Source organism: Pholis gunnellus (genome assembly GCF_910591455.1).
Source record: "Pholis gunnellus genome assembly, chromosome: 5".
Lineage (NCBI taxonomy): Eukaryota > Metazoa > Chordata > Actinopteri > Perciformes > Pholidae > Pholis > Pholis gunnellus.
This window is the reverse complement of record NC_136531.1, coordinates 25,554,174-25,626,262: the sequence shown is the minus strand read 5'-3', so window position 1 is coordinate 25,626,262 and position 72,089 is coordinate 25,554,174. Positions and strand designations below refer to the sequence as shown.

The following is a 72,089-nucleotide window of genomic DNA, read 5'->3' as shown; positions in this document are numbered from 1 at the left end:
GCATCTTTAGGCAGTAAGGTGCTGAAAACAGCAGATATTGATGAAAATGTCATGAAACTGTGAAATACACAGTCCTGAGGCACTTTTTTGAAGAAAATCTTTGAAACTATGTATACTTTCACAAAATCCACTTTTGGCCTTCTCTTGGCCTGAAACGTCTTTTGAGGGCATAAAAAAATGAAAACTGCATCTTTAGGCAGTAAGGTGCTGAAAACAGCAGATATTGATGAAAATGTCATGAAACTGAAATACACAGTCCTGAGGCACTTTTTTGAAGAAAATCTTTGAAACTATGTATACTTTCACAAAATCCACTTTTGGCCTTCTCTTGGCCTGAAACGTCTTTTGAGGGCATAAAAAAATGAAAACTGCATCTTTAGGCAGTAAGGTGCTGAAAACAGCAGATATTGATGAAAATGTCATGAAACTGTGAAATACACAGTCCTGAGGCACTTTTTTGAAGAAAATCTTTGAAACTATGTATACTTTCACAAAATCCACTTTTGGCCTTCTCTTGGCCTGAAACGTCTTTTGAGGGCATAAAAAAATGAAAACTGCATCTTTAGGCAGTAAGGTGCTGAAAACAGCAGATATTGATGAAAATGTCATGAAACTGTGAAATACACAGTCCTGAGGCACTTTTTTGAAGAAAATCTTTGAAACTATGTATACTTTCACAAAATCCACTTTTGGCCTTCTCTTGGCCTGAAACGTCTTTTGAGGGCATAAAAAAATGAAAACTGCATCTTTAGGCAGTAAGGTGCTGAAAACAGCAGATATTGATGAAAATGTCATGAAACTGTGAAATACACAGTCCTGAGGCACTTTTTTGAAGAAAATCTTTGAAACTATGTATACTTTCACAAAATCCACTTTTGGCCTTCTCTTGGCCTGAAACGTCTTTTGAGGGCATAAAAAAATGAAAACTGCATCTTTAGGCAGTAAGGTGCTGAAAACAGCAGATATTGATGAAAATGTCATGAAACTGTGAAATACACAGTCCTGAGGCACTTTTTTGAAGAAAATCTTTGAAACTATGTATACTTTCACAAAATCCACTTTTGGCCTTCTCTTGGCCTGAAACGTCTTTTGAGGGCATAAAAAAATGAAAACTGCATCTTTAGGCAGTAAGGTGCTGAAAACAGCAGATATTGATGAAAATGTCATGAAACTGTGAAATACACAGTCCTGAGGCACTTTCTTGAAGAAAATCTTTGAAACTATGTATACTTTCACAAAATCCACTTTTGGCCTTCTCTTGGCCTGAAACGTCTTTTGAGGGCATAAAAAAATGAAAACTGCATCTTTAGGCAGTAAGGTGCTGAAAACAGCAGATATTGATGAAAATGTCATGAAACTGTGAAATACACAGTCCTGAGGCACTTTTTTGAAGAAAATCTTTGAAACTATGTATACTTTCACAAAATCCACTTTTGGCCTTCTCTTGGCCTGAAACGTCTTTTGAGGGCATAAAAAAATGAAAACTGCATCTTTAGGCAGTAAGGTGCTGAAAACAGCAGATATTGATGAAAATGTCATGAAACTGTGAAATACACAGTCCTGAGGCACTTTTTTGAAGAAAATCTTTGAAACTATGTATACTTTCACAAAATCCACTTTTGGCCTTCTCTTGGCCTGAAACGTCTTTTGAGGGCATAAAAAAATGAAAACTGCATCTTTAGGCAGTAAGGTGCTGAAAACAGCAGATATTGATGAAAATGTCATGAAACTGTGAAATACACAGTCCTGAGGCACTTTTTTGAAGAAAATCTTTGAAACTATGTATACTTTCACAAAATCCACTTTTGGCCTTCTCTTGGCCTGAAACGTCTTTTGAGGGCATAAAAAAATGAAAACTGCATCTTTAGGCAGTAAGGTGCTGAAAACAGCAGATATTGATGAAAATGTCATGAAACTGTGAAATACACAGTCCTGAGGCACTTTTTTGAAGAAAATCTTTGAAACTATGTATACTTTCACAAAGCCATTTATTCTTGCAAGAAGGAGACAGAGTTGATTCACATACAGTATACATGGATCAAGGCTGCTCAGAGGTCTGACTCTGAGCCTCGGATATTTATACCAAGTAAACAATACAGTGTCACAGGCAATACGTCACGAAAGCATAACACACACAAAATGGTGTCCACGCCATGTAGTCCAAGTAGATGTCTGCAACTTTACCTGAGCATTTGTTCTGGCACAAAGGTCACATTCTCATAGTCAGGAGGCTAAGTTCTCATAACATAGCTCTGTACCCATCTTAACGCTCCCACAGTCCTTATTATCATTTCAAACCAGGACATGCTGCTGAGTGTTCTTTCGCATAGACTAAACAACTGTGGTGAGGCAATTCACACAACAAGGACACATAAGGACACCAAGCTTTTTAAGCACACCTTATAATTAGTAATTTAGATTTTCCCCAACAATGTGAAATGTATTTTAGAATATACACTAAAACATGAATTTAATTAGTGCTGAATTCAAGAGGATGTTAGCTGTTTGCACTTGTAAACATGTCAGTTGATGTAGCCCACATTCAGTATAAAAACAACTATCAGGTGAAATGTGGTTAGAACTGAGTCTGAGGAGGAGCTACACAAACTGTGAAGGGCAGAACGTTTGATCACCTTAGATAACTACAGCTTCTGAACTAATAAGGAACTGTTACATTTGTAGAGTCCTGCCATGGTTGAGATTATTCCAGAAGTGTGTCACGCCTCTTACCAATGCTGATAAGATTTCAGCCAAGATACACTGGTGTTTCCTCGCTTAGAGCTCCTCCTGCAAACCTCCTCCATCCTCAAGATGCACTTTCGGGCTGAGGTGGATTCGTCTTTTTTACTCATGAAGCATATGAACGACCTGGAAGTTTCGAAGTGGCAGCCTAAAGGCTAAGCAAAGGTGCTTCAATGCTTCCTGTGACTCTCTGGTAGAAGTGGAATCCAAGTTATTTGTGTCTGTCATGAAATGAAACGTTTCAAATGGAGAGTCTGCTGGTTAGCATTGCAACCTAAGTGGTGATTTTACTGATGAGCACAACTTCAGAGTGTAAAACATGAAGCTCTTTGGTCAGAACAATAACTTTCATAATGGAGGACAACTAGATCAGAGTGATGAAAGCAGGTCCCTTAGCTAATATGTGTATGTTTGAGATGGGAGATTGAAAAATAAGAAATAATGGATGACAAAGAGAACGATGATGTATGAGGTGTGTGGAATCTAAATGAAGTTGAATGGAATCGTGGGGGACTGTTGGTTTGTTTTGTTCCAGTGGCCCATTGTTCTTTGTTGGCGAGCTTTCTGTGTGTCTCTGTGAGGATGAAGCTTCTCTCTACATGGTTTTGATTCAACATGGTGAAGGATAATAGCATCGTTCATTAACTACTTAGTGAAAATGGAAATGAGCAGGGAATATGTGATGTGTGTGCATTTCTTTGAGCATGAAATCATTGAACACTATCTTCTGCCTGTTCTGCATTTGGGTCCAGTCCTGAATTTCTTGAATCATAACAGTACAAACATGGACACAGCTGCCGGATTTGAGAAGGTAATAATATTAACAGCCTTCTGCTCAGCAGCAACAACAACTCTAAGGTTGTGGAAAAGAAGACATCTCCAACTATAAAAAAAGTCACAGTATAGTATGTTGAAAAAAGAAAAATAAATCATAGTGTTTTATGTAAAAGAAAAGTTATAGTATACCAAAAAAAATGTGTACAGCATGTCAAGAATGTTTGAAAAAGTCATAGTATAGTATGTTAAAAAGTCATAAAAAGCAATAGCATAGTGCACTGAACAGGTAATAAAGAAGTCAAAGTATAGCATGTCAAAAAGTCTTAAAATGTCTCAGTACTTTGAAAAAGTCATAAAAATGTCATATAGGGTGTCGAAAAAAAAAAGTCTTGGTATAGTAGTATTTTTTATTTTCATTAGGGAACAGAAAAATAGGGACTACAGTTATCAACGATCAGAGGTACAAGTACATTGGATCAGTTTGACAATAACAAGATGAACCGTTACAAAGCACCAGCAGTGTCAGCCCTTCCTGGGGTAGCTGAACTTATTTGGGGTAAGTTCTAAGATGTTAGCAATCTACAACTGCTTCATAGAAAGTATTACTATTCCATGATACATAGCAATCACTAACCATCCAGAAAAAAACGAGTTAACACAATGTTGTCAGTATATGTTCTACGGAGAAGCAACGCCTTCAAGTGGCTCACCTCTGACCAAGGTGCTGCCCGAGGTACAGAACAACCCCTTGTTTATTAACGCTGGGCCTCTTTCTAGACTAACCCTCCAATGGCTTGATACATGTTAGTAGTTTTAATAATTTATAATTTTTTTTTACAGAATCATTTGGGATATAATGTATTCTATTGTGTCAGCTCTCAGTTTATACCAGTAGCTGGTTTGTTTATTTTCTACAGTAGTATCATTGTTGATGGGGCACATTTTAGTTTGTAAAATGTCCAAACTCAGGAAAAAGAGAACAAATAAAAGTGTTTATATTTGGGACAAACACCTAACCTCCATGGCAGCTCAAAGACACAAAGTCAACAAAGAAAAGGACAGAAAAGGACAAACAGATTTTGAAAATAAATGTGTTCAGGATGCTATGTGGGTCAATAGTTTTGTTTTAGCAGGAGCCCAGAATCCAGACTGCATATTTTCTGTTGCTTCACTTGGCTCTGAAGATGTGAAATGACATTTGCAGATTAAATTGTGACACGTTGCTTCCACATCACATAGTGTAGCATCATTTGAAGTGATGCTACAATATTTACCAACAGCCTGGAAAAAGCGATGTCATGGTTAAGCCCTGTCTGCTAAAAATGATGTTACCATTCAACAAAACTGCATCGTGAATTACTTTAGGAGAGAAACATATTTTGTCGTGGATTCTATTTGCTTTTGATGTATCACAAATAAGTGATTCTCAGGAGGTCAGGGTGGTGGATCGGTCAGAAAGCACAGGGCTTAAACCGGCGGATTGCTGGTTGTGTCTTGTATGTAGTTGTAGTTGTTTTGTTGCATTTTTGTTGCATTTTTGTCCTGTTTCAATATCGTAGTCATTTTAAGCCAAACCGTTTTTACCAAACCTAACACAGTAGTGTTGTTGCCTATAAAGCTAACAAAGTATTTTTGTAGCATTTTCAAACTGTTCGGTTCGGAAGAAAATACAATTCCTTCGAAACGTAATTGAGTGTGCAGGTTAGTTGTATGGGAAGTCATTTTGGAGGAGACAGTTTCCATTTGTCTCTTAGTGTAATATGACAGGAAGATAGAATGCTGTTACAATAATTCACTTCATGTTACTTTTGAGTACAGATTTGAGCTTAAATTCAGCTCGGCCTGTGCATATATCAGCAAATGATCTCTACCTCTTTAACATCCTCTTTATTGTTCATCTCATGCTGCTGCTTTATCTCGTCTTCACCTTCTCTCTTCTTTCTTTCCTCTTCCTCGTCTTCCTTTGTTCCTCCCTCTAGTTGTCCTTCCCTCTCCTCCATCATCATTGTCCTCCTTCTGTCTCGCAGGGCACAGGGCAGACAGTTTGCCAGGAAGAGGACAGCAGAGAGACAGAGCAGAGCGAGGACAACACCCACACCCACCTCCAGCTCTCTAGCTCCCTGTCCTTCATCTTGTTCCTCCCACTTTCCGTTTTTCTCCTGGCTAGGGGAGAAGTACACAGCGCCCTCCTCATGGCTGGGCATCAGCACAGCTCTTTCCAGATTGTTCCGACTGACCATCTCTCCGTACCCCACCTGGTTCCAGTGTCTCTCAGGTCTCTTCCCACTGATTTTATCATAGTAGTCATTGTTTACATTCTCACTTTCGTCTTCGTCAAAGTTCGATGCATAGATATCGCTGTCTGATTCACCCAGCGTACCTGAAATGCCAAGCTCAAACTTCTCCCCCTCATCATCCTTGTCCCCTGCTGGCTGCAGGAAGCCCAGGTCTAGGTTGACTCTTATCCAACCAGATCCTCTTGCCAGCCTCCTTGTTCCTCCTCCTCCATTGTTAGTCCAATCCCTGTGTCCTTCACTGATAGAGTTGGAGGTGATTGGCTGGTCAGCGCATGTTGAAACCAGAAGTTCTGCAGGCAGTAAAGGCCCGCCTCCATCCCCCTGGGCTAAGATGCGTGGGCTGGAACCTGGCACCACAACAACCACAGTCTCAGCCAATGACGAGAGACTTAGGAAAAAGGGAAGGTCGCTAAAGGAGGAGAGGAGGGAGGCGGTGTCGTCACTGAACTGGACCCAAACACTGATGGAAGCCTCCTGGAGAGACACAACAAGATACGAATGGAAATAAAATTAGGTCTGACAAGTCTTCTTAACTGTTTCACATTGTTACTTTAAATAAGTTAGCTAGGTGTTTTCAACTAATAAACTGCAAATTCTTTAATAGTGGCTTTGATTTTCCTCAACTTCACAGAGGACCAGGCCTTTATTAATAATGTCCCCTGTTTTTATAAGCATTTTCGGTCAGATTTTTGTAGAAGCCTCCATGGTTTCTGATCAGTTTTTTCTGTTTTAATTTGGCTGTTAATACAAACTTAACACTTCCTCCACAATTACCTGTTGTCTTGATAAATAAAAAACAAACTGATAACCACACAACATGTCGTTCTACCTTACCATTTTTTGTTCAGTGCTAGATACTGTCAATGAAACGCAACACTTCCTGCACAGATGTTTCATATTAATAGTCTTCCACTGACTATAAAGCCATCACATTGACATTAGCTCAAAGGCATCATTAAGCTCGAAACTTAGTCTTTGTCTGATCACATCTAAAGAGGGGTAAAATGTCTGTCGCACACTGTTGTTTGTATCAGGAATTATAATCAATTCCTGATTTCATTTGGAAAATTGTTTCAGAGTTGACAGTTCATGGAGAAAGCTAATTGCCCAAATTTAGTTCTAGAATGTAGTATTTTACAGTTACCATTCACCATGCTCCCACTTACTCTGTTACTGTCTCGTCTTTGGATATACCTATGCTGTGGGGCTAGACTGTTTCAGTTGAAAAATAATTTGAGAAAACAAAGATGAGCAAAGCTCTCAAAGCTAACAGATTGTGTCTTTTATTATGTGACAGTGATGTCCCAACAGGCATATTGTCCATTCTTTTCCATGTCTGATTGTATGAGGACCTAAGATGTTTGACTGAAGATGATGATGCTTGAGCTCATACTGTCACGCAATACGAAAAATTAAAAAAAAAGTCATAGTGTTTAAATAACTAAGCTGCCTGAGTGGGTATGTAGTGCCTGATTATTCTTTACTGTTTTTGAAATTTTCTTTACATGTATATTAAATTGGAAAAACTTGAATTCCTCTATTTCTTCATTCCATATCTTGATTTACATTTTTTCAAGTAAGCCATGTTTTCTAATGAAGTACACATAGAAACTGTCTTTTTAAAACTCAATACTAGATGATTATGTTGCAGTCACTGACGGACATCATCAAACCATGCAGTTAGGATCTCTGCTCGGTGACTTAGCTGGTAGATATATGACTGCATCATCTGCATAAAGCTGCAGCCGGCCTCCGTACAACTTCATTTATAAACAGACTGAAAAGCAGCAGACCGAGGAGTTAACCCTGGGGAATATCTATTCCATTGTGTCAAGAGGGTTGACTTTTCTTGGTCAACTTATACATACTCCTCTTTAGGAACATCACTGAAAATGTGTCCAGAGGCATCAGTAGATGTATGTTCACAGCTCACACCCTGAGTTATCCGTGACAGCCAGAAAAGACTGGACGACAACCATGAAAAATGTGGTGACTACTGGAGAGTCAGTGACAGCTCGGAGAGACGGCGAACGGGGCAGAACGGGCTGGCAACCTAATCTGTGTCCTCTGTGAGGAGGACTCCCAGAAAATGCAATGATGAAACTAATGGAAAGATACCCCCAGGGGTGCCCAAGGGGGGGAGCATGAGCACCCCAGTCGGACGGACACAACGACATCAGAGGCAGGCAGGGTACAATTAAGGGTTAGCAGTGTGCATGTGGCAGAATCTGCAAGAACGATCACGGCCTAAAGATCCACCAAGCGAAGAAGCTGCAGCTAAACAAAGTCAGAAAGGTTGTCTGTAAGGCAACGGTAAGCTCCACTCCAGGACCAAGTGGTTCTTCATACAAATTGTACAAGAACTGTCCCTATCTCCTCTGTGGAAGATCCCAGGTAAGTACAGAGTGGCTGAAGGGGTGTAGATCCCTAAGGAGGAAAACTCCACCCAGATAGACCAGTTTCGCATCATCTCTCTGCTGTGTGTCAATGCTAAGATCTTCTTCAGTGCTGTTTCAAATCAACTGGGCACCTACCTGGCAAAGAACACATCAGTCCAGAAGAGTAGCGTCTCAGGGATGCCAGGCTGTCTGGAGCACTCCGGTGTGGTGACACAGCTCATCAGGGAGGTCAGAAAGAACAAGCACAACCTGTCAGTGTTGTGGCTTGATCTGGTAAATGCATATGGTTCCATCCCACACAAGCTGCTGCAACTCAATCTGACCAAACATCATGTCCCCAGCAGGATCAAAGACCTCATCACTGATTACTACGGCAACTTCAGGATGAGGGTCTCTTCGGGAGCAATTACATCAGGATGGCACAAGGTTGAGATCGGCATCATCACAGGGTGCACTATCTCTGTGTCACTGTTCTCCCTAGCCATGAACATGCTCACAAAGTGTGTTGAACCAGAGTGCAGAGGTCCCAGAATGAATACCGCTCAACAGCAACCAGGGCATTCATGGAGGACCTCACAGTCACCACAGAATCAGTCCATCGCTGCCGGTGGATTCTGAAGGGGCTCGAGAAGCTGGTGGAGTGGGCCTGGATGTGTTTCAAACCCGCCAAATCAAGATCCATGGTGCTGTGGAAAGGGAAGGTGGAGGACAAGTTATGATTCAACATGGCAGGCACAGCCATTCCAACTATGACAGAGAAGCCAGAAGAGCATGGGCAATGTTTTTGACAGCTCTCTGAGGGACACAACTGCCATCCAGTCGACCTGCAATGAGTTGGATGACTGGCTGAAAGATGTGGACAACTCCCCAAAGAAACACCATCATAGGGAAGGAAGTCGCTTAGTTCAGGAGGAGGTGAGAACAGCAGCGAAGGAGACAAGAGCCTGCAAGGCAGTGGGTATGAAGCAACAGGGAGCTTGGACAAGATGGGAGAATGTGGTTGAGAGGAAACGGACATGGGCTGAGCTTTGGAAAGCCGAGCCACATCGCATGAAATTTCTCATCCAGGCAGTGTATGATATGCTTCCAAGTCCATCGAATCTGCACAGTATAGCAGAGTCACCTTCATGCTCACTGTTAGTATCCCTGGAACACAAACTCAGCTGCTGTATGAAAGCTCTCGGACAGGGTCGGTACCAATGGAGGCATAATCAAGTCCTTAAGACCATTGCTGAAGCTATCAGCGCAGGACTTCAGTGGGCAAAGTGGTCCAGACCCTCCAAGAAGGCAATCACTTTTGTCAGAGCTCGGGAACAGCCATGGAGAGCAAAGTGTCTCCCAGTGGAAGTTGGATGTCGGGGATTTGCAGCCCTTTCTTTGGCCAGAGTCTACAGCCAAACTGGGCATCGCGAAAGAAAGAAAGAGGAGAGCCACCCACAGTACCAGCAAAGCAGCAGAGAGGGCTTCAAGATGGCTGTGGATCAAAAGAGGAGGGCCGAGTCAGAGTAGCTAGCCACCTGGAAACAAGATTGGGTCAGATCAGCCCTGGCTTGGTCACCTGGAGGAGGGCGTATGATGTTGAAAGACCCAAAACACGCGATGATTCCAGGAACATCACAGAAGATGTTTTCAGAGGCATCAGTAGATGTATGTTCACAGTTAGAAGATATGACTCAAACTAATAAACTGCTTGTTTAGGAAAACATTATTTAGACAACTTAGACAGGAGAATGGCATAGTGTCAAATGCCTTCTTTAGAAAGAAACCCAGCACTGACGACATTACTCCCATCCAACGAATGCTTTACATTTTCAATGAAATAACAATTATCAGTATCTGTGGAATATTTTGGTCTTAATAACCAAATTGGGTGCATATTTCATTCAGCATTCTCCTCACCTTCCACTATCTGCATGTTACCTTTTTGCATGAGCACAATCGCTGAATCCTGTGCTTATGTGAACTTGTACCAACCAAGTTTAACCAATCATATAATGAAATCCATCTATCAATCAATATGCAACTTTTAGCGACAAGGGAGGTGTGTCTGGAGCCACAGTGCTCTGTAGCTCCGTAGCGAGGTAAATTCTAAGCTGCCCACATTAGCAAAGGATTTGATTTAATTCCCTCTTGTAATTGAATACTGCTAAAATATATACTAATTTAACTGGGGAATACATCATCGTACAGAAGCTAAAGGTGCTCTAACTTCCCTTTGACTGGGTTTTAATTTGACCATGTGAGCCATTATATGGAAGGTCATTTGAACACCACTTTCTTAGCACTGTGGCTTGTGTACACCACAATGCTATTATCTGAACATCTGCTTTGTTTGAGAATTCAAAGTGCCTTCCCAATGAAGAATTTGTGTTTAGACAAGGTAAATGGATGGTATAGCGCAGGGGTGTCAAACTCATTGTCGCTCTGGGGCCACATCAGCATCATGGTTGCCCCCAAAGGGCCGGTTGTCGGCGGGGGGGGGGGGTGGGGGGGGGTGGGGGGGGTGGGGGGGGGGGGGGGGGGGGGGGGTGCTCCTTCGTCTTCGGTGGGGGGGTGGGGGGGGGCGCCTGCTGCCACATACGCTGGTGGAGGTGTGCGCGGCGCGTGCGGATCGGGGAGGAGCTCCGCCGTGCGCGATACAACGGATATTTGTAAATTGTCCGACTTTTACATTTTTTTTTTTTGCTGGCGGATTCGCGGGCCACATAAAATGACGTGGCGGGCCGGATCCGGCCCGCGGGCCGTATGTTTGACACCCCTGGTATAGCGCCTTTTTTAGTCTTTCAACCACTCAATACACTACATGTCATTCATCCATTCACACCCATTCACACACTGATGACAGGGGCTACTATGTTCAGATTGACAGATGACTCATACCTCTGAGCCACAGACGACCCAATCAATTATCATAAATCGCCTTTCAGTCACCTGGTGATGGTTATACAAGATGTTGTAGGCAGTTACTGTTGCTGTTACAATGGAAGGGTGGGTTGGGTTAGCTGTGACTGACATGCCAAGACCACTGACAACTTGCACAGACAGGTCCCCAGGGGTAACGGGGTCAGAGGTCACAGTGATGTCACATCTGCCCAGCACGCCATCCCACTGCTCAGAGACGACCTGAGAGAAAGACACAGTAGATAAAGATGATAATGATGATGCTCAGTAAATGAAGATGTTCAAAGGGAATTGATGTACAACTATCACCTACATGGAGTGATGTCTTTCCTGGTTGTAAACCAATCAGGTTGTTCTGGGCGTCAAGGGAAGCCACTTGAGGGTCCTTGACTCTCAGCCAGTTACGGACCAGCTCTGTAACATCCACGAACCAATCAGATGAGCCCAGGAGGTGTGTAGTTCTGCTATAAGAATCCTGAGCTGTAAACTGAGTCAGAACCTGAATGGAGGAGCGTTGATAAACTGGTACACACCTGAAGAGACAGGACACACATGAAGAGCTACATGCCTTAACTCACCTGAGTGTGTCTGTGAGATAATACACCGATGCATAGGAGCTTGTGTCACAATCCATTAGAAAATACAAGCTTAGGCTTCTCTTCTCCTAAATATTTTGACCCAAAATGGTCATTACATTTAAACTTTGTTAATAATCAGTTATGATTATCAAAAAAAGTGGGCTAGTTTGGATAACTGTTATTCAATGAAAAAATGTGGTTAGGCCACACTGAAATCTGCTATAAATACAAGTGTAACAAATACAGGAAACATGTTTCACTAGTTTCACTTCAACATTGTAATGACATTAGTTGTACCAAAACATCCAACATATGTTTGTGTGTGAATTATCTTGCCTATTTACATAACCACCAACTAAACTGTATTGTCAGTCTTGGTCTCTGAGAAATCACAACGGTGATAATAGGAGAATTGATTCAGAACACTCACCACAGGACCACAAAGAGATTATGGTGAGACATCACAAATGCATAGACAGTTAACACTGTAGTGTAGAAGGCTGAGTGTCATGGCTGTTCCTTTATATCTATTTGTGATGGCCTTTCTTTCAAACCCTCTTTGGAGAAGAGTTGCAAAAACGAGTGATTGCTCTGTTGCATAAGAGGCTAAATAAACCACAGTAAAGACACAATGGGGCTGTCTCCTACCCTGTCTTTGTGAAGTGGTTCCAGCCATCGATGGCGTTGAGAACAGGGTCTGCCAAGGATACTCGCAGGGGCACTGATGGAGCCCACACCTCCACACACACAGAGCCACGAAGCGCACCCAGTAGAAACTCCACCACTGCACAGGTGTTACCCAACCCTGATTCGCTGCCATCCACAAAGAGGGTTGAGCAATCACTGGACACCTGTGGTTATGAAGGACACATACAGACAAGTGGAGAAGACTCCCATTAAACCAGCAATAGGACAACAGTACAGTATGTACATTCAGTATACCTTTTGTTGTGCTCTAATTCAATGTTAAAATGTAACAATATCACTTATTTAAAGTCCAGTAATCAATATAATTATATCATCAATTAGTTAAATGTGTAATGTGAAAGATGTTGCTTGTAGTAAGGAACCCCTCGCCTCTACAGCGTGTTTTTAAAGCCTCTCTCGGGTTCCTGTTTTGGTTCCACAGACAGCAGCAGGCAGCTTTTTTCAGTCTTCATTTAGCAGCTAAAAAGCCAAATATTTCCCTCAGGAGTTGGATTAGACCAAAAACAGAACTAACAGAGAGTGGATTTTGGACTTACATCCATTAGATGGACCCAAACATGACTCCAAATTGAATAATAATATTGCTCTGTGTCTGCTGGATGTGAAAATAAGCTGTTTGCTGAAACGTTAGATATAACAACTTCATGAGGCAATAATATCTCAGCTTACTGAATATTTAACTTTTAGGTAACGGTTTGATAAAAAAATTAAAAAGACTACTTAAAAAAAAACTTTAAAATACCCAGATGTCAGGAGAACAAATATCAGTTTAACACAAATAACCATATCATTGAACATGGTAAGAGTTCTACCAACCTTGGTATAACCTTAACAGCATCAGGCAGATTCAACATGGCAGTGAATACATTAAAACACACTTTATAATTTCCAAATTTCAAATAAAATCAGCCCAGTGCGCTGTAGTTACTTAGTAATCTAGCTATACCTGCTGGGACAAACTTCCAACAGAATCTTTCTATGCAGAATTCTGCAAACAAATAGGATGGCCTCTGCCATCAGTGTATACATCTGAGTGTGAATGGGGTAAGGGTTGGCATGAAGTGTACAGTGCTCTGTGGTCAGAGGACTTGGTGCTATATAAAAGCAAGTCCATTTACCATAATTGTCTGTTATGACCCGTTGTATACAGCTACAGATAAAACATAGTTATTTTTCAGGTATGTTCTATATTTCGAGTCAACCTAGTCTTTACAGTTTTTCGGGAAACATTTTGGAGACTGCTCAGTTCAGCCTTCGCGGTCTTCAAAGGACACGGTCGACGTAAGGACTGCGTCCTCCGAAGGATGCAACCGCTGGATTGGGACACAGTTTATGTTTTGGCTTAATCTGTCCTGGACAAAGATGATGTGATTCTTCTGAATCTGGGTAACACAATTAACGAGCAAACCTGTACTTTGTAAAATATCAGACTGATCTTTTGACAGATTTGTTTGTGTTTGAGTGTGTTGCACCTTGACAGTGTTCTCGTTGGTAGAGTGGCACGTGACTGCAGAGGTGACATCTGACACCTTCCCATTATGGTTTATGGCCAGCACAATGACAGGAAGTGACACTGGATGGTTGGTCAGTATGGCTGTGTTGATAATTGTGTTACCCTGAGTATAGAGGATTAGAACAAATATGTATAAACAGATCAGATTGTATGAATCTTTAAAACATTTGAAAGATTATAAAAAAAAATGACGATCCCTGGATTGGGATTAAATGAATGACTGAATAGATGAAGTACCTCTGTGATGGGAGCGATGCTAAAGATGTGTCGATCAGCAAATGAGAAGATGCTCACTGCTGCTCCATGTGGCGATAGGGGTTTTATATGCCCAGAGTACTCCACCCACCAGTCAGCAGACACCGTCATGGCAACACCGAAGCTCTGCCTCAGGCCATGGACTGACAGACACACCACCTGCTTTAGTAAAGTGGGACTGCAGGACAACAGAGATCAGAGACTGAGCTTCTAGTATGTATAGATCTGTCATGGTCCAAACTTTCCTGAGGAAGGGGTGTACTAAGAAGCAGGTTCAACAGAGCCAAGCTTTCTTTGCATTAGCTGGCTCAACAAAACCTAAATGCCCAATCAGTGATGAAGGGTATCCTGATGGTGGTTATCAACTTTCTTTGTTAAACAAGTTAGTGTCATCAGGCTGTGTGCACGTTACAATGTAAGGGGGCATTTAGTGTGTTTGCTGGCTACTGTGATTGAACTCTTGACCTACTTGTGTGTGTGCTTGTGTGTGCTGTGTTTGTGGCACAGGATAGACACCACGTCGTGTTTGGAGCCTTGGCTTCTCTCCAGGGTCACTGCCCACAGATCAGAGGTCAGAGTTTTCTGAGCCACCATGGACACCAAGCCCTTCTTCACCTTCAGCCTGAAGACACACAGATTCTGAATGTAAAACTATCAGAGTGGTTGGTAGCTAGTGATACAGACTGTAATACAAAACAGTATTTTAAGAATGTGAAAGTAGTGTTGTAGTGATATCATTTTGTGTTTACCTTATGACAACAAGCTCACTGCTGAAGTTAGCTCTCACATTCAAAGACACTCTGATTGGCTGTCCTATCAGGACCGGGCCCCTGTGATAGCGAATCATGACATGGGGGTCCAAGCTAAGCTCCTCCTCTTCCTGCACGTTCAAACATGTTTCTTCTTCTTTGGTCCTGCTCTGCTCTCTCGCTTCCTCCTTCAGTGTGACTGCTTTGATATGGAAGAGCTGCCTCTGGGACTGAGCTGCTCTGTCCTCCACACATCTGGATTGACGGTCAATTGGTAGAAAAGATCGATAGATTTTGGTCAATGGCAGAAAGACATTAATTCTCGGGCAGCAAAAAAAATAATCTCTCTACATGTTCCCATTCATTCACATACCCTGGTGGTGTCAGATTTAAGTCAGCCACAGTGTCAGAGGAGGAGTAGTAAAGCTGTATTTGGTTTCTGATGGGTATCCGTTGGTATCTGAGGGCCCATGGAACAGGCCCCTGGGTGTCCTCATCAACACCTTGGGGGTATCTGAATGAAAGCATACATTTATTTGTCACACAGGCAACTGATCATCATCATCTACAAACCATAAAGGGAAAACAAGGATCCATGGAAACTGCTTCAAAGACCTCTGTCCATGCACAATTTTACTCTTTAACCAGGTTCATTCACTTCCACCCTCCAAGACAATATGTCCTGCCCGTGCTTTCTTTACGACTTTTGTAATCAAACCCAGTTCCGTAAGCAAGTTAACTAACTCTCCGTTAACTGTTCATTGTTCTGCGGTTCTGATTACTCACCCTATAAGTGATTCGAACTGCCTTTCAATCGGGAGAGTCAAAGCAAAGCGAAGTAAAAATATTGTTTATTTTATGAGATATGTGATAATAAAGTCTTGACAGTGTCTTTGGAATTTCGACTCAACAGGAACAATTGTAGTCGAGGGGCTTCTCCCCTTAGCAGCAGCAAGATAAATCCCCCATGGAGTCTAGACTTAGGCGGTGGCTGTTGATGATTCTGCTGAGACTGGCAGGCTAACGAAATGATGACTGATAAATATGCGAAGATTGAGCAGTGATGGGGAGGTGAAGGGGCATGTTCAACAACAGCATGAATGTACACACATCTAGCTGACTGTCGGAGGTCTTATTCCGTCACCCCTTCGACCTTTCTGAACCGCCCCAAGATCCATTTGGAAAGAGCGTGTTCAGATAGGGAGAGATGTTGTTGTTGTTTTTGACCTCAGGCCACCCTAGGCCGGAAATAAGTAAAGGAGAAGATGGAATGGCGATACCAGATAGAGTTGGATGAGATGGGGAAAGGGGGAGGATGTCATATCAGAGAGAGATATTGGGGTGTTGTTCATGCACTGCTAGTTGGAATGCCATGGGTCTGAATTCACCTGCAAAACGTAAGTCATTAATTAAATAAAACATTAAACACTAAAATTGCCTTTATGCAGGAAACCCACCTTAAGCCTGAAACTTTTCAGAGGGTCGGTAGGCCAGGTCTACCACTCCTTCTTTCAAGCAAGGCACGAGGGGGTTGCATACTTGTTCATAAATCAGACCCATTCTCTTCTCACTACCGTTTTTGTTTTGTCATGTTTTTCCAACACATTCTCACACCAATACATCAAATAATGCAGCTTCGTCAGTGGCATTAAGCTCCAAAGTATGATGCTCTTTGTATTCCTCTAGCGTCACTTTTGCATGTCTCAGTGACCGGGTGTCCATATACGCTTGTTACAACATAAACTCCAGTCCTCACAGGAAGTTAGGTTTGTGTAACAAAACCACTTCGTTAGTTTAGGAATACAGCATGGTCGGGTTAGGCTTGACTATGTACGTGAATACCACACATGAGTCACGTGACTGATGACACTAATGACTCGTGTGACTAACGACTGACGTGACAGAAAGTACGACGGTGTGTTTTGTTTGACCCATCCACTTCCCCTCCTCTCTGCCCTGTGTGGGCTATCGCTTATTTAACCTATGTTAGTTACTCTGATGGGTGCGTCGCGTACACATGCTAAATGTGCATTGATGTCTGAGGAGCACTGGCTTGAATTATCCTTTAATCCTTCTTTATGACAACAAATTACTCTCCTCTGTCAGCTTGAGCTCCTACAGCTCTATAGTAATATCTACTAATGAGAAGAGTATCTGTCTCTCCTGGTCTTTATCCGAACTGAAGGCAAGGTATGTAGACTCACTTGACGTAGATCTTTTCAAAGAATTACTTACAAAAGGGCTGAATTTAATAACTTGGTGTCCAACAAGGCAACATAATCACTATTCAATCATTCCAGAAGTATTATGAGCTTGGATAATCCACTGCATATCCCTTAAGTTAATAATGCTGATCGTTTGTCCGTCCATCCATCCATCCATCCATCCATTTGCTTCCGCTTATTCAGGGCCGGGTCGAAGGGACAGCAGGCTTACAAGGGTGTTCCAGACATTCCTCTCCCCAGAAACGTTTTCCAGCTACTCCTGGGGAACCCTGAGGCGTTCCCAGGTCAGACGAGATATGTAACCTGTCCAGCATGTTTTGGGTCTACCCAGGCCATTTGGACAAGCCTGGAGAACCTCAAAAGGGAGACTAATTTCGGCCCCTTGCATCCACGATCTCATTGTTTTGGTCACTACCCAAAGCTCATGACCATAGGTGAAGGTCATAACATAGATGGACTGGTAAATAGAGAGCTTTGCTTTCCGGCTTAGCTCCCTCTTTGGGTTGGAAGAGGGAAGAGAGTCATGGTTTTCTAGCAGAGAACCATGGCTTCAGACTAAGAGGTACTGACTCACATTGCAACTGCTTCACACTTGGCTGCAAACTGCCCCAGTGCGTGCTGAAGGTCACGTTCTGAAGGAGCCAATAGAACCACATCATCTGCAAAAAGCAGGGTTGAAATTCTGAGGTCCCCAACCCGACACTCTCTTCCACCCGGCTGTGCCTTTAAGTCCATGACAATCACAAACAGGATTGATGACAAGGGACAAATCTGGCGGTGGCCAACACACACTAAAAATGTGCTTGACTTTGTGTTGAGTATCCGGACACGACTCTTATCAAGATCGTATGGCTCGTAGCAACGACCCAAAGTACCCTGTATTTCCACCCCCCACAGGACTGCCCAAGGGACACAGTTCTAGACCTTCTCCAAGTCCACAAAACACATGTAGACTGAATGGCCTAATGCCGAGACCCATGTGCCAAGGCCTGGCCACCAGACGCTTGCTGGTGAGCTCCCATTCCAGGTCTGGCTCCAGAAGGGGGCCCTGGTTTTCCTTTTTCTGGGCATGGTGCGATGGTATAACTATAAATCCTTTAAACAATCAATGACCAATAGAGGGAAAAAAGGAAAGCAATTATGTATTTTTAGCTGGTTCCAGCTTTAAAGTCTCTCCACCTGAACATTGACGGTCTCTTCCTTGGCTGACACAGCTGCTGTTTTGTTTTGGTTGTTTCATACATTACACATCTACACATGCTGACACTACTGATTATTGACTCTCCATGTTTGTTTGGTTTAGTCTGTAAATAAATATGCTTATTTATTACTTTACCACTTGTCTTTTCTCCCTTTATGTTGCAGCCATTGAGCCGGGGATTCGTCCTAACTTGATTGACCAGGTTTAGATTTGTGTAGTATCTTGCTGCTGCTCAGGGCAGACGCCCCTCAATTACAAATCTTTTTTGTTTAAATGTAATTAACCCCTTCGCTGTTGCGACTGACTCAAGATTTCCACTGTTGGTCTTTCTTTCATCTATCTCTTGCCAGAATTATAAAAGGCATTCTCCAAAAAACAAAGAAATAGCATTAGCATTATCTTAGTTTTTATTTTAATACTGGGCTGTAAACAGAACTATATTTAAATATGCTGCATGTCTCTCTTGTGTCTCCTTGGCATTACCATTACCCATGTTCCAATGTTATTGTATTTAAAGATGAAATAACAGTTACAACTCTTCTACTCTCTATGCACTCCAATCCTCTGTTCCCTCCCTCTAATACTGTTAGAGGGAGTTTTTGTAACACCATGGGATTGTCTCTGTAAAGTATCTTTGAATGAACATTTGCATCTTTTAATCAGTTAGTATTAACAACGCTTTAGTTGGCTGTTTAGTTTCCTATACCACTGACCGTTCCCTGCTTTCCTATTATGTTGAACTTTTAACTCTTCTCACATTGCTAGTGAGGCATGCAATTATGATGCTCTGGAAGAGTCCTTGTCCCTCTCTCATACCCACTGGATAAAAGATACCTTCTCCTTTGTGAAATTAGAAAAAATCAAATACTACATTTGTGGCTCTAACATAAAATCTTTTGAATAAAACCTTTAGAACATCAGAGAATCAAACAGATTTGTCCCTGCTGTTCTTTGGAAGAGGCTATAATGAAATCATTGCACCAAACGTTTCAGAAACTATTAAGATAGGCTAGCCAATATAAACATCTCCAAGTAGAAACCCAAAAGTATGAACTTTAGAATTTGCATAATATGTCTCTGTTAAAACATCACCTCAGTGAAGGAGAAGTATGCTGGTGGTTGGCATGGTTGCCGTGATGATGTCCTCTCTGTTGCCGTTCTCGCTTCTCTATCCGGCGACGGTGGTGGTGGTTACTGTGCCACTTTTCCAAATCCTGATGTGATTGGTTGGTGTGTTGATCCTCAAACCAATCATTAGGCAGTGTCAGAGTTACCACGCAAAGCCCTAGAGGAGGCTGGAAAACAGGAAGTGGTGTAATGAATAAATTAGAAGAAAAGAGCGAAACCACTAGTTAGAGATATAATCTGGTCCTCACCTGTGTGATACAGGAGGCTTTGTGCTCCTCAGTCTCCTTGAAGGCATGCAGGGTGATGCAGGTCCCTTGTGTGCTGTTGTCACCCCGCTTGTGGAACAGCGTCCTCACCCTGAACCTCTTCTGCCTGCCCTTATCCCTCTCTCTCTCCACATGCTCTGAGAGGAGAGAGGCGGTCAGAAGGGTAGAGAGAGGGAGGAGAGGCTCTGATATGAGCTGTGGAAAAAGAAAGAGGTATGTTACTAGTTAGCTTGAGCAGTTTCAGTAGAATTAGTAAACACTCACATCATCAGTCAACTTCCCCACAAATCTCTGTCTGGTCATTTTTTAAATACCTGTGTAACTGAGTAAGGGCCAAATGAAGCCTGGAGACCTGGTCTTGGGGCCTTGCCAGGCGGGCGCAACATGAACAGGCTCTGAGAGAAGGAGAACGGGGTGGAGTTGGAGAAAAGAGGGCCCAGCTCCACCTGAGACAGAGGGAGGAACTGCCAGGCTGGAGGGACAACCGACATGTGGACCGGCAGGGAGAGAGGGAGAGGAGGCTGCATGAAGGATGGAGGGACTGAGGGAATAAAAAGGAAAAGATAGTAGTCATTAGTAATCATCAGTAATCATTATATAAAGCAGATGTCTTAAAACAACAACAAAACAACACTGGCTCGGTGTGGGAGTGAGGTGCTTGAGACAGGAGAATAGGTTCAAGGGCAATTGGTGGACAAGTAGAGAATGGAAATAGTTTTGGGTTAGTTAGAATGTTGCTGGAGGGAGTGACAGAGAGAAAGAAAATAAAATCTGGACTACATCCTTTAAGAAAAAGGTGAAAATAGAAAAGTTATGTAACAGAATTCATGGTTGAAAAGAGCGGGACAAAAACATCAAGGAGCGAACGGCACTGAAGCTGGAATGAACAATAAATATTTCCATAAACCGATACACTCTCTCTAGTGAGTGAGTACCACAGACAAACAACAAATCTAATTACCACAGAAAAGACTCACCTAAAATCCAAAAGAGCAGCAGAATGCTAACTCCTCTTCTGCCCCAGCACACACCGGCCCAGCTGAAATCTGCCATCTCTACAGACCTGATGCAAAAATATTAAACTATTCTGTATTAAATATTATCATCCAATAGAAACATTTAATACACATGCAGTAAATGTTTGACATTTTAATTATTCAAGTGTATTTCCCTAGCCCTAGTTGCACTTTAGAACGTATCCATTTACTAGCTTCTTCTGTAGCTTTCAACCGAAACACAGGTCTTCATCTGCAGGTCAGCTGTGAAGCTCAACTTTTAAGCCAATATGTAAGGGAAGTCCTTAAAGTCCTCAGAATAATGAACATTAGAACATCTACTGTTGAGACAAACAGTTGAGCAAATTTCAGTTGCTGATAAATTGATCGTTTGTCCGTCCATCCATCCATCCATCCATCCATTTGCTTCCGCTTATTCAGGGCCGGGTCGAAGGGACAGCAGGCTTACAAGGGTGTTCCAGACATTCCTCTCCCCAGAAATGCTTTCCAGCTACTCCTGGGGAACCTGATAATACTGATAAAACATTTGATATGGTCAAAAGCTCCAGAACCAGCACGTAAATGCTACATTAATGTTAAATTGTAGCTTCTAATTAATCAGGCTAACTTGCTCAAGATGAGTCAACATGTTAAACATACAATGATGGATGATGTACACTATGGTTAGCTAGCTAGCTAACAGTTATGGTTGGATATAGTCTGGGTGTTCTGGAATAGCCCAGTAATGTATTGGTTTCTTGTATAGTCCACTTATAGTCCATTGTTTTATGTCGCTCACCATGAAAACAATGGCAATGGAAAGTCAAGTATCCTTTTTTGTGGTGGAAACATTAATTAAATGCATCCATGTGACTATGCAATGGTCAGATCCGACCTAACATTAAAACCCAAATAATACCTTCCACACATTAGGGGGCGCTATGGAGCCCACTAAACAAACACAAACTCAATCACTGTATATTCCCAAAGGTTCCTGAGTTTTGGAGTAAACAGAGGACGTTAAAAATGCGTTTGCATGCTAAAAGTGATGAGGGTGCACAATGGAGCCATGCCAAGCTCAAGCCAAATTACCACACCAAATTCGAACTGATTTCTCATTTGTACAAGGGTGCGACGTTTCATGAGTTTTTGTGCTTCCTAAAGTCCTCAAAGATGTGTTTGTAAAATGAACCCCAACCTCGGAAGTGAGCATCACACTGGTTCCTTGTTTAAAAGCCAATGGGATTTTTCTTACCCTAACCTGGTGGAGGGTTTTCTGTGCCTCACTGGAGCTGTATTGTTGGGGATAATAGCTCAGGGTTAGGGTTTCCCCCCATGGCAAAGAGCTGTGTGCTTATACCTGACACAAAGTCAACTCCACCAGGGTTGTCCTTTTTCACAGAATCGGTTTGTTATTGTCACGGACAGAATTTCAAGGCGGAGCCGGGGGGAGAAGAGAGTGAGGTTTGGAGGCCCCCAGAATTGTAACTCTGCGTCAGCAGTGATGCGGGTGTTGTATTGGATCGTTGTGGTGAAGCAGGAACTAAGCCAGAAGACAAAGCTCTTGATTTACCAGTCTATCTACGTTCCGACCCTCACCTATAATGCACTTTGGGTAAGCTTCCTTATGGTAGACAAAAGGAGCCAGCTGAGGGGGTTTGGGCATCTGATCAGGATACTTCCTGGATGCCTCCTTTTAGAGGTTTTCTGGGCATGTTCGACTGATAAGAGTCCCATGGTTAGACCCAGAACACGCTGGAGGGATTATATATCTTATATGGCCTGGGAAAGCCTTGGGGTTCCCAGGCAGATTTGGAAAGCGTTGCTAGGAAGAGGGACATCAGGAATAACTTCCTAAGCCTGGTGCCTCCGCAACCCGGCCCTGGATAAGTGGAGAGTAAATGGATGGATGGTATAAGCATTAAAAGTAAGTTTATTTACACATTTTGTTCAGCAAGATAATCTTCAAAAATTAACACCACTTTTTAAATAGCTAATGTTAGGCTATAATGGCTCCTGTCCATGTTGATGTGTCCTTGGGTAAGACACTTACCACCAACCAAGTTAACTACACCATGTTCGCATGAGTTTGAGTATACACAACAAGGCTTTAAGGGCAAGCCAGTTGTTAGCAACCGTCTTTTTAAGACACTTCAAATCTTAAAAAAAACCAACGTATTTTATATCGTTTAACTCAGGGGTCGGCAACCTTTACTATCCAAAGAGCCATTTTGCCCTATTTTCCACCAAATAAAATTTGTCTGGAGCCACAAAAGCTATTTGATGTCAAATTTCTCGCCACGTATCAAGCATTAAGGTAAGCCAGCATCGTTGGCAGTGAAAGCAAATGAATACGTCCACGCAGAATTAAACTCTATTTTCCTTCGTGACTTTTCTTCTTTTGGATTTATCCATCGATAGTTTACTGAGGGTGGAGGTCTACAAATCAAGATCAAGCAGGTACAAGAAAAGACAATTCATGATTTAAGATGCAAGTGGCGGAGCGTGTAGCGCGGCCGTTTTTGAATATATATTACTATTTTGCTTGACAGGGTTCGAATCCAGGTTGATGCGATCTTTCCATAAATATATTTTCTTCAATGTATTTCTTCATACGTGGCTGTGATGTAGTTCTCACTTATATAATCGTAATCCCCGCAATATATATGAGATGTGGCTTTTAGATCTCCAGCAATACGTTTGTGAATGTGTGACGAATCTGGCAACAGAGGCAGAAAACAGCTGCTGCTGTTACGCGAACACACGCACGCATGGAAGGGAAACCAGTAGGTTTGAAAACCAGTAGGACCGGCACCCACTGCATGCCCAGTGAACGTGAATAGTCACGTGATATTTGTTTTCAGGCGTTTAAGTCTGGACGGAGATCATTGAGAAAACGATGCTTAAACGCCGTGTGGACGGCGGACTCAGGGAGCCGCAACAGAAGAGCCAAAGAGCCGCATGCGGCTCCGGAGCCACAGGTTGCCGCCCCTGGTTTAACTAAACGTTGAAACATTTTAAGCTGCGGTTAACAGCAGACCTCATTTCATGCATCTAACCAAAAGAACATTGAAAAAACCCCTTGACTTTGAGACGAGGGAACTTGAAGTGCAAAATACTAACTCATCTCCGAGTTTTAGGACATTTTCCTGTGGCACAAACTATGTCCCAACTTAGGCCTTCCACACATTAGGGGGCACTATGGAGCCTGCGAAACAAACATGACGGCAATCACTGTATATTCTCATCATATTTTAAGGTTTCGCCAAATTTTGGAGTATACCAAAATGCGTTTGAAGGCTTTAGTAGTTTTAACATGGCTGAAAATGTTCACGAATTTAAGTGCATCCTAAAGCTCTTAAACATTAGTTCATGAAATGAAAATGAATGCACAAAATCCAACATGACTGACTTCCAAGGACTGTTTGGCTTTTGTGCTAGTGCACTAACTAACTAAGAAAAGTCGATTTTTAAACATGTGGGTTCAAACAACAACCATTTATTTATGAAAAACAAGAGCTCTATTGGGTTCATTGACTGATTGTCCCTATAGAGCAGATCCCAGGTGGGTATTTTGTTCTCTATGTCAGAGCTAATAACCAAAACAATTTATTTTGTTAAATTGTGAAAATTAGCTTTGGACTCGTGGAAAGGCTCATTTTAGCTCTGTGACATAACACCTGCAGCGCCTCCACATGTAACATCATAGACACATGGCCACTTATTGACAAACAATATTTTACAAGTCTGCGTCTCCTGTGAACATCCATACACACACATGCAGACTCTAATACACATCAGCTGGATGGAACTTAAATTCAGACACTGTTTGTTCTGCACAAGATCAAAGACCAAACAGCAGAACATAGAGCTAAATATATCACATGTTCCCAGAAGACAACAATCACTGTTGACAGGTCAGATGATACAACACTGTTCTATACTGTTCTACATAACACACACAATTGAAGTCTCTCTGCCTTACACACACACACAAACACACACTCTTTTTACCCACTTGTATCTGTCTATCTTAGCTCCAGATTACATCTTTTCCTCGAGGCATTTGTGCAGCAGGTGGCTCCCTTTGTCCTTGCTCAGAGTCGCATCATTGCTCCTAACAGGAACAAAAAAAAATACTCCCCACAAATAGTACTTATCTATTCAAAAAAAGAAAATTACTTAGACAGTTATATGTCATTTTTGTCTCTCCCGCTGTTCTTTGCTGATGCTATAAACCCCTCTCTCTCTCCCTCTCTGCTCTCTCTCTCTCTGCCCTCCCTCTCTCTCTCCCCCTCCCTCCCTGTGCCAGATTCACACAATACAGATTATTTGTTTAAAACGGTAAGTAATCCTCTCCCTCTCAGTTATGTCCTTTCCCCCTCTGCTTCTTCACGTATCTCGTTTTTTTTCTTCTAGGTTTTGCTTGCTCTCTTGCTTCCTCACCCGTCCTGTCTGATCCCTCTCTGCTGTCCCTCCACCCCCTCATCTTCAAAGTATTTTTGCCAAAGACAAGGTCACTCTATTGAAATGAAATGCTTTTCCTAACACTTCACTGTGTGTGTGTGTGGGTGTACGCGTGTACGCGTGCACGTGTGCGTGTGTGTGTGTGTCTATTACACTGCCTGAAGAATGTGGCTTTCACCATCACACGACGACTATAATCCCACAGAATCATTCAATGTGTATGTTGTGTGCTGTAATTACAGACAAACTGTCTCTTTAACGCTCAGACATTGTATAGTGGCTGTGCATTTACTTTATAATGTAACATTCCAAGCTTAGTGGTTAAAGCCAGGTGCCTGCCAAAGCAGTCCAATGTAAACACTCACCAAACAATACAAATCCAATCACTGTCAGCAGGACTCTGACGAGCGTGACGGCTCCACATTAGTGCTTTATGTCACTGTTTGTCACATGGTATGTATGTGATGGCAGCGTTGTAGGCATGGTGACCATATTTCTATAGTTTTGTTTAAGAGATAATGTTCCGACGTAATTATGGCCGAAATGTAAGTAATGACACACTGTCTCCAAAACATTAACTTGCCAAACAACTGTTACTCACTCATGCATCTTGTCACGATTAGGCTTTGCCTCTGTGTGTCTGTGTTACTCCACTCTACCTGTCAGTCACTCCCTCAGCCTAATTCCCTTCACCTGCCTCTGATCTTAATCAAGCTCTTCCCCCTCATTAGCACAACTCTTCTCACCTGTTCTTCCCTCTTCATAAACTCCTGCCCCTCAGTCACTCCTTGCCAGATCCTTGTAATGTCTACCCGCCTGTTCGGCTTGTCCTATTCCCGTCTCACTGCCTACCCTGCCTCGTCCTGCTGGATTTCCCCCCCCTCCCCTCGTCTCTTGTCTCGTCCATGGATTCCCCATCGTGTCCTGTAAGTCTGCTGTCAGTTGTTATTGTTCATTAAAGATACCTTCTTCACGCTACTCTGCCTGGTCTGCGTTTGAGTCCTCCACCATGCCCCATGACACATCTCTCCTCAACTTAACATAGACTTCCACCAAGTTTGAAAATAAATGTATTTGTGATACCTCAAAAACAAACCAAATCAGGAAGAAAATAGGTTTCCCTCGAAACATAATTAACAATGCAGCTTCATTGTCTGGAAGCATCATTTTTAGAAAAACACAGTGCACAGTGATATGAAGAATGATGTTATGGTAAGACAAAAGGACATTACTGGAAGTTTGTTCAAATGCAATGAACTCTGTTTGTTTTTTGTCTGTTGTCTGGAGCAAGATCCAAAGTTACATCATAAAGAAGTGGTCAAGGAACATTTTCGAAATATGTAATATATAAATATTTGAAGGTCAAGCAGGCTGAAATGTAAATAAATATTCCAGCAGTAAGTAAGACAGTGTGCTGGACGTTTCTCCTTTTCATTCAAATGGTCATTATACATTTATACATATCCATTATACATAAACATATATATACATATACATACACATTTATACATATATACATATATATATATGTATATATATATATACATAAACATATACATATAAACATATATATGTGTGTGTGTGTGTGTGTGTGTGTGTGTGTGTGTGTGTGTGTGTGTGTCTGCACGGTGAGAGTGGTAATGGAGCAGCAGAAGGGGCTTAGAGGACAATGGATCCGATAAAGAAAGGAGCTTAACAGAGGATAGAGAAAAATATGAAATACAGCAATAAAATGTTATTAAACAGACCTCCACCTACTGGAACTGCATTCCATACTTTAATACATTCCTCATTCATATTTCAGTGGTCTATCTTTGCATTACATTACATTACATTGTATTGAGATGAATGGGAAATAAATGTTGCAAGAGCAAATAACTGAGTTCTTTACAAAATGTTGCACAAATTCTAAACCTAGAATAGACCTAGGTCTGCTAATGGGGGAAATTATCAGAGATATTCTGTGAGACAACAGATAATTATCCTCTTGGACCCGAGCGAGCCCAAAAGGACTCCGTTCGGTTCCGAGGCTCGGTTCCGAATGTCGCAGAATGGACTTTTCATAAAGAAAAACATTTTTTTTTATTCTTTCGAAAAAAGTCTCCTTAACTTAATCATCTAAACCATTTTACACACTGCAAACACCATTATAAACTATTCTACTAACTAACTAAGAAGATCCGCCACAATATCATGCATTTTACGCCACAGACGGCGAGCCAACAACTCAGAGAATGCTTCGAAAACCTGGGCCATTGCTTCTCCCTTAGCATATCACACAGCTAACAACATTAGCATTTCACACAGAGTTCAACGGTATCATCCAAATTACTCTCCGTCAAAGCGTTCAGGAGTTACAGCCAACAAGCCACAGAAAGCACAACTCCCACACTGCCAAATATTGGAACTGTATCATACCGTGAGTCGGTTTTCAGGGCGAAAACAGTGAAATCCACAATTATTTCGTATGAAAAATGTGTTCGTCTACTAAGTGAGTACGTCTGGAACTTAAAATGGCGTTTCTCCGTTCATCTGAGCCAAGATGGAGGTCAAAATGCCGGCGGCGAATCATACAGGGGGCTTGGGGCTTGGGGGCTGAACGCGGCACGGTTTTGGAGTTTTATTGGCTGAAAATTCTGTCAATCACTTCATGGAACACACAAGTGTGTTCCAAATAAGCACCTGGATCTAACGAGATGTCACATGTCAAGATCCGCCCGGCAGAGCCTGAGCAAGGGCTCCAGACAAACAGACAGAGACGAGGAAAATGCATGGAGGAGAGATATGAGAGGTCAAAATGGGTCAAAATGATGCCAAACAGCTCTGTTATGATAGATTGTACAATATGAGTGATAAACAAAGTGAAATATATAGTTATATAGTATATAAAAGTACAATGAAACAGCTGCAAATTCTGGTTCGAAAATGAGAATTTGGCATCTTTTCTTTTAGATAAACACCTATAACTGGGGTTTGCTTCACTTTATTTACACCAAATCTTTTTGTGAGGCACCTGCACCCTTTGTGCTATGAATTGGGAATGTTTTAAGCTAGCCAGGGCCTCATTTAATACAGTACAGTGCTTTTTCTTCAGACGAACCTGGGAATTTCCCCTGTTTGCTGTGTTCAGTCTTCAGCTACTATTAACCAGTAACATATACACAATATTTACTCATCTCATCAAATCTCACAATCCCTAGTGTTGTTCAACCATCAACATTTTTAAAATAGACCTTGTAGTTACAGAATTGTAGTCTCTTTTGTATGGGTTACAATTTTCGAGAAGAGGCCTAAAACAAGGCTTAGGGTTCAAGAGGTTTCCAATTCCCTCAAATCCCTGTGTGTGTCACACAACCTCCTCCTGTAAATGTTGCTACCTAGTGCGGACTAAGCTAAGGCCAGTGACCTCCTGTCCTGTAACATGATCCGGCCAGTATCAGTACATGGCATCTCACAACAAAGTAGAAGCCGGCATGGCGGAACATATTGCGGTGTCACTTGACAAGACACCACGCAAGTGAAAATAGTGGCACTGCAACCTCCGCCGAAACCTGTGGACTGGAGGCAGATAGTACCATAACAAGCTCAGACCTACCTCAGCTCGGGCTAAGGAGATAAAAGAGTCGGCTGTACATGTCAGTTGCAAAGATATGAGGCTGGAAAGTATGGTTGAAAACCCGTGTTTCAAGGATTGACAAAGAGTTGAAGAAACACCGCTCACGCCTGCAGAGAGAGTAGCCTTGACGTGCAATGTGTGGACGTCTAGACCCACCCAGTCGTATGTTATGATTATGTCTCACCCCATCTCTGATGAGTGGGGACTAGTTTTACGTGTTTTACAGACACGGACAACTGCACTGGAGGAATGGGACCGAAATGGAAAGGACCCAGCCATAGTGACAGTCAACTTCAGTGAATTCATTTTATTTCATATGTTTATGGCATCTACATGAAAGTTAAAAGTGCCAAGTGACACAATAAGAATATAACACTGTTTCCATTCGTCCACTATTTTCATATGATATTTATGGCAAGTGCATTTCAGTTGACAACTTGACACTCTATTCTATTCTATTCTATTCAATTCAATTTATTTTGTACAGCCCAAAATCACAAATCACAAATTTGCCTCAGAGGGCTTTTGTACACATGCAAGGCAAGGCAAGGCAAGGCAAGGCAAGGCAAGGCAAGGCAAGGCAAGGCAAGGCAAGGCAAGGCAAGGCAAGGCAAGGCAAGACAAGTTTATTTGTATAGCACAACAAGGTAATTCAAAGTGCTTCACATAAAACCATTATAAGCGTCAAAACACAAGGCAAAAAAGGAGATTTAAAAACAATTAAGAAACATTAAAAACAGTCATTAAAACACTAAAAAGCAGTGTAAGAAATAAAATACAGCAGTAAAATGCAGAAATGCAGGAAATTGATTTATATCCTTGAATCTGGTTCAATTAAAGGCAGCAAACAGAAAAGTCTTCAATCTGGATTTAAAGGAGCTGAGGGTCTCAGCAGACCTGCAGCTTTCTGGACTTTGTTCCAGATATGTGGAGCAGAAAAACTGAACGCTGCTTCATGTTTAGTTGTGACTCTGGGAACAGAAAGTAGACCAGTCCCAGACGACCTAAGGGGTCGGGATGGTTCGTAAGGTAGCAGCAGATCAGAGATGGATTTTGGCCCTAAATCATTCAGTGCTTTACGACATCCTAAAAACCTTTAACGGGGAGAAAAGAGGAAGAAACTTCGGGAGAGCAACAGCATCTCTCCCAGGATGGACAGAATAGTTAGTACAATTAGTATTTACCATGGAACTGTAAGAAGTATTTATGGAATACGCTGAATCTTTAGTTTTAGGAGATGCCTCGATCTTCCATCTAACAAACGTATCCTGTTAGAGCCTTTGCGAGACAGTTTATAGTTCCTTTGTTTATTTTACTTAACTTTTTACTGTACAGTGTCCTTGAGATCATGAAAGGCGCTTTTTAAATTTAAATGTATTTTAAATGTGTTATGATTATTGTAACAATCAAAGCATTATGAATAGTCACCTTAACATCTTTCTTTATGTTTTCCTATATATCAGCTTTATGACTAAATGTTTTAATGCTGAGCTGGCCTGTTTTCTTGTTCAACAAATTCTATTGTATACCATTGACCCTGTGCTAAGCTACATACGACTAATAAAAATGAAAATGAAAATGACCAATAAAACGGAACTGCTCTGAACCTGATCTTCCTGCAGGGTGTCACTCTCATACACTGTCAATAACCCTCTAACACCAAAATATCCACTGCTGCCATCAGAGATTATAATTTCAGTTTTTAATCCACAATTTTTTTTAACATGCACATCTGTCACTGTAAATATAGATCATACACACTGTATAAACAGTATATAGAGATCTTAACATGTACACACTGTACATAATCACTATCATATAATCACATAATCATCGTCTATGAATATTCTTTCAGTATTTATTTCCTTGCACTATTTGTAATGTTTACAATTTACAGAACTCTTGACTTGTATTTAGACCTTTCATTTGTATTACATTGTTGCTCACTGTCAGTCATATACACCTATTTTTCCACTTCTTTTGTACATAACAGTCCTGTCTATTCTTTACCTTTATTTTACCAGCTTTCTTGTCCTTGTCCCCAGCTGTTATTTCTATTCCTGTGTAAGTCAAGAGAGTCAAATTCCTTGTATGGGCAACTACTTGCCCAAATAACTTGATTCTGAATCTCTTCCTCTTGACAGCCTGCTCTCTCCTTTCCTGAATCTGTGCATCCATCTATAAAGCAAAACACAATTTAAACAGCCTGCACATGATGACCATTGACTGTCAGTACTTAAACACGTAAATACCAATGAGGTAAATGATGCAGCATTTTTAGCATTTACTTTTCTTTTTTTAGGTTTAGGTATTAAAACAACTTGGTTAACGTTAGGAAAAGATCATGGTTTGAGTTAAAATGAGTTTGTTTGTTATGTTGTTGCGTAATGTTACTTTAAACTTTAAATAATCAAATGGGACACAATCACCGGCCCCTTGAGTGAAAGTGTTTGTCAGTCCTGCCATAATTACGTCCACATAGATACACAAACCATAGTTTGAAGCTCAAGGCTACTGAGCAAGCTGTTGTATTTGACTACTTTTGAGTGAGAGCAGGCTGGTACGGGACTGGTGATTTCTGACCTTTTTGTTGAATTGTTTCGATCTTTGGATTCACCAGGCTGGGTGGCTCATGGCTTCTCATGCATTTCATTGTTGATCTTTTTCTTTTCTATCTTGCTGTTCAGCACTGCCTGGAGATCACCTTTAAATTCAAATTTGACCAGTACTGCTCACCTTTTGATGGTATGGCATTTACACATACATGTTTCAGCATTAGCACTATGTGGGACCACTATTGAATACTTTTTGGGTAGTGGTAGAGACTGCAGAAATGTAACATATCATTGTTTTAAAATGTCCTTCAATTGATCTTTATCATGCTCAAACAGCTCTCTTTTCTGTCTGTGTTTCCTTTAATCTTTCCACAATAACTTGACATGTCTTTATCTGTGTGTATATGTCACACACTCTTCTATCTGTCTCCCTCTTCTCTTCTCCCCCTCTCCCATCATTTCTATCCTCCCACATCCATCCCCTGCTGGATAATCTGTTGCTGTAATCTACTGTCATCTGTCATTGTTTCTGGATGGGACATTTGCAATGAGGCCAGATTATCATCTCATACCGTGACCTAACCAGAAGAGGATGAGGTAAAATACTCCCACTCATACACAGATGGACACACACACACACACACACACACACACACACACACACACACACACACACACACACACACACACACACACACACACACACACACACACACACACACACACACACACACACACACACACACACACACACACACACACACCACATTTCAGACCATATACAAGAACAAGTTCTTACATGTGGGTGACTGTGGCTCAGTGGTAGAGTGGGTTGTCCTTCAATCAGAGGATCAGCGGCCCCACTAGTTACTCCCGAAGGTTGTGCACCTTGCATGGTAGCCCCTGCCACAAGTGTAGGAATGGGTGTGAATGACACATTAAAGCGTTTTGAGTGGTGGTAGAAGTAGACAAGTGTATAAAAGTACAAGTCCATTTACCATTTTCATGTGAGTACTTGCCGATACTGAGTAAGATATGAATATGTAATGCCATTAATACAAAGTTCTGTTCCAGTGTGCCAGGAGAAGAGGAGACACCTAAAGAGCTGCAGGTCCGCCTCAAGGACTTGTACAGCAAGTAGATGGCTCCTGTAGCAAAGACAAAGGATCAAATTGGAGACACCATCATCATGGAGCAGTTTCTCAAAGTCCTGAATCCGGACCTTCGTACCTGGATTAAAGAGTGAAACCTAAAGACCCCAAAAGAAGCAGAAGAATTGGCTAAATCTTTCCTCGCTACCCGCCACCCATCAAAAGAGTAACTCCCAGCCAAGACCCACCCACCCCATTGAGTAAACCTGTTGGTGTTAACGAGTTTAGAGCTAACAAAACGAGAGTAGCTCTCCTAGATTCAGGAAGCAATTGCACCATAGTCAGACAGGACAGTCTCCTTAGGGATGTCATTTTTTGTGAAAGGACAGTTGACATTTTCTGTATTCTCTGCGACAAAGTAGGTTACCCCATAGCTGAGGTAGCTATCCAGGTTGTCACGGGGCACGATGGAGGACTCAAACGCAGACCAGGCAGAGTTGATTGAAGCAGGTATTTTAATAAATGATGAGATCAGAACAGGAGACTTACGGAAATACAACAGGGAATCCAAGGACGAGATAAGGGACAAGGGGAAAAATCCAGCAGAACTGAAACAAGGCAGGCAGACAGGGAAACCGGGAACAGGACAAGCCGAACGGGCGGGTAGACAATACAAGGATCTGGCAGTGAGTGAGTGTGTGACAGGGGTCTAAATAGTGACTAGAACAGGTGAGGGGAGTTGTGCTAATGAGGAGGGAGTGCTTGATTAGCTGATCAGGGGCAGGTGAAGAGTGGCTGACAGGTAGAGTGAGGGTGTGGCGCTACACAAAGGCAAAGAACACAGAGGCAAAGCCTAATCGTGACACAGGTGGAAGGTCAACACTACTTGCTTTCAGCAGGTGTATTTGAACAACTGCCCTATCAGGTTGTGTTAGGCTCTGATCTCCCTATCCTTTCTGAACTGACAAGCAGTCATGTGAGGCTAGAGCTAGCTGCACCAGTGAAAGTTTGCTAGCTCTCACTAGGTCAGAAAGCAAGCAAGAAGAAGGTAGTTCAACAGTGGTGTGGGAGGAGTTACCTCTTGCAAACGAGGAAGTGCCTAGTGTTGAGCACACCAGACAGATTAAGGAATGGAAAAGCAAGAGACCGTGGAGACAGGACAGAGTAGGGGAACAAAAGTAGCTGAACAGGTGTTGAAACCTTTAGAATTATACCTTTTTGCCATTCCTAGTGACATTGCCAAGATACAGAAAGAAAACTCCCCACACTTACAACTTTGTTTTCTAAATGTGTGCCTGAGTCAACCCAAGAGATGGGTAGAGGAAAGGAAGCATTTGTGGTCAAGGGAGACATGTTGTATTGCTGTAGCCAGATTGGTGACCAGTTAGTCATTCCCCAAAGACTGAGGCCCACAACCCTTAACCTGAGCCACTCTATCCCATGGGCAGTACACTTGGGACAGGAAAAACATTTGGTAGAATGGTTACCCGTTTCTATTGGCCCCAGCAGTACGCTGACACAGTAAATGTAGGCCCACTAGAAAGGAGTAGTGAAGGCCACAAGTTCATACTGGTAGTCTGTGATTATGCCAAAAGATATCCTGAAGCCTTTCCTTGAAGAAGATCAAGGCTCGCCAGATTGTCAACTGCCTCTTTCAGCTGTTTTCCAGAGATGGAATCCCAAAGGAGCTCATCACAGACCAAGGCACCAACTTCACCCCAAGTCTGCTGAGAGAGATATACAGCATGCCGGGAATTCAGGGTGTAAAGACCAGTCCCTACCATCCACAAACAGATGGGCTCGTTGAGTGCTTTAACAAGGCCCTCAAGTCTATGCTGAGGAAGTTTGTGAATGACTCCAGGTCAGACTGGGACCAATGGCTTCAATTCTTGTTACAGAGAGTTCCCACAAGCATCTACAGGGTTTTCACCTTTCCAGCTGCTATATGGACATTCAGTGAGGGGTCCAATGGATGTCTTGAAGGAGGCCTGGGAGGATTCCATGTCACGACAGCAGTGCAATGAGCTCTCATATGTTCCTAAAGATGCGAGACAAACTGGACTAATTTCAGGAGCTCGCCAATGGTAATCTGTCTCAAGCACTGCAGCGACAGATGAAGAGTTATGACAAGGCTTCTAGGAGAAGAGTTTTCCAGGAGGGCCAGAAAGTTATCTTATTGCCACCAACGTCTGACTGTGGTCTCCTTGCCAAGTGGCAGGGGCCATATAAGATTACAAAGAAGGCCGGCCCAGTCACTTATGAACTATTTTTACCAGACCATCCGAAAAAGTATCAATTCTTTATTCATGGGAACCTTCTGCAATAATTGGTAGACCAACCAGAGCATTCTTCAACATTGTGGGCACGCAGAGTTGTTGACAAGGCAGAACTTCAGGAGCACTATTTTCCCTCTTCAACTGAGACTCCAGTGTTTCCAGTCATCTTACGACAGAAAAATGCTGGGAACTACAGGCCCACATGCAAAAATAGCTCTTCAGTCTAAAGCCAGGTTCTACAAACCTCACATCAAATCCATCTGCATTCAGCAGAACAGCTGCCAATCAGGGATACCACCTGCTGTATTCCAGGCAAACTTGTTCCAGGACTGAAGCAAGAAGTGGAGGAGATGATGGCTACAGGAATCATCGAGCCGTCTCGCAGTGAGTGGTGTAGCCCTGTGGTGTTGGTTCCAAAGAAGGATGACCCTAAGTTGAGATTCTGTGTTAACTTTTCAAGGTGAAATGCCTTTGATCCATATCCAATGCCAAGGGTTGATAAACTGATTGAGCGCTTGGGAAATGACAACTTCCTCACGACCCTTGACCTGTGTAAAGGGTACTGGCAAGTGCCCTTAACTGAATCTTCAAAGCTCTTAACAACATTCAGGGTTCCAAGCGGCCTGTTTCAGATTCAGAATTATGCCCTTTGGTTTGCACGGAGCACCAGCAACATTTCAGAGATTGGTTGATGAAGTTTTGAGAAGAGCGGAGGACTACGGAGGACAATGCAGCAGCGTAGATGACATCATTATCTTCAGCCGGACCTGGGAGGAGCATGTGCAACAACTGGCTAATGTCTTTCAACGCATTCACAGTGCTGGTCATCAATGCCAAGAAGTGTCACATTGGGAAGCCAGAGGTCCAGTAACTTGGCTATGTGATTGGAGGTGGAGGCATCCGTCTTCATGTAGGAAAGGTAGAGGCGATTGCAGCTTCATCACTACCTAACACCAAGAGGAGGCTAGGATCCAGCCCAATAAAGGTTAAATGGACTCAAGAATGTGAGAATGCTTTCAAGGACTTGAAAAACTGTTTTGTCAAGAACCTGTTTTGCAGTGTCCAGATTTCACTCTACCCTTTACTGTCCAGACAGATGGTTCTGGAGTAGGTCGCAGAGCAGTGTTATTGCAAGGAGAGGATTCAAACCAGTTGCCTGTGCAGTACATCAGCTGAAAACTCTTCCCAAGGGAAATGAGGTACTCAACAGTGGAAAGGGAAGCTTTAGCTATTAAATGGGCATTAGACAACTTGAAATACTACCTGATTGGCAAAGAGTTTGTTCTAGAGTCTGACCATCATGCATTTCAGTGGATTCACAAAATGTGTCCCCATATTTCACTGTCATATTTTGACAAATCTAACCATGCTTGTTAATTGTTTGTTTAGCCATAGTTCCATGATGATCTGTAAATTAAGACCCTTACTATCCCGGGATGCTTGTGTTTTGTATTTTATTTAATTATAGTTCATATAATATCAACATTGGTGGTTAAAGTAGAACATGAACAGGTATTGTTAAGTTTAGTTAATGTTTCTAGATTCAGTTCTGCATTTTATTAGTTAATCATTATCTCTCTTTGTTACTTACCATACCAACCATATGTTCAGGAGTCTACAGGAGGAGGTGCCCAACCATTTCCTCTATTTATACACTGGATGACGTCAGCAGTAATGTCAAGATGTCAGATTATGTAAAGGTATGTCTTTAGGGTAGTTGTGATCTGTTATGCATGGTTGCAATTGTATAGCATATGGTAAACTATCTAAAAGTGTTTGCTACCTGAAGGTTTGCAGTAACGTATAGCTTTTATTTCTTACCTGTTTGAGGAAGTAATTGGTGTTTCCATGGTACAAACTACATCCTGCTGATGGAAGGCTCTATTTAGGCAGATGCCTTTGGCTGTTACGAGGGGATGAACATCAGTGTGTAGCTGTGTGCACGTGATGTTATGTTAGTTACCTTTATGACGAGTTGAGTTTTATTCAGTTAATAAATCCTCTTGAACCCTAGGCCTATTTTTAGCCCTCTGCTCGAAAATGTCATACCCTTACTCAAAGGGGCTTATCTTGCTAACTACAAGGTCTATTTGATTAATTTAAATGGCATAATAACACAAATAAATGTGAGCTTTGTTAAGATGTGTACATATCATTGTATATGTTACTGGTAAATGCTGGACGAATGTTACACACAGCTCAAATTGAAAATGTTCAGGTTTGCCTAAAAAGCACTTTTATTGATTTGAAATGATGCAGAAGCTGGCCTAAACTCTCTCAAATCATATCACAACATGTCAGCAGTCCTTTAAAAAAAAAATTGGCTTTGATAAAGTGAAGTATGCCTGAGAAATCAAGGTCAGCTGAGGTCAGCCAACGTCAATTCTGATTTTGGAAGCAGCACATATAGCAGTTTTATTGTACTTGTATATACTATATAACTATATATTTCACTTCTTTTATCACTAATAGTGTTCAATCTATCTAATACAGCAGTTTGGCATCATTTTGAGAGCCTGGGCCCCATAATAACCTGTAAAACATGGCTCATTGTCGTCTGAATTTCAGTTTTACGGAATGTAATTGAACCTTACCAAAGCCTGTGATTGGCTGATTTGCGCATGTGACATGAGATTTGAACCCGGAAGAGTGTGAGGAGTGTATGATACGATCTTTGAGTTGTTTGACAGAATTTTAAGCCAATAAAATAATCGAAAACCGTGATCCGCCCCCATGGGTCAAACCCATTGGCCAAAACTGAAATAGGACATTCTTTTAGTTGTTTATTTGAGTTTGTGTAGAATTGTGTTTGGAGTGTGTACACTGGCTTGCAGGATAAGGTTGAACAGAATCTCTTCGTTAATTTGGTATATAGCATGTATGAAGCATTAATAATATTTTTGGATGAAAAGTCCATTCTACGACATTTGGAACAGAGCCTCGGAACAGAACAGAGACCTTTTGGGCGTCTTCGGGTACAAGAGGTTGTGTGTGGTTGTTTTTTTTGTTTGTTTATATTGGTTGTATACATGTTTGGTTACACATTACACTCTTGTAAATAAACACCTCTTGTTTTCTGGACAAAGTTTCTCGTGTCTGCCTCCCATCACTTTCCAAGCCACTCCGGTCAGGCTTCCTCACAGTGTCCAATTGCCAAAGACTCTTCACTATTCATTTCATCATGCATGTGAAATACATTATTGTTACACTCTAGTTAAGTCTCTTGTGATTCAACTGCAAGCTGTGTCTGTAAATTGTGTGCTCTGTATATGCTATAAGCAGTCTTTTAATTTTTTGCAGTTGATCTTCCTCACCAGTAGATGGAAGTTCTTTCCAACAGAGATCCACAAAATGTATCAAATTAGCCATACCAGTTTATTATCCTTGAAAATTGAGGTTGTGCTGAATATATATTGTTTGTGTGCTGTTGATTGTATGTTTTAAAAACTCGCCTTCAGCTATACCTTTATTTATTTGCTCTTGGTGTGCACACAACTAGTATGTTAGAATTAGTCATCATAATCGAGCGCCAGCTAGTCACCATTTCGCCAAGTGCAGACCCGATTTAACTGCACATTGTACCCCAAATGACACTTGGCATCTTTTATCTCTCATTGGTGTCTGTTGACTTGTGAGTAGGTGTCCTTAAAGGCACTGATCATCACAAAATATTAAACCAGTCAAAGACTGTTATTATTTTCAATCGACACATGACTCATTATGTAAAACTTAATTATAGTGTAACGTTATATAAGATGTATTGGCTTCCTCCCATGGTGTCTATTGCTTGTATATGCTTCCTTTAGGCAATATTGTCAGAAAACACTAAACTTTCAAGTCATCAGACTTTTTAGTCAACTTGGAGTGATTTCCTACTCTGAGACACTTGATAGATGTGGACCCTGGTTTGGTCATCAGAGCTTTTGTTCTGAAAACAAAACAAGGTTGATGAGAGCCACGAGTTATTATAGTGTCACTTACTGAGTTCTAAAACCATATGAAGTTAATGTAAAGTTCCTTTATCAGCTGATGTCACAAATTGCAATCCTCATTTCAACTGACTCTAAACATGTAGGCAGTGACCACCAGTACTGTCTGACAGCTGATGGGCAGACAAAATGAACAGTGTGGCCAAACAAACCAGCCAGACTATGTTCAGCACGAGTTAGAATCTCACTTCTTCTACATTAAAGAATTGACCAAGTTTTGTTGAAATCCACTCAGTGATAGCTGAGATGTGTGAGGATGATTATGAACGAACAAACAACCTCAACCCTGACTTCCTCACACAGGACACAAAAAGGATGAAGACAAAAGAGAAGACAGGAAACAAATGAAAAGAATGAGGTGGCATTAAAGGAAACACGAGGAGACAACAAGAAAGAGAAAGAGTGAAGGAATAGAAGAGATTTGGAATGATACACAGGCTATGACAGAAATAACACAAACAGGAAGTTGTATCAACGGCAGAGGAAACCACATTTCTGCACTTAGTAACCACCTTCGTCTCTCACTCTCTCCTCCTACTCTCTGTGTTTCAGCCCAAAATCTACAACATTTTCCATTCACCTACTTCTAAGACAACAAATCAGATGAAACACAAGTTAGATCATTTTACTGAAAAGAAAAAGTTCACAATAATAATCAAAAATCACAAACAAAACTTATGTTACAATGTCAATCGATATACTCAGAGAGTTTATTTCATGTAATTGGAAACTTGGTCCAGGTTGTGTGTAGATTAGCTCAGCACAAAGACTGGAAGAATGAGGGAACAACTAGGCACTAAAAGTAAAAAAATACACCTTCTAATAACCCCAAAACGATTCCATTCAATTATCACATCTGAATATAACTTTGGTAGGCACGATAGAACTTGTTCCTCTGTCATTCATTAAAAAAGGCTGCTAAATTGAGTTTAGATACGATACTATACATGGATGGTTGTTAAACTTGTTAGAACTGAACTTTTAGTATGTGGGGCAGCCAATGCGGGTATATCAAGAGGTGAATGCTCAACTTTACATGATCTTGAATACTCAGTAATTCCAATTACAAACAAAACCAGAAATAGTCAAATGTAAAAACGTATTTTTAGCCCACATATGAATGATGATGATGATGATGATGATGATGATGATGATGATGATGATGATGATGCAAGAAGAGGATACGTGTCAGAAGTTATAATCACTGTTCCTGTTGGATGACGGCTCTCTGCTGTCACTGACTGCCAGTCGCTCCAGAGCTGATTTGACAACACACAGGAAAAGCACGTCAGATTTAAACCAATAGAATTACTACTGGAGGCGAGTGAGCTCACTTTGTTGGTTTCACATTCTAAATGTGTGTGTGTGTGTGTGTGTGTGTGTGTGTGTGTGTGTGTGTGTTTTACCAGGGTAGGACAGTCTCTTCTCTTCATCATTGTTTTTAACTGCAGTTTTTCCTCGATGATAAGACACTAAACAGAGACATAAACAGATGAGAGACTAGCTTTGAAAGTATACATTTGGTGTTGTTCTATATTGTTCTTATTGTCAACATATCTGTTGTGCAGACCCAAACCAACAATCTGTTACTCCTTCTCTTAATACTTCCTGTCTGTGGATCTCAGCACCAATCCCAATTGGTTCCGACTGAAGATGTTAATTAACATATGTATAGTTTCACAAAAAGAAGACTCCACGTCATTTCCTAAGAGCTGGTCACTAGTTTTTACTAAACCAACATGAGGAAATAGTGCTTTGTGCATTGTGGACTGTTTTCATCAGCGGATTTATCCACATGTGGTGCTCTAGTGAGTATTTGTGGCAGCAGGACGGTGTATGTTGGATGAGTAAAAATAAACGGTGTGTGTGTTCATAGTAATGAAGGAACATATCACCCAGTGCAACAGTGTGGCTTATTGATGTGTTGTCTCTATGGCACAGAGCAATAATATATAAACACACACACAATACAATGTTGATCGTAAGAACATTTGAACATGGAAGAGTCACGTGATTGGCTGGACAAGATGGCAGCATGGATTGAATCAGCTCAACCAAGTCTTTTTACTTTTGTTAATTTACTCCGTTGAGATAAATATCTTTTAAATAATCTTGCTGAATTGAGTATCTAATCTAAGAAGCAATGGCTGAATTGAGTAAAAAATCTTTGTCTATTAGTGATAGATTGAAAACGAGGAGACAATCTGACACGGAGGCTGGAGAACGCTGCTACCTTGAATCACACTTTGACCAAATTCAACAGATGGGAAAGGACACAGGAAAAGAGGGGTAACACATGGTCTGATGTTGAGAACAACACTGAAAATGCGAGCCATCCACGAGGCCACACTGGCTAAAGCAAGCAGACATGGAGGACAGGAGCAGAAGATACAAAGTCCACACAGCAGAAGGACTCCAAGGGTCCAACACAGCCCAATTCCTCCAGCCACTCTCATCATTGGACAGAGGATTCATTTTTGTAATGGTTACAGCGGTTGTCTATCTCTCAAGCTATGGACACAGCCCAAGCCAAAGGTGTTTCAAGGGAGCTAGTCAGGTAAAGACATATCAGGGAAGCGGGGGAGAAGCCAAGGAATTCATTGTCTTCCCTACCAGCAGTGCTACATCAAAGGTCAGGGATGGGGATCTAGAGGCAGAGCCTGACCACGCCTCTGAAGTCACCCAGCAGTGATCTGTTCTACTTAAAAACAACTATCCCTTTAAGACTGTGTGTGAGTTCATGTTGGTATGTTACTGCATGAACAAATGATACCTCAGTAGCCCTTAAGTGTGTGTGTGTGTGTGTGTGTGTGTGTGTGTGTGTGTGTGTGCGTGTGTGTGTGACTCACCACTGTGACTCTGTGTTGGTCCGATCCAGCGATTCTGCCTCCTGTCTGATACTGAAAACACAGCAACCAAACCACTGAACATGTATGTAACGACTGCCGTGGTAAAGAACTATTAGCTGTAAGTCTGAAAGTTGTAGTCATCATTAACAATGGACTCCAGGGGGCTCGTGTTTTGTACTGCAGAGACTTGTTGTGAAGACGCCCTTCAAGGCCCTGAAAATGTATTTAGTTAACCACCGTCTTACTATCGGTGCTGGGTTTCAACATGAACATCTGTTGGGATAAATTGGGACTTTACATGAGAGATTCCTGTTTTTCTTTTCTTTTCTTTGCACTTTGTTTTGAGGTGGGCGGGGCGTCCTTCCATGCATCAGTATTTAGAATGAGAATCTGAAGACCCACCCCAGCACCACACCCATACAATCTGTTCTATTGTGTCAGTCTGATAGAATCCTTTGGATTTAAATCTACAGTCCCTTCTTGGACATAATCTTTAATCTGACGAGTCTTAATCTGAAAACATCAGAGTTTTCAGGTCAGTAAGTACTGATTACATACAAACATGTAGCCTATGCATATGCATCTGTGTGTGTGTGTGTGTGTGTGTGAGAGAGTGTGTATGTGTGTGTACTCACCTCTCTTCTGCAGGGCTTTGACGGTGGGTCTGGTGAAGCGGATCAGTAACAGGACCAGCAGCACGCAGCAGAGTAAAGCTGTCACCACTTTGTAGGCCTGCAGCTGCCCCTGTACATCTTGGAGGACCTGCCCCTGTACATCTTGGAGGACCTCCTCAACTGGACACACACACAAAAACACAAAAACACATGAACGTGGGACACTTTGGTGCAAGTTCGCAGACTGGTGCAAGGGCAGGCCCCTCAATCCATCCACGGTGTCAAAGGATTCTGCTACTAACATCAACGCCTCACTAGCACCCACTGAAGTCGTCTGATATCTGACCAAACCTCTGAATGCACGGAAACAATCTACATAGACTGACAATGGATATAACTAAGGAGGAGGCTGTGGTTAGAGATAGAGCGGGTCATCCTCTAATCAAGAGATCGGCGGTTCAACCCCGAGCTCCCCTCCATAGTGCCATAGTGCCAACTCCATTGAGTTGTTGGAAAACTAGAAAGGCGCTACATAAATGCATTTACACATCTACCATACACGTTCATTTAGGTGTGCCAATAAAGCTCTGTGTTTTCACCACTATTCCCATAGGGGGCATTTTACATTTTGTGAAACTATACCAAACTATATGTCCTGCTTTCAGATATTTCTGCTTACTTGTACGATTGAATTGAACCCCAGCTTAGACCTAAAGGCTGCTCCTGGCTAATATCCAGTCGCGGGAAGGTGCATTTAATAAAATGCGACTCAGGCTGACCAAGCAACAGGAAATCAGAGAGTTTTGTGCCCACATTTACAGGCTTATTATCATCATCGGCATTCAGTGTTCCCAACTGAGAGGAAGTAGAGCCAGGAAGAGCACCCGCTATGGAGGGAGCTGAGCCAGCAGACTCATGTCCATCACAGCGGACCTCATCCCGGATGCCCGGTTCCTCAAGTATGTTAGTCCATGTCGATGTGTCCTCGGGCAAGACACTTAACCCCAAATTGCTCTCGTAGGCTATGCTATCGGTGTGTAAGTGGGTATGAATGTTAGATAGTCCTGATGGGCAGGTGGCACCTTGCACAATAGCCCCTGTCATCAGTGTATGAATGGGAGTGAATGGGTGAATGACATGTTATGTTAAAGCACTTTGAGTGGTCGGAAGACTAGAGAAGCGCTATACAAGTACAGTCCATTTACACTTTATCATTTACAATAGTTTTACCTATGACAAAATTGGGGAGTGTATGTTTCGATACCTCATCTCCTGTCGTTGTGCACTGCATCATGTTAGCCTCCTAAAGGCTGCGTAGTATAAATGGTCAGCCCACATGAGGACATTAGTTAACTTACTCACACATCCAAAGACAAGCACCAGCACACAGACAGTAGACCAACCTTTGCATTGGACCCTCAGTGACTCACACCCGGTCTTCTTCACTGCTCCACTCTCTGTGATGTTATAGCCATCCAGCGTGGCTTTGCTTTTGTTCCAGTGCAGAGTGTCTTCACAACCTTCCTGGTTTTTACACACATTTCTCAAAAGACTCTGGATGTTCGTTGCACTGTCTAGACAAACAGCCAAGGAGGAGTTGGAGAGGATCAGGGTAACTTCTCCTTCACATTTACTCATCCATGTGATTGTGAGAAGACCCAGGGCAGGCGCAGAGCTGATGGGACCAGCAGTGGTTGTTGGAGTGGTATTGGGGCTAGAATCGTCCCTGCTGGTGCTGGTGGTCTCAGTGGGAGATTGAGTCTTGTATGGAGCACTTGCTTGGTCTGATCCTGGAAGACAAGGAACTGTTAGTATGGAGAACACAGTTCAACACACTGTTTCAAAAGATCCTTTCACACTAAGAGGAGTATCACTCTGTTCTGGCCCACCATTACGTAAAAATAAAATGAATGAAATTCTCGATCCTACTCCACTGGATGTTCAAACCTGCTGGGTTGATTTGTTGACACCAGCACAAATGGGCCATACTGAACCCCAAATTGTGCCTTTAGCATAGTGGTCCGTATGACGGGGTCCATATATGGGCCATAAACGTAAGGGAAGTATTGTTATATTATGTTTACTGATTATGTCTTTTAATTTGTGCAGTTTGCTTAAAACATTACCGGACCAAAGCAGTTCATATAAAGTAGGATACCTTCAAATAAGTCAATAAACTATGTGCATCACTGTTACTTTTATATTTCTAATACATTATTTTCCATTTTCTTTTCATTTTTGGATATACTGCTGTGCAGACCTGTTATAATTCCTCCAGTTGCTGCTTGCATAGCGTGTATTTTATAATATGAGATAGGATAGTTATGTACCAAAGGTGAGGAAATAGCCAACAATACTCTACGATAATTAAATAGTTTTAAGTTTGTGGTCTCTGCCTGGAGTATGAAGCCTGAAGCATTGTAGCAGCATGTGTGTGTGTGTGTGTGTGTGTGTGTGTGTGTGTGTGTGTGTGTGTATATTAAAGCCAGATATATCTCATTTGTGCCATAAAGCTCTACTGTTGTCCAAAAGGATTAAAAACACATCAATGAGCCACACTGTCGCACATGTTGTGTGACATGTTACCTCACCATGAACACACACACTGTAGATTATTTAGACTCAATCCCATATACACCGTCCTGCTGCCACAAATACTCCCTCGCACCAAATGCAGATTAATCCATCGCTGAAAATAGTCCCCAGCAAATACACTATGTTTAAGTAACATTTGCTAAGAGCTGCAGTGACCAGCTGTTTTAGGGAATTACGTAGCCTTTTGTAAAAATGAAACTATGTATTTGTGAGGTGCTTTTAAAGATTTCCATCTTCAGAAGTAACAAACAGGCTTGGCGCTGACAGAAGGCTTATACCACCCTGTGATATTCAGCTTTAGTCCTAAAGTCCTGTAGACTCACACAGCACTGCTCACCAGGAGGCATCTTTAAAAAAACAACCAAAAGCTTACTTCAGCTTACTTACAGTATTACTGCATCTAATTTCATGTTCTTGAGCAGAAGAAATAGTTCTGTGAATGCCTGACCTATAAAATGTCTGTAATACTGTGTGTGTGTGTGTGTGTGTTTGTGTCAGCATGCATGTATTTGTGTATGTACTAGCTGATGCCACAGAGAGCTGTTTTATGAAACAACATAACAGCTATTGGTAGAACAAGATGCCAACTCTGATTGAGAGACAGTGATATCTTCATCACTTCCCTCATTTGAACATGGACTCTGAAACAGCCAACAGATCTAAAGCAGCCGATCGAGCAGAGTTATAATCCAAAGTCTGCTGTGCAATCAATGCGGTTTTAAAATGGCCTCTTGTAGAAGTTGGGTGATGTGCGCAGATGTCTTAGTAACTGAGACCTGGCTGCAGAGTTTTGTACATTTTGAGGGCTGAGCTACATCTCACGTGTTAAAGCAGATTAAGCAGGTGTACAACAGTACGGATGCTCACGGCCGATAGACTTCAGCTGCAGAAATTCTGACATCCAGTGTGTTACATCACGAAGCACCCCTGCTGTGTGGCCAGCTTCAGAGAGAGACACTTACTGATTGCAGAATTACCTCACAAACGTATTTGTTAAAGCTTGAGTGCAGAACAGATAGAGTTCCTAATTTAAAATAGCATTATTTGAATCTGAATTAGAATTACACAAACGGGCCTATGACATATTTCTACATCTCCCCGCCCCCAGTATCGCTCCATCACCGTCGATCACTTTCTATTTTGGGACTTTTTCCTCTGTATGGCAAGTTTCTTTTTTTTACCTCAAGCAATCACTCCAGACACTTGGAACCTATAGCTTCTGCTGTACTCCTAGCTGCTGCCGCTATTGTCTCCCCGCTTCCTGCCTGTCAAGGTATTGGGTAATACCGTGCAACCAATCAGAGCACTGGAATAAGCAGCGACGCTCTGAAGAACTCCGTGAGTGAGCAAGGTTGGTTGAAGGCACTTTGAGTACTGCTCATGTAATGACGTTACTGTGGAGTTGAAAAAACACTTGATTCTGGGAACAATTAACATTCTTCTGGTATTCTCAGTGCGGGGATGTCGCCACAGACACCAGACACCACTACTACGGTATTCTGGGAAATACCGACAGCTTATTAAACAACATCGTGTGAACCTCTTTTGGAGAGGGCTTGAATGTAACAGACTTTCATTTATACGTGAAAGTCCCGCACTCTCGCTGTAATGTAAGCACACCATTTTATTCCCAACATGTCTCATCTTTGTATTTTATTATATTACAAATGTGTATGTTATTTCCATTTGAACTTGTATTGTTGAAATCTTATTATCATATCATTTATATTATATTATTATTATATAGCTGACTGTTGTGTACAATGAAAGAACATTTTAGAATGATATGTCCTAATGATGACGCAATGAGATTGGAACTGTTCCAAGAATTGACCCTGCTAAGTCCCGCCTCTCGTACACAGACCAGCCAATCATAACTTTACATCAGCCAGCTCTGACCAGGGTTCAACAACTATCCAATGACAACACGGTCTCCATAGACTCATTCATTGTTCTCAGATGTTCTTCATGATCAGGCTGGTTTAGTGGATTTGGAGCTTGTCGTGGTGAAACGTTGCGTAATATGATTCTCGCCGGAGAGGTTGAAGGAGATTTACGTTTCTAAAACGTTAGCGGAGTCATTAACTAGCGTTAGCACTTCTATGCTACGCTATACTGAATGTTTACTGAATGTATACACATGCTGACGTAGAAAACATTTTCATTTTTCACTTAATCAGCATTGAAAATTAAACAATACAATTGTTATATAACATTCATAATATATCAAATTGAGCCAGTTCACACATTTTCAAATGTGCCCATCGTGGTTTGTAGCAATGTAGATATTTAGTTTTTACTAGGAACTATTTTCTACCAAAACTGGTTCTATATAAAAACAGTCAGAAACTTTTATTTTTCTTAAATGTCACTTTTAATGCTCTGAACCCCACAAACCTGTTTCTATTCAGCTCCGCTGTGTCGGGGCGGCGGCACAAGTTTCAGTGGCGTGGATTTCAAAGCTTCTGCAAACAGAACCGAAACTATCTGCATGGCTAGATACCACTCCAGGTTCATCTGAACAAACCAACATTGCAAAGTTATATTTAAAGTTTTAGAATTCACTGAAAGTAGTTCTAAGTTTCTGAGTTTTGAGAGTTGGTTCTTCGTCTTTCTTATTATACTCTAGGAGTGGTCAGCAGTAGTTCAGGCGGTATTCATTTCAACATTGAACAAACTTCCTTTATTTTCATGCGTTTTCTTTACCTACTTTGTAACTCAGTGCACTTAATGTGCTTCTGCATTTGTGCAGGTTTTAATAGCTTTACACAATATGAAATGCATTCTGTAATCTAGTGAGATTTTGCAAAATCACCTTTAAGAATTTGAGCCACTATGAAATACTATCTGCACTGTAATCAAGTAAAACAGACATGTTTGAAACCTGATTGGCGTAATTAATACAAGCCATGAAAGAGGCTACATTTGAAATGTTTGAGTGAGGTTCAGTGTAGAAGTTATTATCATACTACACAACTGTACAGACAAACATCTGGAACCTTTACATGTGTTACCAGTGGGGGCCGATATACTGAGCTACCGGATAAAAAAATGATACGGTCAAAAAAAATCTATCAAAAGTCAAAATCTTCCCTTACGAAATATGCATTCAATATATGAACTTGAAATTACAAATGTACATCAGTATTACGAGTATCAAAAGTAAAAGTCTCACAATGCAGCAGAATGACCCCTGTATAATATAACAGTACATTATATTATAAATAAATTATGATTATTATGATTATATTTGTATATAGTTGCAATTGGTTGGGCAATATAACAATATATATTATGAAACAATTTAAATGCGTCCGATTTTGCTGTACTGTTTAAGGTATTTATGCATTTCATGAAATCATAATATCATATCATTTTAGAAACTGATCACGTTTTTTTATGTTATATCTCAATCTGAAAAGTAGGCCAACTGGTTAAAGTAATTGTTATTTTCCACCCTTGAGTTTAATGTTGCTGCCTCCGGATCCCACCATCATTCATGCTATTGACAGGTTGATATTCCAGGTCCGTGTATGAACATACTGTATGTGACACTTCATAAGTACTATATATATATATATATGTATATATATATATATATACATATCCATATAGTGTATGTATATGTATATATATATACATATCCATATAGTGTATGTATATGTATATATATATATATATATATATATATGCTCCAAAGGGTTGAGTGTTTTGTTTCTACTTTAAAGAGGATTTGTTTTAGTGAAGTGACAATCTTGATGAATCTGGAACTGACAATGAGAATGAATCAAAAACACAGATATGAAATATATGTGTGTGATGGTGGATTTTCTAAAGTAGATATTTGACTATTTGGTGTGGTGGTTTAAGTCCCGGTCCACAGGCCACACGTTTGATTTGGTCAGCGGTGTCTTACTGTAGTTGTGCATTTACAACACACAGAGCTGTTTAAAAGTAAATGTTTGTCCTGACACAGTAATCTGGATACTATGAGGCCGTTATTGTAGCAAAACTATTTGCAAATGTGTGTGGAGAGTTGTGTGACTGTATCTCAGTCCGTGAATGCGTAATCAAATCTGTGAATGTGTAAAAGAATCTAAATGCATTCTGAGATTTGTGAATGTGTAAAAAAAATATTCAGGTTAGCAAGTGCATTGAGATTTGTAAAAACAAAAGATTTGTGTTGGCAGATGTGTAAATGCGAACACAAATACGGCTGACTGGTGGGATGGAAGCTGTTACTGAGGCGCAGTGCGCACAGAGTCGTAGGACCTGCTCGATGGTAACTCGTGACTTGTCTGTATTTGCAGCAAAATACTTTGACTTTTCAGCCAATGATATTAACGTACGCATTTACACTTTTGTTAATTTAGTTGTTAATTTAGTTGTTTTGGAGATTTTTACACACACACAGATAAAGTTACACAACTCTAAACACACATTTGCAAATATTTTGCAAACCAATAATGTTCCATAAGTACTCTAGTTGTCTCACCAGCCAGTGTTTGGGTTTCAATTTAGGGCGAAAAATCAAGGCTCAATACTCAATTCTAATGCTTTACAAGCAGATTAAATCATTGAATCATCAAACAAACAACATCGGTTCATTCCAGTTAATATTAAAGTAGTAAATAATCAGAGACTTACTTTATCTAAGTCCTCTCGGTGTACTACACTATTATCATTAGTATGTTCTTTGGTAATGCTGTCACAGTGAGTCAGTAATGCCTTCAGCGTCCCACTCGTAGCAGCTGATGACAGCCGGTTCCACGACTCCTGCACCAACGGGCCCACACCGGCCGTTCACACAGAAACACAGCAGGACGCTCGGTGTTAGCAGAAACACGACCGTGCTGGTTAGGAAACGGTGAGATGATGAATTATTACCCAGGAGGGCGACTTTGATTATGATGACAGATCACATCTTTGAAGAATCAGGTGTCATGATGCAGCACAGAGGTTCACAGTAATGTGGACAGCATTTCATTTCTGTGGATGGTTGTCATGGTGACCATCATTTTATCCATGTCTCCGTGATTGTCTGGTGGACAATAGGGTCACAGCTACAAAGTCATCTGGCACACATTTGATGCAGTGCATCAAAGCATGCTCACAAATTAGTGACGCACGCTCTAAATAACGTGTGACTGAGTTGAAAGACCTTTTTTCACAGCAGACAATTTGACCTGAAAAGCACAGGTGTAGAAAACGTAAATGGTAGCCCCCCGCCCCGCCGCCCCCCGTACAACACCACAGCATTGGTACAAGAGCACCTAAATGGAATGCACCCGTGAGTAACTCAGTCCCACCTGGTGATTGACAAGCCAAATGTCTGCGTTAGGAAAGGTCCACTTACTGAGGTGGAACGTACACGTTTAAGCTGGAAGACAAGCTGCACGTTGAGGGTTCCCTGTTGAACCAGGCTGAGAGGCCTCTGAATAAATTCAACACTAAAGAGACGGAAAGTCAGGACAACATGATCCTCACGTCTGTACAACAGAAAAAAAGCAAAACGCCTACATTTGTTTCAGCTTGACTTGTGATCAAATGTGACACATTGAGTTGATTTATCAAACATTGTGAGTAGTTGCAGAGAACAGCACACTTCACCTTTATAAATCGTTGTTAAATCTACAATATTTCTGTAAGTGAGCACCAGGGTCTATGAATCAAACTCGTACTATATTTAGATGTAATTATATTTCTTCAGGTAACTTTACAACCAAACGGGACATTAGTCAGTAGAACTGGGAACACATTTCACTACATAATCAACGTGAAATTCAACCTACAGCAGCTCTCAGACTAGCGCTAGGCTTGCATTGGCCTAGTGTTAGGCTAGCATTAGGCTATTCATAGGCTAGCATCAGCACACACAAATGGCTATTTATTAGGAATTTTGCATAAGCTGGCAACCAGGAGACACACATTAAAGCTGCTGTTCTGATGCGACATTTTGAGTCTCTGGGAAAGTTCTTTGTCCCAAAATGGAAGGTTCTCCACGTGAAAATGGTCACACACTTCGCCCGTTGTTATTCCTCATATTTGTCGCATCGATTGGGTTCAGGATGCATCAAAATTATTTGTGTAGACGGTTTTCTCTTTGTGGTAGCATCCTGCTGCTAGTTTTACACTTTAATATTGTGTTAAATTTCAGTTCAGGTCAGGCCTAGTAATACCCCATCTCAGAGGGTTAAAGCTAACGTTTTCAATATTCTACATGTCCCCAAAGTAATGTGCACTTACCAACGACGAGTAAAAGAGTTGAGAAGGTCACAACAGTCCTGAGATCCATCACAGTAACAATGTACAAGTAGAGACAGACAGACAGGAGGAGAACAGACGACAAGAATGAGATCAAGACGCCAACAACAGAAAAACAGATGAGAAAGGAAACGGTGCAGAGGTGTAAAACTCCTCTCTCTCTCTCTCTCTCTCTCTCTCTCTCTCTCTCTCTCTCTCTCCATACAGTGAATCACTTCATCCCCGGCCTGCTGCCGCTGCTGCTGCTTGTGCAAAAGTGCAGATTTCCTCTCTTCAAAGGAAGCTTGCAGAAGAGAGGCAGAGAGGGGAAAATAAGAAATGATGATAAGAAGCGAGGAAGGAGGAAGAGGTAGGAGGAAGAGGTGAAGGGAAGAGTTATGTGACTCTCAACTAAATCAACATTTTTAAACATGTTTGTGAGTCACGAGCCTCTGCTAACACACGAACATCGATGCTTCGTCAGGGATGGCTGAGGGATGAATTGCAACAAGCATGATGGACTCAAACGCAGTGTTAGCAAATCACCAACAAAAAATAATAATAATAAATATCATACTGCAAATTTTACTCACGTTAACAGGGTAAAGTAGTCCCAAAAGTTATATTTGCTTGCAATAAATATAATAATAATAATTGTATTATACTTTTGGTTCTGTATATTACATTTAAAGGGAATTATACTTTTGCTGTGTAACTCTTATAATCTAACTTGGGATTCAAAAGAGCATTTGTGCATCGTCACATTTGTTAAATATATTTTGTTTTTCATTTTGTGTAACGGACTTCAGATTTTTATGTTATCTAAATTGAGATATTTACAGTATAAAAAAACAATGTTGAATCTTTTGTTGTATCATAATGTATTTTAACAATCAATGCAGACAAATGCTCTGAAAGTGCTTCTTCTACAATGAATCATATTTCATAAGAAGGTGTTTTACTTCAATTTAATAACAAAACCTGAATGAGCATAACTTAAAGAAATTGCAATACCTTTAGTAAAGTGTACAACACAACAACAATATAAAAAATAAAATAATAAAAAAGCTCATATAAAAGATGTGAAATTTGAATAAAGGTATTAACCACATAAAGAAATAAGATGCAAATATCAGAAGTGATCCAAATCTAAAAATGAACGAATGAAAAATGAATGCCAATAAAAGAAAAAACGGTTGTATTCAAAACAGATAAAAGTGCAAAATATATGTAAGTGTCAAACATATTAAAACAAGAACAATTTTAGTAAAATAAAACACCATAAAAAAGTGCTAAAAAGATATATATATGTATATCTATATCTATATATATAGATATATAGATATATATAAATATATGTAATATATATCTATATGTATAGATCTATATCTATATATATAGATCTATATATATATATATAGTGCTGAATGTGTGAGAATGTTCTTATTGATCTAATAATTTTCCGCCAGCAGCTGTTTCCTCTTGTAAACATCATTTCTGGATAATATCGGTTGAATTGGATGTAACCTACATTCAGCATGCAAACAGAACTGATATCAGGTGAAACGTGGTGAGAACAGAGCCATCACAAACTGAAGGGTAGAACGTTTGATCTTCTTAGATAACTACAACTTATGAACTAAAAAGCAACTTTTTTTGTTCATGTGTGCCCCTGATTGCATCCACCTGTGTCTCATCACCTTCACCTCCCCAGTCTGTTCAACCCCGTGTTCGCCTGTCTCTGTGCCAGTTCGTCTTCGTTCTCTGTGTCCGGAGATTTAGTCTTCATGTTCCTGGGTTTTGTGATCTCTGCCAGTTTTTTCCTGACCTCGTTTTTTTTCCTGTGCACCGAACCTGTTTTGACAAGTAAAGACTGTTTTTCTGCACCCTCTCCTGCTCTTGTTCATTTGAGTCCTGTTGTTCCACGTGTCGTGACAGAGCGAGAAATCGAGGAGGCACAAAAGGGTTTTATTGTTCAGCTGGGTTTTTAGAGGTGCATATTGTATCAAAAGCATTTGTGAGGTCATTTGCATCTGAATAATCAATACTTTTAAAGAGTAGAACGAATGATCCTGCTTTCTGCTCCTTTATAACACAAAAATACAGTCTGAACCGTGTCAAACAAGAAGCACATATGATCCGATACTGAAAGGTCTCTGATGGAGAGATGTGTGACCAGTTTTGAGTTGGGACCTTAAAGTGTTGAACAGATCGTAAGATTCGGTGTTAAAATGCTCTGGAGGTGTGATTTGAATTTGTTTATTGTCACGCACCAATCACCAAGCCCAAGTCCGTGTTACATACTCAGCAATAAACCGTTTGTGATTCTGATTCAATGACCCCACACATCCGCTCAACCATTTCAGCTGCTACCATCAGACTGAAAGTCACAATGGACAGCAAGAATAAATACAAGAAATTAGGGATGATAAGTTTGAAATATATTATACATATATATATTTGCATATTGCAATTCAAATTCTTTATTCCATCAGCTGTAACCATTCTCAGAGCATGTTGTATGCTGTACTGATTGTAAAGCCCTCTGAAGCCAATTTGTGATTTTGCTGTAGAATTTTTTTTATTTAATATATATATATATATACATGTGTGTGTGTGTGTGTGTGTGTGTGTATTCAATAGAATGAAACGTTCTATTGTAGTCTAGATTCCGAGGCTTGTAAGATAATAGTTACAGTATGTGCATGGTGCAATGCTTCTGCTACTGTAGGATAACAAGTTTCCAAAATGTGCTACTCATTGTGAAGAACCTTGAGTGAAGGAATGAAGGAGTCATTTCTGTTCTGATTTGAGAACACATCATCTCCTGGTTCTGTTACAAGTGAAATATCTTCTTCTCCTGACTCATCAGCACTCTACTTCATTTCCCCCGTCACTCTCGTTTTCTGTCATCCTCCGCCTCTGGTCTACGGAGCCGTAAAGACACCAAAAGTCCCGCAGACTTTTACCTCCCCCTCCTCTCTGCTCGGCACAGTATTTTCTCATGGGGAGGAGGCTGTTCACAGCCAGCACATAACACCCAGGTAATAACCCTGGGAAATGATGGGTGTGCAGCGCTGACTGATAAATATTTGGTTGAGTATTTATAGTTGATATCCTTTTACATACAATATCAAACAGCTCTAACAGAGTGTCCATTAACTATTTAGTCTAATTTACATTTTAAAGTGAAATGCATCAATCTGGTGCACTTTGTGAGCAACGGTAAGAGACTAGAACTATAAAGAACTTTGTGATCTTGTTCTAATAGTGATGGAATGTAACTTACTTATTTTTGGCTACTGAAGTACTGTCCTTGAGCGCACTCTAAACAATTTCACCCTAAATTAACAGTAACTCACTGGCAGCAGGGACGCCAGTAAGTTACTGTTTTTTTATGGTGCAGCTATGTACTTTTACGATATCTTACCGTATACTGGATTACTTACGGTATGTGATAGTAGGATAACTGGGTTTTTCCGTGATTTTATGGTATATGCCAGAATGTTACCATTTATTTACAAAGGGTAATACAACCTGCTACTTTTGCATTTAATTCCCAACAAATAAAAGAATCACAATAGACATTCAATACATAATTGTTGCAGTTTAATACATGTTCTCAAGACAAACAATAAAGAGACATTGTATTACATCACAAAACTCACAATGTACTGCATGTTTAGAAGAAAACTAATAAAATCATAAAATCGTTAATGAACAGCTCAACTGAACTCATTAGCATCAACAGTGAAAAACATTGAATGAAAATAGCATTAAGAGTGAAACGCTGAATTAAAATAGTATCAAGAACAGTGTAATAGAACTGCATCACAGTCTAGCTTGTTAACAAGTCTTATACACATGTATAGTTAATTTAAACTGCATGAACTCACACATGAATGAAAACAATAAAGAGAGAGAACACCTTGAAAGAGGACCTGACTGCAGCGTCTGGCTGGTTTCCTCAATCTCTGATGACGAGTCACTGTAACACAAACACAATAAAAACTTTAGAAACACAATGTTCTGAGCTTCTGGTAAGTTCTATGACATCCAGGATAAACAATTAAAATAAGCTTTGGGTGTTCAACTGTGGGTTTGCATGTGCCTCACATATGTTAAAATATCAGTGCAAGTCTTTGCAAAAAGCTAATACAACAATACCATCCAGTTTAAATGAACAGCCTGTTATGAGCTGATCATGTGAGGTGAAGAAATGAAGAAATGAAGCTATGACAATGGACCACAATGGACTAAGGTTCAACAATAAAATGAGTTTGATCTGGTGTTAATGTTGCTCCTATAGGACAGCACAGCTAACGTTACTGTTAGCAGTACCTCAACTGTTCATCGTCTTGAACGCACGTCTGCGATTTCTGGTCCGCTCTCCCGTTTGATAATGTCCCATTTGCGGTCCTACAGTCGGTCACAGAGCTAGCTCCGCCAATATTAGCAACCTAATGTAACGAAACAGAACAAGTGAAACATTATCGGAGATGTTAACAGTTCAATAATCATGAAGACAAAACAATACTGAAGACTTTGAATGTATGATGATTAGCGTAAGTTACCTCGGCTCCACGGTTGATCTCCACATGGCTGTTGCTCCAAAGTGACGTCTTGTCACTCAAAAATGACTTTTAGGCAATGAGCAGTTTGAATAATAAAAATATTCTATCGTCATTACAGATGCATTAACCTACAATAGACAGTACGATGTAGATGGATTGTGATTCACTGAACTTGTATAGAGAAGCATATATCCACCACTTCACGAAAAATACTGTATCAAGCTGCTAAATTACAGTAGTCTGCTGTTATTGTTAATAGGTGGCATTAACTGTTATTTTAAAACATGATTAAACATTTAACTGTATGTTAGTTATTATAAAATACTGTTAGATACCGTTGAAAATCCACCGTAAAGTTACAGCAATTTGTTACAGTACAGTTTTGAGGTACTTTGAGTTTACTTTAGTATTTCCATTTGATGTAACTTTATACTTAAAATCCACTACATCTCAGAGGAATTATTGTACCTTTAACTTCACTACTTTTTGGAAATATTTGTTACTAGTTAGGCTACTTTACAGATTCAGATTTTTAAAACGAAATAGAAATCAACTAATAAACTATAACATATTATTAGGTAGTATACAGCCTAAAATTAAGTATATAAAGTAGTTCAAATGTGCTGCACCATTATCAGCTGCAAAATAATGAACAAATTAATGCAGTGGTTCTCAAACTGTGCGGCACGACCCTCTAGTGGGGCGCAGCAGTATTGCAGGTGGGGCGTGAGGGGAAATGCAGAATTGTATTCATACCTGCAAACTTGTCGCTTTTCGGCAAAATTTGCCATTTTTAATCAAAATATATCATCCATGTGAATCGTGTAGATCCGTAGAGTTTTTTTTTTGGGGGGGTCAGCGTTTCTCAGATTAGAGTGAGAAGAGGAGAAAAGGTGATGACATGATCTTCACAATAAATAATTAATAATTATTATATAATTAATTAATATCAGATAATCATGTTGATTTGTTTTGTCTGACTGAAACCTGGCTGTGTAATGAAGAACATGTCAGCCTAAATGACTCCTCGAATCATATTAATACTCACATTCCTCGAGGCACCGGCCGAGGAGGTGGAGTAGCAGCCATCTTTGACTCAAGCCTATTATTAAAGCTAAACTAAATTATAACTCATTTGAAAGCCTGCTTTTTAATCTTTCACACCCAAACTGGAAAACAATACAGACAATTATATTTGTTATAGCATACCGCAGTCCAGGTTTATATTCTTAATTTCTATCTGAATTCTCAGAGTTTTATCAAGTTTAGTCCCAAAAACAGATAACGTAATTCTTGTCTGTGATTTTAATATTCATGTGGATGCTGATAATGATAGCCTTAGTACTGCGTTTATCTCATTATTAGATTTGATTGGCTTCTGTCAGAGTGTACAGAAACCCACTCACTGTTTTAACCCTCGACCTTGTTCTGGCATGTGGCATCGAAATAGAAGATTTAATAGTCTTTCCACAGAACCCTCTTTTTAAAATGTCCTCAATGTCTATTTAGTCCTCCATGCTATTAAATGAACAGCACTTCAATGTGTAAATGAAGATTCAGCCTGTTTTGATTTAGATCAACTTCTGTTTAATTAGTCACAACCCCAAAACAAGAGAAAGAAAACATAATAATCTGCAGTCATCATTAACATCATATAATTCATCTCCATCAGATACAGAACAGATAAATCCATCTGAATGTTATTTACCTCTGGATAATAATAAAACATCGCCTTTGTGCTTCTTCGAAAACATTCATTGTCCAGTACAAACCCACTAGAATCATTCCTGTCTTCAAGTTGGATATGAAAAGCATAGAAGTAAAACACAGGTGGTGTAGAAGTAAAACACAGGTGGTGTAGAAGTAAAACACAGGTGGTATAGAAGTAAAACACAGGTGGTGTAGAAGTAAAACACAGGTGGTGTAGAAGTAAAACACAGGTGGTATAGAAGTAAAACACAGGTGGTGTAGAAGTAAAACACAGGTGGTATAGAAGTAAAACACAGGTGGTATAGAAGTAAAACACAGGTGGTGTAGAAGTAAAACACAGGTGGTATAGAAGTAAAACACAGGTGGTGTAGAAGTAAAACACAGGTGGTGTAGAAGTAAAACACAGGTGGTATAGAAGTAAAACACAGGTGGTATAGAAGTAAAACACAGGTGGTATAGAAGTAAAACACAGGTGTACACACATAAATGTACAATGACGACTGACTGACAACAGGTCACAGGAAATGTGTCCAACCCCAGACGGTGTCAGTCTGTTAGCTTGTGCCATCGTGTGGCAGCAGCAGTGAGTTGAGGCAGCATAATACCGTCAGTCTGGTTATCTTTCTGACCTGCTGATAGATATCACGTGTTGGTGGATTGTAGGTCTAATAAGGCCCCCTCCATAAAGGACTTACACATTGTAACGAATGGCTTATTCATGTTAATCATTTACTGATGTTATCAGTTATAAGATATTAATAAGAACATATTTGGGTCCACAAATTGACCTATTATGAATGTTGCTAATCCATTCATACGTGTGCATGGGATTCTTCTTCTTCATGTTTTTTTGGTCCAGGATGTCAGAGATCAAAGAGCAATGATGCTGAAGCTAAAAAGACATCAGAAATACGTGAAATGGACGCAACCAGCACGACTTGTTCGAGACCGGTGTTTGTGTCCCAAAGTATTGTTGTGACCCTTTCGTGGCGTCTTTTCCTAAACGTATCCTTAACTTAAGTTTAACGTACTTATTTTAAGCCCAACCATGATGTTATTCCTAAACCTAAGTCGTGCTGAGCAACACGAAAAAAAACGTTAAATTCATGGCCATGTATACGAATCAATAGTTTACAATTCATGACAATTTTTCAAACAGCCGTGAGACTGGTTTGGTTTACCAAGTGGAGCTTTACACATCGCTAAATTAAGACAGGTTTGCCACACAAACTAGTTCTTATGTAAAGATGAAATATTACTGGTGTTGCCACTAACTGCTGCTTAGTTAACTAAACCGCATATGAGCGGTTTAGATGACAGCATAACGGGTGAATGGGATTCGGACGACACGTCTGACCCGACACCTGATCGAAATGCTGCTCAATAACGATGTGAACTGTGGAGATTTTCAATTACATTTCACAAATAGAACGTAACATACCCCCATATTACAAGATGTTATACTAAATGACCGAATGACATCAACTAGTTTAGCATGATCAAATATTTCCGACTCATTCTGCATGAATACTGCTAACTTTAAAGCGGACCACATTTCTATATGCATGTATCCATGTCAACAAAGGACTGGCAGTTAAGTTTGGGATATCGTTTTGGAAGTTAAGACCGAGCTTGTGATGCTTCAGTGACTCCCTGTTTACAGAATTGACAGCTCTTGATTGGACAGTACTTCTACAGGTGTTGCCTAACAACCAATGTACACACCGCTAAGGTCTTTACTAGCCAAGACAAGTTTTAATGTGCAACCTGATTTAGTAAATCATTTGTTTTTTAAGTGGCTGGCAGTTACTGTAGAAGAAACTTAGTGACGGATTTATGAAGAACTGCTGCAATCCAGTTATGACGCTTTAAAGATAAACTAGTCTATAAGGCATTCGTACAGTATTTATTAACCGTGATTAAAGCCCTTAGTTACAGCTTACTAGGCTTTATAAAGCATAGCCTGTTGCTAATAATATAAACAAGCAAACTACTGTCGTTGATCTGATGTATTTTTTATGTATTTTTCCCAGACTAGCCGAGGCTACTTTAGCCTAACAGAATGACATCCCAACACTGACACATGTATCACAGGCTTTATTATGCTAAACCAGTCCAGGCCTGTGATCGAGTGCATCAGGACGGTTTCTCTCTTTGTTACCAGTATATGAGCAAACATGACATAAAAATCTTTTCTGAAACTGCCAATTGATCCAACATATCATACTAATATAATTGCATTATCTATCTGTCACCAAACAAACGATGCCTTTGAAATTGCGGACAGAAATTAGTCAGTAGTGGCAGGAGCAACTAAACCGAATCATCAAACCATGTGAGAGAAGGAAATCATGGTTCTGGGGCTCTGGAATTATGGCCAGCGTTCTTCTGGACATTTCTGAGTCGGCCAATAACATCAGGTTTAAAGATGTGACCGTACAACCCAGACTGTTTTGAATGTTATTCGATATTCGGGAAGAGCAGTGGTGAAACGCCCACTGCCCTCTACAAATACAACTACAGTTCCCATGATGCTTCTGACATATACATAATGTCAAAACCTCATTGAGCTGGAATTGTGAAATGCTAGAAATACATTTGTATTATTCTATATTATACAGCACATACTCAATGCACACATTTAGCACTAAATATGAGGCAAACATTGTGATCAGAAAGTGGGGCCAAACATTTTCAATGGAATATCTATGAGGAGTTGGACCAGAGATGTTGCCACTGAAATATAAAAAACACCTAGACTTGTTTTCCTTGGGTTTCCCCATCATTTCTAACAGATATGATAACTGACGGGAGCGCTGCAGAGATCTGCGGACGTGGTAGATCAACTTTATATCCGAGTGCATATGAGCACTCAGACAGAAGAAGAAGAAACAAAAGTGTACACGCCTCCGTCCACGGGTGTATTTTCCTGGATTGGGGTGATAGCGGACAGCTGAAACCAGGAAACTCAAAACCAGCTTATAAATAAAATAAAAACATAACTACACAATTGTCCTTTTAATGACTACCAAGGTGGTCTCTTCTGGATGTCCAGTCGGCCTGTGGAGGCCACATTAGCAGAGCAGGTCATAAGATCACTGAAAGGCTGCTTGTCCAAACTGCAGCGACACGTTTTTGCACTAATCCTGATGAAGCTCCAGCTGTGACAGAGCAGTGAAAGATTCTCAATGTGGCTCGGACACCAAATACAGCTACAATGAATAATCCAACAGGTCAAAGTCCTTTCTGACACAAAAAGAAGCAAATGATTTCCTGGTCCTCTGGGAAACATGCAGTGTCATGACATACAAGTGTGATGCTGCTCTGTAGTTGTGTTTACGGCCCTCTGCTCTGCCTTTACTCACACAAACTGCTGCTACCTCCTAACTTTCTTCATCTCGCTGCCTTTACACAGACTAGTCATTTCATGACAGATTCAATGATGACCAACTCAGAACTCCATTTGAGCTCCTTCAATGACTCCCGTGCTTCGTGTTAAGAGCAGAACAGCATTGTAGAGGCTGGGACCAATCCAGATTAAAATCACTTCAGGATGGAGCTCGGGTGAATTTGAACTCGAATAGAACACATGTATGTGATATTATTGGCATGTTGGTTACAGCAACTCTGAATTCCCCCCAATTCTTCACTGATGATTTTAAGCTGGGTCATATGATAATAATAATGTGAGGGCTGTATTGGGAGTGCTACAATATCAGCAAGAGAACTGTTTAACGGTATAGCTGCTTTAAAGATGGTGATGATACTCAAAGAGTTCTGAAGTAGCTGAGAGAAGATATTAAAGAAAAATGATGCGTTTGATGAAATGTGACATTGCAAGGAAACACTTTTATGAGATATTATAGTTTCATGTTTATTCCACAGTGTAATACAAATTTAGAGAGGTGGCATGTACCTCTAAAAGATCCATAAATTAGCTTTCATCAATTACCTACATTGCAATTTCAATGATATTATTTGTATTGATTAAATTGACACAGAACTGATCTCCAACTTTATATTTTCACTCCATTAAACTATACACATCACATGTATTCTCACGGATAGCGTGAACTTATAGAAATAAAACTATTTTCTTCTGGTTATCATTGTCAAGCATCAGTTCATATTCAACGAGCAGATGAAAAGAGGAGGGGAGTGATGGAGAGGAGGTCAGGACAGGAGGAAGGGATGAGGACGACAGCAGTGTGTGTGTGTGTGGGGGGGGGGGGGGGGGGGGCGTTACAGACCAAGTGGGAACAAAGACGTGAAAGTGTGTTTGGCTCAAACTGTGAACGACTGTTTCAGTGAGGGTGTCACTACAGGACCACAGTGCTCCCAGCCCCCCCTAACCCCACACGACCCATCCAGGTTTCACTGTGCCTGCTCTCACCATGCTTTACCGGTGGAGATTTGCAATGTGGTTCCATCCCCGCAGACCCCCTAAACAAGCTGGCAAGCCAAGCATTGAAAAGGTGAAAGGAGCCCGAGGACTCTGAAAAGCACCAGTTCTGAGGTGGAGTTGGTTTCTAATTCTACTTCTTGGAGAGGTGGGCAGTCTGTCTCTAGCATTAGCTCATTTAAGTCAGCTAGCTAGCTAATGTATGTTGTAGTAAACATTTTACAAACATCTGGTAGTACTACACTTCCTGTCTGTGATTTTTTTTTTCTTTTTTTGTGGAATGAGATACATACATGAAACTACAAATGTAAGACTACGGCTAACACGGACGGCTAACAACTGAAGACGACCGCTGCCTTCATGCACAGTGCCATCTTCATTTGGCTCTAGAAATGGAGACTCGCTTTGGGGAAAACATTTGAATTTGAATTCACGGTAGACTGGAAGGAAAGGTTTGTTAAAGACCCATCGAACAGGGGATCAGCGGACTGTGTGGGTTCTTTCACAGAGAATATGAACAAACTCCGCTGTTCCCTCAGCTCTACAAGCACCATCCAGATCATATTACTCAATGTTTCAGATTTACACTGTCCCCAAACGGACAGAGAACAAAAAAAGCTTTTTCCCTCTTCCCCAACAACAATTCTGGGAACAAATGGAAAAGGGGGAATGAACCAGAAGACGCTTGGTTCACTACTATTGTTGCCAGTTGGCTAGCATGTTAGCGGTTAGCTAGCCAGCTGCAGTAGTTCACCAACTAGCACAGCGAGTAGTCACCACATCACCAGCACAGCGGCTGACACACAGCTGCAGCTTCCTCTTTCTACGTTAATGTTAAATTAAGATTGGAAAAAAAAGCAGTGTGATCGACACAAGATTCTTTGGTTGACAAAAATGAAGGGGTGACTGGAGGTTGTTTCTGCCCACTGTCTACAGGTATGTGCATAATGAAACGTGTGTTTGTAGACGGGAAGGGCCTGGAAGAGCTGATAGAGCCAGCAGGTTCACTTAATATAAGAGCCATATTTTGTGACAGCCATCAACTTTGCCAATTCAATTGCATTTAATGAGCCCAGGGGTCATGACACCACCCGGTTCCATCATGAGTCGCTTCCTCTATGCACATTGTGCTCATGAATAACAAAGTAAATCAGACAGCTACTGGACACTGATGTAGTGTTACAAAGACATGCATTTGTCATAAGGGGGAGTGCACTTGTGTGTTAACAAAGACTTTCTGATTGCCAAATAGCAACACACACATACACACACACACAAGAAATGGAAGAGGAGGAGGGTAGGTGCGATGGAGAGGGAGAGGAGAGTGAGGGTATGAAGGGTATGAAGGGCCAGATACACGTGTTTTAACACTTAAACACAACGCAACAACCTGAGACTAGTGTTGGGGAGTTGGTGGGTCGTAGGGTGACAGAGACAGGGAAAAGGAAAGAGAGAAAGACGGAGAGATCATCAGACTGATATTTAGATAAAGAGAGAAATAGTGCAACAAAGATAAGTAAAGCGAGAGACCTCAGTATGTAGAAAGAAGGAGGGAGGGCAGAAAAAGACGAGAGGAGGAGAGGGATATAGGATGGGGGAGACTGGAGTTCAGGAAGGGAGGGAGGGAGGGAGGTGAGAGAGCAATGAAGGGAAGATTTGAGAGGAAGAATTGAGACGGAGGAGCAGTGGTGCTTTCATGAGTACGGCTGTGGAACTCCATATCCTGGTCTGTAGATGGGTCTCCCTGTTGGCGACTGAGAATTGGAATACGCGGGCCCGGCTGGGTAGCTGTAGCCGCCGTAGCTGTAGGAGGCCGGGTAGGGCACGGGGCCACTCTGGGGGTGGCTCGGGGTGTACTGGCCGAATGCTGAGCCCGGGTGTGGGGCAGGGAAGGAGGGTGGGGTCGGGTAAGGGCAGGCGGATGAAGCCGGAGGCCCGAAAGCGGGCCTGGGGCCGGAGTAGCTCCCTGCTGGGGTGAAAGGTGAGCCGGGACCTGGGTACGGAGGGCCGGAGCTTGCTGCCGCTGCAGGGGGGTGGTTGGGTGGGGAGACGGGGTACGGGCTATAGGGGAGACCGGAGGGGCCCCCTGCAGATGAGGTGGCCGGCTGCGAGGGGTTTTGGTAGCTGGAGGACTGAGCTGTGGAGTTTGGCTGCTGCGGATTTGTCGCCGTTGCCGTTGTTGTCTGTTGATTCCATGGTGAGGGGGTGGCAGCGGGGTCTTGGCTGATGCCTGCTGATGGTGTCATGGTGTTGGGATTGCCCTCACTCCTCTGTCGAAGGATCTCCTGGAGTTTCTCTATCCGCACCCGTCTTTTGTGAGCGAGGGATCGCAGGGAAAGGAAGCGATCAAGGAAGGGGTCCAACGGCAGAGAGCCCTCCAGAAACTCATCGGCTAGAGCCTGCAGACAGAGACACACAACCGGGGTTTGAGCAGATCAAACTAGTACTAAACTCAAGAGATGGTCTACTTTGTATCTGTGCATGTGATTGCATCATCAGGCTGTTCGTACAAGAATTTAAAATTGCAGGTCTACAAGCCTGTGAAAGGAGCAGACCAGCACCGCCATACAGCACCTTTAGTCCCAATTCATTATACCTCTACAGTAAGTACGGTTTCCTTTCTTTTTACTTCCTCCAAGCACTGCGTTACACTGGGTAACAAAGGCAAATGTTCCACAACTAGGGATAGGGATGGGAACCGAAACCCGGTATTGAACGGGCACCGGTGCTAAGTTATTAAAGACATTAATGACTTCATCCATTGACTTCATCCATTGACTTTGTAACATTACTGTTGCTGCTCAGCAACAACAGTCACATATGAAATATGAATTCCTTTAAATTCTGTTCTAACTGTATTCTTTTTTTGAAATTATATATTAAAAAGCAAATATTTAGTAATGAAAAAGAACCGATAAGAGTTTCCATAAAGAAAAGCATCAATAACATATGAATGATACTAATCCCTAGCTGCAACGGCCCAATACGTTTCCATTTGAAACGTGCTACAGCTTCAAAAACATGCACATAAATCTAAAACATCAAAATCGGGCTGTGCAAATGAAATAACATGCTGCAGAAAGCCAAAACTAATACATTAACAGCAAACACGCTGAAAATACATAAACCATGCCGAAAAACGCTGCATTTCCAGTCAACACAACGGACGTTCTCCAGGCCTCTAGGGGGAGCACCACGTGGAACTTTTTACGACTTGAGAAAGACAGACCAGACGAGTGAGTTTGTTTTTGCAGCGGGAAGAAATGAGGAGTAAAGAGGAGGCATAAAAAGCTATGTATGCTTTTCTCACATTTGGCGCTAATCCTTTTACAATATTATTGTATATTATTGCCGGTGAATGTTTTTTAGAAAACTTGTAAGCCATTGTTTTACTGCTTAAAGAGCTCGTGTGTGTGTGTGTGTGTGTGTGTGTGTGTGTGTGTGTGTGTGTGTGTGTGTGTGTGTGTGTGTGTGTGTGTGTGTGTGTGTGTGTTCTGACCTCTGACTCTGCCTCCGTTTTGCTGCCCTCTGTCTGTAGTCTGGAGAACAAAGCCTCTGGGGACACCTGACCCACCATCCCATCTGAGGACAAGGAGAGCGTTAATGAGGGAGACAGACATACCGTACAGAGTGAGAAACAGAGAGACAAATACAAGCACAGCATATACTGTCTGTGTATATATATATTTATACACACACATTACCAAGATATATCAATAATAATGTTGTGTTAATGTTCAGATTGCTGTTATAGTGTTCTGTTCAAATATTTGGACCCATTGTATTTTGATGCTTTGGCAACAGAAGAGACACACAGAGCGAGGGAGAGGACTAGCTGTGTTTCCATTCAATTGTCAAGTGAATTTTAAGCAAAAAAGTAAAATGAGGTGCGTTTCCATCAACTGATTTTGAGCGAACAAACTCAACAACAGCGTATTTGGTCAGAAGTTGGCGCTATAGGCTTGCATGATGATAATACGCCATTAAACAGAGTGAAGTACAGTTCAGACTGTAATAAGAGCTGGACTCTAAAGTGTCTCCAGTCACTGGATAAAAGTCTCACAACCCTCCATCCCTCACCCCAGTTATTCATCCACCCTTTGTCCCTCCCTCCTACCTCTCAGGGAGCAGTGTTGTCTGTAGGTTTCTCTGATGGCCTCCAGCTGAGAATATCTCTCCACCAGTACCTCCTTCTCTGACTCTAGACGAGGCTTCATGTCCAGGTTTTGCTCTGCCAGGCTGCGATTTGATGCCAATGCCATCTCTCTCTCCAGCTGAATGTTCTGGATCTAGGGAAAAAAACAAACAAGCATCAGACTATGGCAGCTTTACATTTGAGCCATTTTAGTGGATACCACTAAATGCACAGGGATTATTATTACATTTGTTGTAGTTGAGAGCTGGGTCAGTATCACAGAGTATTACAAAAAAACTAAAAACACAATTCAAAGTGGTACCACGGCATACATGGAAAAGAAACTCAAGGCGATTCATACAGTTTGTTGGACTGAAAGCAAACAGCTCAAAAAAGTGAATATATAATATGAATATATGCTATATTTTCTATAAGAGAAAATATGCTGATTCAGTGTTATTGTAGTTATGTAATGTAATTTATGGTGCTGTTAGATTGCTGCTCGACGGCCCTGTTAAAACAGGTACGTGATCCCTTTTCATGGGAAAGACCTCAGTAAAAGAAAAAGCTAAACATACGGAGCTTTTTTTCCTATCTGTATTCAATAGTGTGTTCTTCAATTTGAGCGCCTTATTTCTTGATTTCACGTCAGATTTCAGGGTTAAACCTGATTCTCAGGGTTAAATCTGAAGTTACCCTGCTGACCCCAAATAACATGTCATAGTTCAGGGCTCTGGTCAGATTCAGCAAAACCATATCTGTAAAAGTAAACTAATGGCTTAATAGGAAAACTAGCTTTCGATCGTTTAATGTGAGATATGACATATTGATACATGCATCAACAACTTTCAAACTCATCCCAAGTGCTTGTGGACTCTTCTTAAGAACCGGTGGAGAGTGGTCTCACATTAGAGGTGAATGTTAGAAAAGATGGAATCAAGTTGACAGTCTGCACCCACATCAAGAACTGGGGAGCCGTAAAAAGAAAATCATTTTGGTTCTGCTCATCTGTTCCTAAACAACACACTGGTAAATGGTAAATGGACTTGCATTCACTTAGCGCCTTCCTAGTCTTCCGACCACTCAAAGCGCTTCACACTACATGTCAACATTCACACTCCGATGGCGCGGCCTTCTGGAGCAATTTGGGGCGAAGAATCTTTCCCAAGGACATGCTGACTGGAGGAGCCGGGGAGCAAACCACCGATCTTCAGAGTGGAGGGTAACCCGCTCTACCTCTGTGCCACAGCCGTCCCACTACGGCGCTCTTTCTGGACTGGAAGAAGCAGCGCAAAGTGATGCATTTTGTGTTTGTTTTGTTGAGGCACTCTGGGTGAGGAGCCCAGAGCTTCAGGTTTTCTTCTCGGCTCTCTTGTACAGTCGACTCCACAGAGGGACTCCACTACTCATCATTCTCAACCCAGTCGGATGCTTTTTCCCCCCCAACAGGCAATGATTGTTCTTTTGCATTTCAACTTGTATGTTGTTTCCATTGATCGTCATTTCATCTATGAAGTAAACAGGCCTGCCTGTCTGTTTGCTCGTGGCGCTCTGTACTTCAGCCCCAGGACTGTGCGACAGACATGGGCGGAGCAGAGCGAAGTCAGTAACGTCGCTCGGTGACTTCACTTGAATAATGATTAGTTTTTTTATTTTACGTTATCGGGCAACTGGCTGCATTTCACTGGCCCAACGCAGGCGTGTGTCACTTTGGCAGGTTTCAGTGTTACAGTAGGGGAGACTGGGAGCAGCTATAACATCTCAAAGTGCAACAATCAGAACTCAAAATGAACAGATTATTAATGAACAAAATCATTTAATAACAGCAACCACATTACACTGTATGGAATAAATGTACAGGTTCCATAAACCTTGTAAAGTGAATTTCAAGTATGAATAAATCACAGGCTTGCTTTCAGATTAGAGCTGGTGCGTGTTCAGTGTGTTCAGTAACTTAAATGTGTCTGCTCTGTGTTGGCAGTAGTGCTGGACGGTATGACCAAAAATGTATATCACGGTATTTTGCATAACTCTGGCGGTATCACGGTATATTCACCTACATTCCCCTGGGTCCTAAGCCCCTCCATGTACAGCTTCTTATCACCCTCTACGTACCAACGTACATTTATAACAAATACCACACATTTTACGGTAATCAGCGTTGCATATGTGTCAAACTCTATCGGTGCATCTCCGGTCTGTCTATGTTCATCCTGCATCACTCTGTTCTGTTCCTTAATGTAGCGTTACTGGAGGACGGAGCCTCTCCCAGCTGTTAGCAGACTGTTGTGCTAGCAGGCGAGTGAGCTGTACCCAGCATGCAGTTCGGCGGTGAAATTTTATAAATGTACAATTATTAGTGTTACAAATTGTTTATGTGTCACAGACTGTTGTGTTGTGGTGTTTTGCTCTGTTAAAGAGCGTTAGTTGTGGGTTGTTAATTGTTATAAAGTTATGACCATGACTAGGGGTCCCTCTCAATACAGATAAGATAACTAGCTCCACCACTATCATTTTCAGTAGCGAACATCATCTATAGCTGCCTGTTGAAGCCAGTCAGTAGTGTTCTGGCTATGCACCGGTATGACGGTATGTGAAAATTCATATCGTACGGGAAATTGAAACTGGTTGTACCGCCCAGCACTAGTTGGCAGCACCTTTTTCCACATATGCTTTTATGCAGATCCAGAGAAAGAAGTTCAGCCAACTTTGTTTCAGCAGCAAAATACATAACCACCTAAAACTGAGCCAATGACATGTAGCCTATGTTCAATGTACACAGAAGCTCAGCCTGTCTGTCCAGTCGCATTACATAACCACACTGGCTATGCGACTGGAAGCTGGGGTGCTTGTTTTAATGTAATAGGGTATAAGTGTTATATTACCAATGGCGAATTGACATAAAACACGAAACCTGAAAGGCAGAGTTTAAGTGAGCAGTGTGACAGGCATACAACGACATGTGGGAAGGAAGACAAGCGCTAAACATTCACATTAATGGGAGCTTCTAGTACTAGAGGGTTTTGTCAAATGTGGCTACCAACATTGCTTTAGTTCTCTTCTGTGGTTACCAAAAAAGGAAAGCATTACTCACTCACCCCACCCAGACTGTCCACTAAACTAGAAACGAGGCATATCATTCATTAGCATTAGGCTGGTTTGTGTCACACACACCCACACTGAGAAGGTCAACTAACCAAACACCCTGCAAGGATTAATTACTTCAAAATCAAATTCCTAATGTCTCACAAAACACTTGTCATTCTCAAAAAGCTGAAACACAATGCATTGAAAAAATGAAGGCCAAATGGAAAGTGAATCATAATTTGTACCTCGTCAGACTCCAGAGCCATAGACTCCACCCTCTCTGGGTTGTCCAGGAGCTCCTGGAGCTCTGATTGGCTCAGGTCCTGGAGCTTCTCCATTTGATTTGCCAGGATGGCTGTCTGTCATAAAGGAACCAGGAAATAAGAGTTAAAAACAATGTTTGGAAACAATAAGTGGACAGTCAGAGAGGCCCAGCCGCTGAATCTTAAAGCCACCACCGTTGAGTAGATAATTAATAGCCATAGACTTATTGTTAACAAATCAAGGCAAAACAAACCATGTTACATGCAGCCACTCCCTTCATAAAATAGCAACCAGTGGTAGGTGACAAATGTGGGCATTCTTTGTTAATAGTAGCAACGGTAACATTTGGAGTGCACTATTTTGTACACAGTTGACTTAACGATAGTGTTATAGTTAGCATTAAAATCATACTACATTCACCCTCTCGAGTTAAGTGACTGCAGGCCACAAAACAGAACAAGCTGTTCAAACGAGCACTGGTGACAGCGAAGCAACACACCGGGTAGAAATAAACTGGTACTTACACGACGCTAGCACACCAAGTAGAGCCCGACACTGACTGGTGGTGACATCCAACACCAACTATTTATCTCAAGTGACAGGTGACGTGACACGTCCTCGGGATCTCCGACCAGCCCCGACGGAATCCAGCTGAACGAAAAGCTGCCGAGTCGTCTTCGACGCACTTTGACCGCTGAGCTAACTAGCTACTCGGCCACGTCCAATCTCACCGGACAGTTCCGCGTTTAACGATGTGATGGCAACAACAGTCTGTATGATCGCAATGTCAGGCATCTAGCCACCGTCAACTTCAAGGAAAGCCCAACGATTTGGCGATGAAAAACGGAGCACAGAATGCCGCCACTCGGTCCTGACGACCACTATCAAACGCCTCTGTATTCCGGCAATGCTAACCTAAATAATCATAGGAGTTCAGTCGACAAAATGTGTTGGAAAATGACAAAATCTTCACTAAAATAGGAAAGTTTCACTCCACACTGACATAAACCGCCGCCATCTTGGGAACTATCCACGTTCCGTGGTTTGCGGGGGTGTTCGGACAAAATTCAAATATTCTAAAACGGCACAGTTGAACTGTAACGAACTCCTGATTCATAGTAATACATATTTTAAATACATAGTATTTGCCGACATATTTGTGTGCGATTGGATTTAACTGGGCCCAGTGTCCCTCTGGTGTCCCCTATGTCGCAGGGTAATGGTGGGGTCCGTGCTCAGCTGATACAAGGGAAACCCCTATGTGACGGTAATGTCCCGTCTGCTGCTGCCAGTGCTTCTGTCGATGGCTAAATATCCATCACCCTGCTCTGCTGGAGGAGCTGCACATCACTGCTTTCTTCAGAAATGGGTCCACATTTTAGAAATGAAAATATGTTCTGTATAGACACAGAGAGTATGCAAGATAGAAAATAAATACATTGGCCTGTGGAGACAGGTGTATTCATCCGCTTTGGTTGCCTGTGGGAAGATAAATTACGAACTACACATTTAGCATTTTGGCAAGAATCCTATTGCAGTTTTTACAATGTTGCAAATGCGTTCAACGACCACATTTCTCAAAATTCATGAACTGTTTTCTCACTTAAACGCAACCACAAACTTCAAATTGCATTTGCACATATTTACATACTACTTTCTGTTCTCCTAATTGGCACATACATCACTGAGTGAAAAGACTGGTGAGGAAAAGAGGCAAATGAGGCAGAGTGAGTCCAGAATGTTTTACAATTGCAATGTGGCGTTTCACCATCTCCATTGGGCTTACTCTCCATTCCTCAACCTCCATAGAGGCAGAGATGGGCAGTATTTCTATTACTTGTATTTGAAATACGTATTTCAATTACTTTTGAGTATTTTGTAATTTGTATTTGATAGGGCCGATTAAAAATCGAACGTAATTTGTAACAAAATACTTTAGAGTGGAGTAATTTTGTATTTAAAATACTCAAAATACTTTCTCCACCAATCAAAAAACATGGGGGCCCCGATTTCATGTGACAAATAAATTGAATGCTTGATTGATTGATTGAAGTCTGCGCTCCAGTTTTTCCGGTGAGTGAAATTATTTCGTTAGTATTATTTCATTTATATATTCGCACCGGGACCAACCGTCAACTGGCAGCAACAAGACCACTGGGTAAACGTTAGCCGGCTAGAGTGACGTATAGCCTAGCTTCTTAGCATAGCTTGTTAGCTTGGTTAGCCTCAGCTAGCTTCTTAACGTCAAACTAGGTGGCCATGTTTCAGCAACCTGGTTCCATTTGACCTGCCTCGGCTCCATCCACGCTCCGCATGTAACACCTCTTCAAGTTCCCTCAATTGTTATTCTAGTTTTCACGTTTATGTCATTATTGGGTTTTTCTGTTATCAGCTTCACCTGTTCACTATAGTGTATTTAGTCTACAGTGTATTTAGTCTGTGTGCTACCCTTGGTCTGTGGCAGTTCGTCTTAGTACCTCCATGTCTAGTGTTCCAGCAGTTTCTCCCTGTGATCTTTTTTAGCTGGTATTTGACTCTGTTTTTCCTCGCCCCTGTCTTTGGATTTGTTTGCCTGAACTGACTGTCTACCTGTGTACCAAACCCCTGCCAGTAAAGACTGTGTTTTTTGGAAATGTCCTGGTCATGAGTCTTGCTTTTGAGTCCTTGCCTCAGTGGTGGCGGCGGTATTAACGCCATATCCATTCTTGGATTAGGCTGTGTCGTCACTGCCAAGATGGTGACGTATGGATCCGCCTACTTTGAGCTTCACTTTGGCTTTTCAGAAACCTATGGGTACCATGTTTTATACAGTCTATCTATGATAAAGACTGGAAGCGGATGGAAACAGCTAGATGTATTTTGTTTGTTTAATTCATACACAAACAGGA

The 72,089-nt window shown here is 41.4% G+C and overlaps 3 protein-coding genes across 4 annotated transcripts; all 3 read right to left on the bottom strand.

Annotated features, from left to right (window-relative positions):
* Window positions 1-5,372: 5,372 nt before the first annotated feature.
* On the bottom strand, window positions 5,373-22,400 carry tmem132a (transmembrane protein 132A; the record flags this gene model as incomplete). The annotated part of the gene is made up of 13 exons (XM_079158764.1): window positions 5,373-6,290; window positions 11,147-11,338; window positions 11,430-11,649; window positions 12,343-12,545; window positions 13,875-14,018; window positions 14,153-14,348; window positions 14,640-14,792; window positions 14,920-15,174; window positions 15,293-15,433; window positions 19,438-19,640; window positions 19,722-19,934; window positions 20,054-20,280; window positions 22,334-22,400. 13 exons carry the CDS (start codon window positions 22,398-22,400, stop codon window positions 5,373-5,375), a joined length of 3,132 nt encoding a protein of 1,043 aa, XP_079014890.1.
* Window positions 22,401-39,262: 16,862 nt separating this feature from the next.
* Window positions 39,263-51,150, bottom strand: cd5 (CD5 molecule). The gene is made up of 6 exons (XM_079159767.1): window positions 51,033-51,150; window positions 43,595-43,981; window positions 42,213-42,371; window positions 41,578-41,628; window positions 40,135-40,200; window positions 39,263-39,987 (listed from the first exon to the last, which is right to left on the bottom strand). The coding sequence occupies exons 1-6, from the start codon at window positions 51,079-51,081 to the stop codon at window positions 39,917-39,919; spliced, it is 783 nt and encodes a 260-aa protein (XP_079015893.1). The 5' UTR covers window positions 51,082-51,150; the 3' UTR covers window positions 39,263-39,916.
* A 10,022-nt stretch (window positions 51,151-61,172) lies between these two features.
* On the bottom strand, window positions 61,173-70,211 carry vps37c (VPS37C subunit of ESCRT-I). Of its 2 annotated transcripts, none has more exons than XM_079160223.1 (5): window positions 69,726-70,211; window positions 69,183-69,296; window positions 65,833-66,004; window positions 65,215-65,297; window positions 61,173-64,114 (listed from the first exon to the last, which is right to left on the bottom strand). In XM_079160223.1, the coding sequence occupies exons 2-5, from the start codon at window positions 69,273-69,275 to the stop codon at window positions 63,410-63,412; spliced, it is 1,053 nt and encodes a 350-aa protein (XP_079016349.1). In that variant the 5' UTR covers window positions 69,276-69,296; window positions 69,726-70,211; the 3' UTR covers window positions 61,173-63,409. The 2 variants fall into 2 exon arrangements, with proteins under 2 accessions (XP_079016349.1, XP_079016350.1); XM_079160224.1 differs by having other exon boundaries at window positions 69,183-69,292.
* Between the last annotated feature and the right edge of the window lie 1,878 nt (window positions 70,212-72,089).

What these genes read in the sequence shown, in the direction of transcription:
- cd5 (XM_079159767.1), bottom strand. Translation starts at nt 51,081, where the DNA reads ATGGATCTCAGGACTGTTGTGACCTTCTCAACTCTTTTACTCGTCGTT. An exon ending in AACTCTTTTACTCGTCGTTG is followed by an intron (nt 43,982 to 51,032) that starts GTAAGTGCACAT and finishes CTTGTCTTCCAG; the next exon opens with GATCAGACCAAGCAAGTGCT. An exon ending in ACTGAGGGTCCAATGCAAAG is followed by an intron (nt 42,372 to 43,594) that starts GTTGGTCTACTG and finishes GTGTGTGTCCAG; the next exon opens with TTGAGGAGGTCCTCCAAGAT.
- vps37c (XM_079160223.1), bottom strand. Translation starts at nt 69,275, where the DNA reads ATGGAGAAGCTCCAGGACCTGAGCCAATCAGAGCTCCAGGAGCTCCTG. An exon ending in TGGCTCTGGAGTCTGACGAG is followed by an intron (nt 66,005 to 69,182) that starts GTACAAATTATG and finishes TTTTTTCCCTAG; the next exon opens with ATCCAGAACATTCAGCTGGA. An exon ending in AAACGGAGGCAGAGTCAGAG is followed by an intron (nt 64,115 to 65,214) that starts GTCAGAACACAC and finishes CTCTGTCTGCAG; the next exon opens with GCTCTAGCCGATGAGTTTCT.